Source organism: Delphinapterus leucas, chromosome 5, assembly GCF_059928025.1.
Source record: "Delphinapterus leucas isolate spDelLeu-1000000601 "Yukka" chromosome 5, BTC_Dleu_Yukka2, whole genome shotgun sequence".
Taxonomy (NCBI): domain Eukaryota; kingdom Metazoa; phylum Chordata; class Mammalia; order Artiodactyla; family Monodontidae; genus Delphinapterus; species Delphinapterus leucas.
Window position 1 is genome coordinate 14,584,848 of NC_143133.1, and position 72,089 is coordinate 14,656,936.

Genomic DNA, 72,089 nt, shown 5'->3' on the forward strand with positions numbered 1-72,089 from the left:
AAGTAAAGTTTCTCACCATGTGAGCTTTCACATTGACATGTTGAGAAAACTGATATGACTTTCTTTTACATAAAATTAAAAATGAAAGGTGGCTGACACTGTGCCTTTAATCAGCAATAGATATTATATTCCGAATCTTCTATAGGATTCTTTTTCACCACCTTTTTCCACCCCTCCTTCTTCTCTTCCCCCCTTTCTTCCTCCTCCTCTTTTTCTCTTCCCTCCTCCTTCTTCTGTTACTTTAAAAGATAGTTTTCTTTATGATAGGTCAAAATATTGTTTCTCTTTACTTTGATCCCTTTATCATTTGCATCTGTATAACATGTTTAGTCTAGTTGCTAGCAATATTTAAGAAGAAAACCCTTCATTGTATTAAAAATGAGTGATGGAGGTAATTATTCCTGACTTCAGGGAGTTCACATTTTATTGTGGGAAATAGTCACATATTGATCTCATACACATGTAAGTAAAACGGATAATGAGCTTGAGATCACAGAAAAGAGAGTGATGAATGTTTTGGCGTGATGAATATTTTAGGGGTGAACATGGGATTTAAGCAGTGGTGTACTGAAGTCACCTTGCACTGATTTGGAGATGCTTTTATGGAAGAGATGTCTTTTGAACTAAGCTTTAAAGTATAAGTAGAAGAAAAAGGAATGGATATGTGTATATGTATAACTAACTCAGTTTGCTGTACACCTGAACTAACACATTGTATATCAACTATACTCCAATAAAAATTTTTTAAAAATTTAAAAAGTATAAAAAAATATAAGTAAAAGTATTTTTGCTGGGTTGAAAGAGAGAATGGGCTGGGAGAGAGCAGTCTAGGTAATAATAATGGCTACCATTTACTGGGTGCTAACTATGGCCTAGGTGCTGTGCTAATTAAGCACTTACACTGTCATAATGCATCCTCGAAACAGTTCTGTGAGGTAGATATTACCTATTCCATTTTACATGGGAGATGGAGGCTCATGACTTGAAATCATGTCCATCATCTGAAAGGTTTACCACTGCACTTTACTGCCTCAAAAATAAATAAGTGGATATGGGAAATTTGAGGGGTAGAGGTGGACTAAGTTTAACAAAACACATTATTTCTCTTATTACCCCTTTACATAGCCTACTATTTTCTAAAGTTATGTATAGATTTCTCTGACTGGGGCAAATTTATTCTCCAGGCAAACTCATTGATTTCATAATATAGAAGATTCCTTTAAGATATTTTGTAGTTTATTCGGAATACTAAATTTCAGGAGAGCAGTGAGTGATAAGGTTGAAACAGTTGACACATACAGTCAGTTGAAGTTGTGACCTGCCTAGTGTTTTGGGTAGGGAAATTTAGGTGGCCTGCAAAGAAGAGGAAGGAGTTAGCCAAAGTTAACTGACAGGGACAGACTGAGAGAAGACATTTGCAGCACATATAACCAAAAAGGGATTAATATCTAGACTATATAAGGAACTCCTGCAAATCAGCAAGGATAACATAGGAAAACCATCCATAAAAGGCAAAGTGCTTGAATAAGCAATCCATAGAAGGAAAAATCCCAAATGACCAGTCAGTATATAAAGAGGTATGAAACCTCAATAGAAATCAGAAAAATGCAAATTAATAACTCAGCCTGCAGCTTCTTAAAAAAGATGTCTTACTCAGTTTTTATATTATTATGATTATGTAAATATTACTAATACCTACAGTTATATTTCATTTGATTTATAGCTTTTAATAACAACTTTACAGAGGTATAATACACAATACAATAAGATACACATTTAAAGTGGAAATTTGATAAGATTTTACATGTGTTTACTCCCATGAAACCATCACCACAATCAAGATAATGAACATACCCATCACTCTCAAAAGTTTTCTTGTGTCCCTTCATAATCTCTCCATACTGCCCATCACCTCATAGACAATCACTGATACACATTTTGTCATAAAGATTAGCTTGTGTTTTCAAGCATTTTACATAATTGAATCATAGAGCATGAGTCTATTTTGGTCTGGCTTCTTCCACTTAACATAATTATTGTGAGAGTCACTCATGTGGTTGCAAATCACAATAGGTGGTTTACTTTTATTGCTGAATTGTATTCCATTGTATGGATGTACTACCTTTTTGTGTGTGTGTGTGTGTGTGTGTGTGCACCTGATGATGGATGATTGTGTTGTTTCCAGTTTTTAGCTATTATAAATAAAAACACTATGAACATTCATTGAACATTCATTTACAAATCTTTATATGGATAAAAGTTTTCATTTCTCTTGGTTAAGTGCCTAGGGGTGAAATGAGAGTTCCAATTCTTTCACACCCTCTCCAACACTTGGTATTGTCAGTCTTTGGTCTTTTTAATTTTAGCCATTCTACTAGGTGTATAGTTTTAACTCATTGTGGTTTTAATTTCTGTTGCCCTAATAACTAATGACATTAAGCATCTCTTATGTTCTTATTTGCCATCTGCATATCGTCTTCTTTTTTTAATTGAAGTATAATTGATGTACAATATTATATAAGTTATAGGTGTACAATATAGTGATTCATAATTTTTAAAGGTTATACTCCATTTATAGTTATTATAAAATAATGGCTATATTCCCTGTGTTGTACAATATATACTTGTAGCTTATTTTTTACATAATAGTTTGTATCTCTTAATCCCCCCCTCCTGTATTTTCCCTTCTACTTTCCCACTCCCCACTGGTAACCACTAGTTTGTTCTCTATATCTGTGACTCTGCTTCTTTTTTGTTATATTCACTAGTTTGTTGTATTTTTTAGATTCCACATATAAGTGATATTACACAGTATTTGTCTTTCACTGTCTGACTTATTACACTTAGCATAATGCCCTCCAAGTCCACCCATGTTGCTGCAAATGGCAAAATTTCATTCATTTTCATAGCTGAGTAGTATTCCATTGTGTGTGTGTGTGTGTGTGTGTATATATATATATATATATATATCTTCTTTATCCATCCATCTGTTGATGGACACTTAGGTTGCTTCCATGTCGACAATTGTAAATAATGCTACTATGAATATTGGGATGCATGTATCTTTTCAAATTAGTGTTGCTGATGTTGTTGTTTTTTGATATATACTCAGAGTGGAATTGCTGGGTCATATGGTAGTTCTATTATTAGTTTTTTGAGAAGCTTCTATACTGTTTTCCACAGTGGCTGCATCAATTACATTCCCACCAACAGTGTGTAAGTGCTCCTTTTTCACCAAATCCTCACCAGCGTTTGTCATTTGTGTTCTTTTTGATGATAGCTATTCTGACAGGTGTGAGGTGATACCTCATTGTGGTTTAGATTTGCACTTCCCTGATGATTAGCAATGTTGAGCATCTTTTCATGTGCCTCTTGGCCATCTGCATTTCCTCTTTGGAAAAATGTCTATTCAGGTCTTCTACCTTTTTAAAAGTTGAGTTGTGGGTTTTTTTTTGATGTTGAGTTGTATGAGCTGTTTATATACATTGGATATTAACCCCTTATTGGTAATATCATTTGCAAGTATTTTCTCACATTTATTAGGTTGTCTTTTCATTTTGTTGATGGTTTACTTTGCTGTGCAAAAGATTTTAAGTTTAATTAGGTCTCATTTGTTTATTTTTGCTTTTATTTCCTTTGCTTTAGGAGACAGATCCAAAAAAGTATTGCTAAGATTTATGTCAAAGAGCGTTCTGCCTATTTTTTCCTCCAGGAGTTTTATGGTTTACATTTAGTTCTTTAATCCACTTTGAGTTTATTTTTGTATATGGTGTCAGAGAATGTTCTAATTTCCTTCCTTTATAGGTAGCTATCCAGTTTTCCTAGCACCACTTATTGAAGAGACTGCCTTTTCTCCATTGTATATTCTTACCTCCTTTGTTGTAGATTAACTGACCATAAATGCTTGGGTTTATTAATGGGCTCTGTATTCTGTTCCATTGATCTATGTGTCTGTTTTTGTGTGATTATCATACTGTTTTGATTACTGTAGCTTTTGCAGTATAGCCTGAGGTTAGGGAGCATGATTTCTCCAGTTCTGTTCTTCTTTCTCAAGGTTGTTTTGGCTATTTAGGGTCTTTTGTGTTTCCATACAAATTTAGAAATTATTTGTTCTAGTTCTGTGAAAAATGCCATTGGTAATTTGATAGGTATACACTGAATTGCACTAAATTATATTTTGGCAGGGATTTCATACTACCCAAGGTTACTTCGGGTATTATGGTCACTTTAACAATATTAATTTCTCTAATGCAAGAACACAGTATATCTTTCCATCTTTTTGTGTCATCTTCAATTTCTTTCATCAGTGTCTTATAGTTTTCTGAGTACAGGTTTTTACTGTCTTAGGTAGATTTATTCCTAGGTATTTTATTCCTTTTGATGCAGTGGTATATGGGATTGTTTCCTTAATTTCTCGTTCTGATAGTTTGTTGTTAGTGTACAGAAATGCAACAGATTTCTGTATATTAGTTTTGTATCTTGCAACTTTACAAAATTCATTGATGAGGTCTGATAGTTTTCTGGTGGCATCTTTAGGATTTTATGTATAGTATCATGTCATCTGCAAACAGTGACTGTTTTTACTTCTTTTTCAATTTGGATTCCTTTTATTTCTTTTTCTAGTCTGATTGCTGTAGCTAGGACTTTTAATACTATGTTGAATAAAATTGGCGAGAGTGAGCATTCTTGTCTTGTTCCTGATCTTAGAGGATATGCTTTCAGCTTTTCACCATTGAGTATGATGTTAGTTGTGGGCTTGTCATATATGGCCTTTACTTTGTTGAGTAATGCTCCCTCTTGCATATCTTCTTTAATGAAGTATATGTTCACATCCTTTGCTCATTTTTAAAATTGAGTTTTAAAAGTTTTCTTATTGTTGAGTTTTAAATTCTTCTTTATATGTTCTGATAAAAGTCGTTTATCAGATCTATGATTTACAAATGTTTTCTCCCAGTTTGTGGCTTGTCTTTATTTTCTTAAGTTTTGAAGCTTTCAAAAAACAAAAGTTTAAAATTTTATTGAAGTTCATTTTATTAATTTTTTTCTTTTATAGATTGTGCTAATAGTGTTGTATCCAAGAAATCTTTGCTTAACTCAAGGTCACAAAGATTTTCTCCTAATTTTTCTTCTAAATGTTTTATAATTTTAGGTTTTAGTTTTACGCTTATGATTCATTTTGGTTTAATTTTTGTATATGATGTGAGGTATAAATCAAAGTTCTTTTTTTTTTTGAATATAGAATTCCAATTGTTCCAGCACTGTTTATTGAAAAGACTTCCTTTTCTCCACTGAATTTCCTTTGCATCTTTATGGAAAATCACACATGTGGGTCTATTTCTAGCTCTCCATTCTACTCCATTCATCTACTTATGTATATTGATTCAGATATCACATTGTTTTTACTATATTGTTTTACAAGCAATGTTTTACAAGTTTTTTTTTTAACTTGTCAAGATGAAGTTATGATGAAAATAAGCTGGTGTGGGGATATGGGGACATTTAGGTTGGGTGGCTCAGGTGAAGTATTTTGGCTTTTTTACATTGATGTCATACTCACTGAGGGCAGAGATCAACTCCTCCATGGTCAGAGAGTACTTATGGTCCTTTCTCTTGCTTCAGGAGATGCCAGAGCTTGTGCTCTTCATTTTTCAGTCTTGCTGGACATCATTAGAAAAACCTGAGATGAATTTCTGGGCAGCTAGGGAGATGAGCTAAATTATTTGTGGATCTGAGGCTCCAAAGTCAGCATTGTTCAGGGAATAGCCAGTCACTGTTTCTGGGTTCTTAGGTGTATGATCCTCTAGCCACACCAGGGAGTCCACTAGAGGCTTGCCGAGCATCTCTGCCTTCACATCTATGTTGGCCTGCTGGGCAGGAAGTAAACCCCATTAGACATGGCCCCCTGGTGGTGCTGTGGGAAGAGGGTGGGTACCAGATGCTGCTCCAGCTCCAGGCCCTCCTGCTGTCCCAGGACCCTGAAGGTTCTGAGGGGCTGTGCAGCCTCCCTGGATACTTTCACTATAGTTGTATGATGATTCTTGAAATCAGGAAGTGTTAATCCTTCAACTTTGTTCTTTTTCAAAATTTTCATGGCTGTCCTTTGCATTTACAGTGAATTTTAGAATCAGTTTGTCAACTTCTATAAAAGTCCTGCTGGGATTTTTCATTGGATTTTTTAAATCTATACATCAATTTGGGGAGAACTAACATCTTAATGTTGAGTTTTGTGACCCATTAACAAAGTATAGCTCTCCATGTATTTAAGTCTTTAGTTTCTCTTAACAACGTTTTGTAGTTTTGGGTATAGAAGTCTCTCACACCTCTGCTCAGATTTATTCTTATTTCATTGTATTTGGCTTCTTTCACTTGGTCATATGCACTTAAGTTTCCTCCATTTCTTTTTGTGACTTGAGAGCTCATTTCTTTTTAGTGTTGAATAGTACTCCGTTGTCTGGATGTACCACAGTTTATGAATATATTCACCTATTGAGGGTCATCTTGTTTGCTCCCAAGTTTTGGTAATTGTGAATAAAGCTGCCATAAACATCCATGTGAAGATTGTTGTGTGGACATAGCTTTCAACTCATTTGAGTAGATAATAAGGAGCACCATTGCTGGATTGTATGGTAAGAGTATGTTTAGTTTTGTAAGAAACTGCCAAACTGTCTTCCAAAGTGACTGTACCATTTTGCATTCTCATCTGGAAATGAATGAGCACTTCTGTTGCTCCATATTCTCACCAGCATTTGATATTGTTGGTGTTTTGGATTTTGGCCATTCTAATAGGTATGTAGTGGTAACTTGTTCTTTTAATTTGCAATTCCCCAATCTTGTATGAAGTTGGCAATGCAGACTTTTTTAGGCTGAGACTTTTTCCCCCAGCTTTATTGAGATATAATTGATATATAACATTATGTAAGTTTAAGGTGTACCTCGTATTGATTTGATACACTTATATATTCCAAAATGCTTGCCACCATAGCATTAGCTAACACTTGCATTATGCCACTTGTGTGTGTGTGTGTGTGTGTGTGGTGAATACATTTAAGATATACTCTCTTAGCAACTTTCAAGTATATAATACAGTATTGTTAACTATAATCACCATGTTGTACATTAGATCTCCAGAATTTATTCATCTTATTACTGGAGTTTATACTCTTTGACCAACAGCTCTCCTTTTCCCCTACTCCCCAGGTCCTGGTAACCACCATTCTAGCCTCTGTTTCTATATTTGGCTTTTTTATATTCCACATACGAGTGACTTAACAGTATTTGTCTTTTTTTGTTGTGTCTTTTTTTTTTCATGGCCCATAGTATGGTGTGTTTTGTGTGTATTTAAGAATAATATGTATTATGCTATTTGTTGGAGCATTCTCCCAGAGATCACTGTCTTTTGTTACTTAGTGTTCAGTGTCTTAAAAACCACTGTCTTTTTTATTGTTTGCTTCAGGTGGTAGAGTAAGTCCAGCCCCTGTTAATTCATCTTGGTTGGAAGTCTGAGTTCTTGTGTGATAATTTTCCTTTCTCTTGGGCCTTTTCCCTTACTCCTTTTTGGTTTCCTTAGGTTTTTTTTTTTTTTTTTTTGTATCCATGACTAATTATCCTTAAACTTCATGTCAGAAATTCAAATTTCCTCTCCATACGTTCAGACATTAGGTTATTTATCAATTTAATATTTTCTTAGGAACATCCTGTCTGAAGCTTTCCTTCATCATGTTTTCAATGCAGACTAGTTGCTGTCTTTTCAATACTTTGAGATCCCAGTATTGTCCTGGGATTTCTCTTAACTTACTTAAAATATTATATAAGTATTGCTGTTAACTAATTCTAATATTCTATAAACTTACTTCTTTACTCTTTTGTGTTTTATGGACCTCTTAGCTTCCTTTTTCTTGATTTACTCCCTAGTTTTGGTGGAATACGTCTTTCAGTAGCTTACTGAGAATAGATACATGAGAGAGAAATTTTCTGGAGAACTTATAGGACTGAAAATATCTTTATTCTATGCTCCCATTTGATTTCCAATTTGGATTGTTATAGAATTCTAGGTTGTATACCAATTTCCCTCAGAATTTTAAGGTATTGTGCCATTTTTTCCCCAGAGTCCAGTATTGCAATTGAGAAGTCTGAAACATTCTAATTCCCACTCTTTCGTTGGCAATCTGCTTCTCTCTTTGGAGGCTTGTGGTGTCTTTACCTTTAGTATCATAAACATTTTCACTGATCCCCATTACTTAGCACTTAAAAAAATATCTTTGAGGATATTAATTTCAGTGTTTAAAGTTGTATTTTGTTCTTTGTATTGACTCTATTTCTTCTGGCCTTCATTTTTCTTTTCATTTATATTTGTCACTATCATTCATGTCAAAGATTTTTCTTCTGATATCTGGTAAGTTTTTCCTGTTTATAATTAAGAATGAAGGATTAAAGATTTGGCCAAAAGGTGTGTGTGTGTGAGTGTGTGTCTTCAGGGTGTGTTGATTAAACTGTGTTCTCTGTAGGTTATTTGGGTGGGGAGCACACTTCTCCATTGTTCAGTCAGCTCTGAGTATGTGGATATTTTCTTTATTCATGGTTAGTTTTACAAGGTAGAAATCCTTTAACTTTACCTTCTTGCTTAGGGTTATAAGATACTTATAACTTAGGGTTGCTTAGGGTTATAAGATACTTATAACTTACTGCCAGCATTCCAAGAGTCAAGATGGAGGATGGGGAGGTGGGATTAAGGATCTTGCTATTTAGTAGCTAGAATTTCACTCACTATGGCATTTCTGCCCCCAGTTGTGCCCAGGGACTCCTAGTGCAAAGCTTCTAAGGTTCAAGCTCTTTAGTCTTTTTTGGGGTGATGGAGGATATCTAAGGGTTTAACTGCTCCTTTTTTTTATATTAACAACAGGTTTTTATTAAACAACAATATATCATTTATAATAACTTTTTAAAATCCAATTTAAATCAGAGGTACAAAAATTCCACACAACACTAAAAATATTATCAAGAGAAATTTTTAAAAATCTAAGTAAGAGTCTACATCTGTATAGATGTTCATTCTACCAAATCTATCTATTACTCAAAACAATCTCAATTAAAACTCAGCAGTGGGGTGCTGTGTGTGTATGTACGTGTATATGTGTTTGACAAAATAATGATGAAACGTGTATGAAAATGCAAAGGGTCAAGAATAGCAAAGACAACTTTAAAAAGAATAAAATGGTAAGTCTTACCCTACATGATATCAGGACTTATTTATTACAAAGTTATTGTAAATAGAGCATGAGATATTGGCATAAGAAAAGACAAACCAGTGAGTCCAGAAACAGATTCACATATATATGTACACTTGATTTATGACATTAGTGTCACTGCAGAGCAGTGGGGAAAGGAAGATTCTAGTCAGCAACACATGGAGTAGAACCACTGTGTTTTAACTGTTCTTATACACAGATAACCAATCCTATCTTCAGTCCCACCAGAACCTGAACTTCAGAGGTACCTGGTAGACCCAGCTTGAGAGCCTTTTTATGGTTCTTCAAGGTTTGCATCTTGTTTCTAGGCAAGAATTTGGTTTTCTCTTGTCTTCTAAGTCAGTTATTATAAGTCCATGTACTTTCCACCTTCCAATATTTAGTTGACATCTCTCTTTTCTATTTTATCCTCTTCTGTTCTTTTTGCTCTGTAGGTTTAGAACTTAAAAAAATCCTTTCAATTTAATTTTAATGTGTTCTTAGGAGGCACCGGAGATTAACGAATGGTTGAGATATGGTCTCTTTTGACTTTTAACTGTGAAATGTAACAAATGTATAGAAAAGTATTAAAAAAATATAGTTCACTGATTTTCACAAAGTAACCAGTCAGGTTAAGAAACAGAGCATTGCCAGTCTACCAGAATCCTCTCTCATGCTTGAAAAATTCATGTTGTAAGAATCTTCATCCTGTCACAATAAGTATAATTTCAATGCACCCCAAATATTCTGAAATTTATTGTATGGCCTCTGGAGTGTGTCACTTGATACCAAACTAGCCCCATTTTCTCTATATTTTCCAGCTGTCTATTTTACAGAGAAAATATTCCTTATAATAGGTAATATTTAGTGCTGATGTAAAGTAAGATCTAACAAATCTTGCTGAGATTAGCTTTACCTTAGCTTTACCTTACCTTAGCTTATTAGCTTACCTTAGCTTATTAGCTTTACCTTAGCTAATAAGTATAATATTTTAAGGAACATTTGTGTGCAGGTACAACCTGACTTTATATACAAGAAACTTGATCTAACACAGTAAACTGTTCCTCCCTTGAGATAGTCATTCTGTAAGACTAATCTAATTTTCCAATATGATTTCTTTTTCTGTGATTTTAGAAGGTCCTGGAGAAACACTGAAGTTAGACTGTGATATAGAGCCAGTATAAAATAAGTTGAAAAGTAATATTTCTCAGTAATATCATTTATTCTCTACTTCCTAGAAGCCCAACACTCTTCCTGTACAAAGGCCATAGTTTTCTGTGAACCAGAAAATCTATAAATTTTACCAGCTGGTTTTAACTGAAAAGAAATATCAAAAAATTCCTCGTGTGGGCTCTATAAATGCTCAGATAGTAGACTGACACACATGAAATATAAGCACTGTAGTTATTCATGCCTTTTTCCCCTCTCAAACATGTCCTAATGATTTGTTATTCTACTCCGTGTATAAATAGCCATGAAGCAGAGTCTCACTAAGTGAGAGGCCTGCTGTTTTTTCTTATGTAAAGTGTCTAGTGAGTTGAATATTTTTGGGCACATAAATCTTTGTTTGGTACCTAAGCAGAGAACGAGTTAATGATTTAGCATATGAAGAATAAATTGGTTATCAAATTTTGTCTACATTTAGTTTCTTTATTTATCCTTCAGGAATTAAGTTGAAATTGATATCCTTTTCTTGAACTTTACTTTCTATCAGTAATCTAAAGAAAAAGATTGGAAAATAGACAGACTCAATCTTCCTTTCCATGAATGTGCAACATTGGGAAATTTCTGCAATGCATGAGACATTCCTCTACATGAGAAACAGGATGCTGGATGAAATCTCCAAAACCTTCTGGTTCCAGTACTTGCATTGCCACATTTATCTCCAGCAGTTTTGTGTTGCTTTTTTCCCATGCAAGAGTTTTAGATTAACTATTGAAATGGAACACCCAAAATATAACTTCAGGGAAAACAATTTGAATACACATTATATTGGGGATTTTTAAAACTTGCTGAACATTAGAGTCCTGTGGAGTTTGTTGAACAGTTTCCTGAGTCCTGCTCCTAGAGAGTCTGATTTTCCAACAATTTTGGATAAAGTTTTTGGTTTCTGCTCCTGTAACAATGTAGTGAAGGGACCCTTTCAACATAGCTTCCCAAACTCTGAAGTTCAAAGACCATTTTCATTACATTGCTTCTTTATTCCATAGAGTAGTAATTTTTAAGCACTAGCATTCTCTCAAGTAAGGAATAGGGATAGCTAATTTGAGGGCACGAGACTCAGTGAGAGAGAAGGGCAGGCTGGAGGGTGGACAACATAGAATCCTTTGATATCAGATCTCTTAGCAGCCACTGGGAAGGTAGAGGACACCTATGAGAAACTGTTTCTGCTTTCTAACCATTTTCTCACTAAGCACACATGTGAGTAGTCACTCATCCCTCATCTCAGCCAGCTATATGAGTGGTTCTGCACAAACAGCTGGAAACAACCCCAATAATCCATCAGTATGGCAGCTTGATATTCTCCTGTGGGACATAGGTTAACTCCAAATCCACTGGGTTAATTCATACACAAGGAAACATTTGAAAATATGGGGCTGAGGAAAGCATACCTGAAATGGGAGACAAAAGTTCTAGTTGTTTATTACCAAAGTGACTTCCTTAATATCCTTGGACATCAGCTTTTTTGTTTACTTAAGGAAGTTTGCATTAGATGTTTTGTTGTGTCTCATTTAGCTCTCAGTCTATTCTGAGAAGGCTGAGTCTGAGGCAGAAAGCTGGTTTCTGATAAAAGTGCTGGTGCCTGCTGTGGTCAGGTAACTCTCGCCTAAACCCTTTTGATGAGATTCTTTCTCTTTGGAAGAAATCAATATTTTTGATGATTTGGCAACATGGCTTGTTTCTGCTTATTGCTGAGTATTGGGACACCTTCTGTCTTAATATACTGTAGATTCGTCTCTTTATGTTGCAAAGTCTAAAATTAAAGAGGCTGGGACTTGGAAATGTGATAGGAGTTGCAAACTAGTCACTGAACTCCTACCTGTTTGAATAAGGGTTGAAAACTGGGCGATTGAACAATTTCCTTATGAAGTCTCAAGATTTGGTTTTAGTCCCTTTTCTTTTAATATCGTATTTATTAATACTATTGGTATTCTAAAGGATGGATTAATAAGCAAAATCTTATTTTCAGGAATAACTAATTGCTCAAACTCAATCTACCCTAAATAAACTGATCTTCCCCTCAAAATGAGCTTCATTTCCTGTGTTTCCTAACATTTTTAAAAGAGATATCTTTGTAATCACCTCTAATCCCTCCTTTTCCTGCACCCTCCACATTTTAATCAATAGCCAATTTTACTTGGTTCTACCTCTGAAGGGGTATTAGTTATATGAGCCTTACTGCCACTGACTCATTACTTGTCCCTTATACCACTGCAATAACCTTCTCTCTATCTTTAAGTTTTATCCGCACTAATTCGCTCTTTGTCACTAGGATAATCTTTCTAACGCACCATTCTGGCCATTTCCCTCTTTTGTTTAAAAAACATTAATGACTTGACATTATATGTAGGATGAAATCTAGACTTTTTAGTGGAACTTTAAATTTTTTCTTGTTTGGACATGCCTAATATTCACACACATATGTTATCCCCTACTTTTGTTTATCCTATTCCTGTAGCATTAAATGTTGTCTCCCCACCCCCATCTCGGTCTGGCAAAGTCCTGCTCATCCTTCAAGGACAAGCCCCAAAGTGACATCCGTCATGAATACTTTCCTGAGTATTTTACACCTAAATAAATGGTCCTTGGTCTAAGCTCTTAGAGCAGATCTTATTGCTTTAATATTATGCTACTTTGTATTATCTTCATACCTATTTTTCCTTCAACATTAAGGGTTCTTAATAAGCATCAGGTAGTCTTCAACCTTCAAATCGATGCAAATTTTACAGGTATTTTTGTATTTCTGGTAAGAGAAGCTGTATCTTTCATCAGATTTTCAAAAGATTCAATAACTCCAAATGATTGAGAAATATAATACAATATTGTAAGCTCTTAGATAGAAGAAATGTATTTTGCCATTTTATCTTCAACATAGTCAATAAATAATTTCTCAACTGAATAAGAAAATAAATGGATATTGCATTTAAATACAGTTTAATTGAAGAATCCTCTAAATTTATATTCAGAATCATGTATTGGGTTGTTGTTAAAACTTGCCAGTGTTTCAAAATATCTAGGATAAGGAAGTTTGATATAGGTAGTTTCTGTTTTATGAGAAGAGGGTTTTTTGGACTAAGATCCCATGGGATATGAACTTAACTAGGATTTATCTAGTATGTTTGGATATGATTAGAAATCCCTTCAGTTCCATGGACTTTTCTTTTAGTCCCTGAATTGGGAGGTAGTCTAGATTAATCTTTAAGTGGGGCTCTACGCAGATTTAAATCTGTCTGCTGTGTGGCTTTGGGCTGAAACTAGCCTTGGCCCTCTGCCTTCCCCTTGCACTCATTCAATGCCATCCTGTGAATTTACGTTTAGACACACTCTCCTTTCTCACCATCAAACACATGAGGAGGTACCCTCACCAGACGCAAGCACCGTCACCCTCAGCAGCAGCTTCTCCTGTACTTTTCCCAGCCCCCTTTGCAGGGGAATTTAGAGGATAACAGGCCTTATGAACCTATGCATGGCTGGCAGTTTACCTGTTGGTTTGGCTTCTTTTTCTTGTCTTTGAAATTAGGGAGCAGGAATTATTTGCAGACTTAGGGAGGGTTTGCCAAGGACAGTGAGGAGTGATTACAGAATTGGAAGAAAGTGCTGGCAGCCTGAGAGGGGTTCCACATACTCAGACTTATAGTTTCTTTAAGTAGAGAGGGCTGCCTCTGCTGCACAGCAAGCATATGGGATTATAGAGACAATAACTGTTGAAAAATGCTTTTTTCTCTTTGCAGAATATTGCTTAATTTGCAATATTTACTTATAACAAAGTAGGCAGTCTAAAGATTTATAGTCTATTTAGAAATAGAAGTATATACATTTTATTTCTAAAATGTATATACTGAAGAGGAGGGCATTTGGAATTTGTAGTTCTCATACTTTTTCATATATATTATCTCATTTAATCCTGACAATAATTCTGTGAGGTATGAAGGGAAAATATTATTATTCTCATTAAAGAAAAAGAAAACTGAAGCTCAGCAGAATAAATAATTTACCCAAGAATCGGAACTAAAATTCAAATCCCCTAGTCCTGTGATCTTTCAATCATATCATATGATAGCAATAACCATTCCTAACTCAATTATAGCAGTTTGTAACCTGTGGGTAATTTGGGGCAAAGAAAAATTTCTCCTACAAAATAAATGGCACAGTCATTTTACACTCAGGGAGGGACCAGAAATACTTGTGTGTCCATTGATAGTATGAAAATAAATATTACTATAAAGTACTACCGTTTAAAAATAATAAAAATTCCACATGTCTCTACACTAAAAGTTCTTATTATTTTGAGTGAAGCAGGCAAGCAACAAGAGCTTACCCTCTAGGGATAGTTGTATGAAAGGTTTGGGTATTTCTTAAATTTTTTGAGGTAATTCTAAAGTTTAACTAGTGTTGAGAACCAATGGTGGAAAGACAAGGTTGGAAGCAATCAGAGCAGGATGCCAAAGACCTGGACCATGGTAGTGGCAGAGAAAATGAGAGGCATTTCTAAGAAATATTTAAAGGAATGTTGATCAGTTGAGTATATGGAGAGGAGAGAGAGAGGTTGATGTTGACTCTATAGTTTCCAATCTGCTAATAGAAGAGGCTAATCTTGGTAGTAAACTAGTTTGATGGGATGGGAGTAGTATAAAAAGACATTGATAAGCCTGATTTGGGGTATAAGATCATAGTAGAGATATAGTTAAACATACCTTCTTCTGTTAGATCAACAATTACAATAATGACAGTTTTTAAAAGAAATTAATATTTGATAGTTAGATGTATTCTTTTTTTTAATGTTTATTTTTGGCTGCGTTGGATCTTTGTTGCTGCACGTGGGCTTTCTCTAGTTGCAGTGAGCAGGGGCTATTCTTCGTTGCAGTGTGCAGGCTTCTCATTGCGGTGGCTTCTCTTGTTGCGGAGCACGGGCTCTAGGTGCACGGGCTTCAGTAGTTGTGGCATGCGGGCTTCAGTAGTTGTGGCACGCAGGCTTCAGTAGCTGTGGCACGTGGGCTCAGTAGTTGTGGCTCGCGGGCCCTAGAGCGCAGGCTCAGTAGTTGCGGTGCATGGGCTTAGTTGCTCCGCGGGATGTGGGATCTTCCCAGACCATGGATCGAATCTGTGTCCTCTGCATTGGCAGGTGGATCCTTAACCACTGCGCCACCAGGGAAGTCCCTAGATATTCTTGTAAATATTCACTGAGGTCCATTAAATATTCTAAATTGAGTAAATTAGCAAGTGCCCTCTTCTTTTTCCACCCTAGGATGGATTTCAGCTAAGTAGAGCTGAGGGGAGCAGAGGTAACCTTGAATGGTTTCATGCCTAGAAAATATTATCACAGGGCACCTGTTCCCATTTCCACTCTGAAGGAACTCAGTTTCTTGGACCATAATTATATTGGCTTTCACCCACAGGTAGTGCAGATACTATTTTTACACATACAATGGACTCCTTATAGGATTTTGTTATTATTTTTGTTCTTTTTGGGGGCACAGTGTTAAATTCAGGCTGGGTGGGACCCTATGTGTATATTTTGTGGCTACAGACAAAGCAGTATAAGGCATTTTCTTCTGTTCAGTTTCCAGGTTATTTCTGGGAAATCAGACCATGAAGTTTGCCCCAGGAAATTGTTTCTTTGTGGCCAAGACCAGTGTTTACACATTCTCATTGAGGGAATCTTTAATAAGCTGTTCTATTTGCACACAAACTGCCCTAAGAAGGTATTTTTACCTTCTTTTCTAAAACCTTGGCATTATAAGAATGTATTAAAACAGTGGCTCAATTGTGAGAGGTTATCCAGAACTGAAGGTTTGAAGTTCCTTTTTAAGAATGTTGTAAGATGGGAATAAAGACACAGACCTACTAGAGAATGGACTTGAGGATATGGGGAGGGGGAAGGGTAAGCTGTGACAAAGTGAGAGAGTGGCATGGACATATATACACTACCAAACGTAAAATAGATAGCTAGTGGGAAGCAGCCGCATAGCACAGGGAGATCAGCTCGGTGCTTTGTGACCACCTAGAGGGGTGGGATAGGGAGGGTGGGAGGGAGGGAGATGCAAGAGGGAAGAGATATGGGAACATATGTATATGTATAACTGATTCACTTTGTTATAAAGCAGAAACTAACACACCATTGTAAAGCAATTATACTCCAATAAAGATGTTAAAAAAAAAAAGAATGTTGTACATTTAAGAATCTAAAATGACTTACTTCTGTAGATGTCATGTCTTCCCCTCATTGAAGGGATGACCCCTTTTTATCTTTGGAGGAAAAAAAGTAACAAAAAGTTTTAAAACTTCCCAGTGGTTTTTTGGCTTTCAAAACAATTTATGAAGGAAGTATTGGAAGATAACTAAGCTCCATTTTACCAATGAGAAAGCCATGGCCTTGACCTGGAAAGGTTAAAATACATTCTCTGCAGGAAGTCAGTTGTCCAGCTGAAATTAGGACCATGGAGAAGAATCTTTGGCTACTTTTATCCATTTACATAAAGGATTTAAAAATACTCTAAACTTCTTGTAGAAGTTTAACAACAATCTTGAAAAGGTCTAATAATATTTCAACAGATTTGGAATGGATGTGAAAAATAAGGAAGAAAAAAAAATCAAATCCCTCTTTGTGTTTGAAACAGGAATATGACATTATCCGCTCAAGAGAGAAGCCTTCAATGGCTTGGCTATAATGATTTTCTTTTCATTTCTTCTTTGCCTCCATTAATTGTTTTACTAATTGCTTTTCTCACATTTTTTCTTCTCTGTACTACTTTATGGCCCTTTGTAACATTTACTTAAGATCTTCCAACTATATGGTTATATACCATAGGATGATAGGGATAAGATAAGGATGAGATAGACACAACTTTTCTCACTAGAGGTTGTCATATGGCAGGAGAGTATATCACTGGGAGAAGAATGGAGAAGACATTATATTAGACCAACACACATCAATATAGTGTCAGGAAAAGTTTCCTTCTCCAAGTAAAGTTTAGACTGGGACATTTCTTCTCTCTCTCCTGAGTTGATGAGAACTATGTGGTCCATAAAATCTCCTAATTTTCTCCTCCTTGAAGTGTCTTCCAACTCCAAATGTCCATGGCTACTGGGGAGGATGGGTCCTGTTATGAATAACATACACTGTTGTATATTTTTCATCATAATTAATGATAATTCTGTTGGCAACATTTTTTTCATTCCATCTTTTTATTGTCAAAAAGATTTGCAAGAGTTCAGGTATAACTCAGATTCAGTGTCTACATAATGATCTCTTTCTTCTTTTTCACAAAAGTCAGGAGAATGTGAGCTATTATGTTAAGGCGTTTACCTGGGACCTAAGGACTGGGTATGACATTTACATCCCCAACCAAAGTTTCTGGGTTTCCTGATAGAAATTAATTTTTCCCAATATTTCTTTTCTTCACATAGAGTGAAAGATTAACAAGCTCTGTCTTCTCCTGGATTGACATAAATAGACATCATAGTAGGATATTGGAGAGAAGTGGTGATTTTCATCGTCCTGGTTATATGTTAGTAATAGAATTTTCTTCCTGCGCTTCGCTGTGAGAAGGGCATGTGGTCCACTGATGGTTCATTGATTTTTATTCATTCTCAGATCTCCTTTCCGTCTTCATTCTTTTCTTCTTGTCTTCCTTTATCAACTACTAATTGAACACATACTGTGATCTAAATGCTTGAGCACACAATCCAAAGCACACACATTTTATCTGCATCATAAAATATAGACAATTGGAGCTTAAAAAGGAGAATATAAAACTAAATAGAAATAGAAGTTCTAATGATTTCTTACATACATAAAGCACAGGAACACAAGAGTAATGGGGTCCAAAAAAATAGTCCTTGGTATCCTACTGAATTCCAAAAAGAACCTGGGTTATGTGCATACTGTGGCTAATGAAAATATTACCCATGGTAGGTCCCCCAACTTACTGATATAATTTCCATCAAGGCTCATAGCAGTTTTATGTACACATTTATAAGGGGAGACTCTTAAATACTACTACTGTTCTATATCTAAGGGGCTAAAGTACTTTCAGGAAAGACTATTTAATTTTCTTGTGTTTGAAAAACATAAAATGAGGTGATGACTGGCAAATGAGAGCAAGCCTGTTTAATATTAAGATTATGACATAAATTGACAAAAGCCCAGGCATTCCAAGTCCAAGTTGCTAGGCACCTTCTTCTTGCTCCCATCTGAGTATAATGATGTATTGTCCGCCTCAGCTGAAATACAGAAGGGTTATTAGACCTCGGAGTCCATCTGTTACCCGTGCAAAGGAAACAATTGAACTAACACTGCTTGCTCTTTTCCTTGGTCTCTTGCCACCTTAATTATAGTTCATCTGAGCTATGTGTGTACTTGCTGCCTTGAGTAGAACATTTTCCAGGACTGTAAGAAAGCAGAATGAAAGCTCAGGTAAGGGAATTGAAGCAGAGTTTGCAGTTAGAACTTGGGGGAAAGTGTTATCTGACGAGTCACCAAAGCAATCAAACCAACAGCACATGCTACCCACAATTCATGTCGCCTCAATTCCCACTATAGCCAAACTATTTTCATGAAGTTTTTCAATTCAGCCTTGGTCTTTATTTTTAAATGTTTTGTGAGTGTGCGTATGTATGTTTTTTGTTAAGACTTATATCAGGAGATATTTCTTTTTGAATTTTAGAAAGGAGAGACGAACCAGCTTACCTTTCAAATTTATTTACCTATCATTTTTAAAACCAGCAGTCAGTCTCCTGTTTTCTGCTGGGGTACACCTTGTGGTAGATGTCTTCATGTACAAAGTGACAACTAGGTTTGTGGCTTGGCTAAGATAGACTCAGGTGATGTTCATCTCCCTGAGAGATAGTGTCACTTTATTTCTTTCCATACAGCCAATGTGAGACTCACTTAGGCTACTACACCACAAATAAGAATTGCTTCTCTAAGAATATGCCAAGTAGCTTCAAAAAGGTGATACTTAAATTCTGGAACTTCAAGGGAGATTTTGCAAGTCTTTCCTTCTCTCTTTATAAATGCTTTCACTGTGTCCAGAGTGTCTTTTTCTTACTCTGTGCAACTAGGACTATTGAGAACCTTTGGACAATCTTCTGCTTAAAACAAAATTTCTTGCTGCATTAGCTGAACTGCCCCCACATAATATCAAATATGTTTTTTTTTGGGGGGGTATCTGATTTTGTGTCTAAAGGTACAAATCCCCTAAAGGGACAAATCTTGGTTCCTTTAAATAGGCATGTATATAGTTGAGAAATGTGGACAAGCTATTTGCAATGAATATAGGTAAGAATACATTCTCTCTGCTCAGTGTTGGTGGGTCTAACTTTCATTACTGTTATGGCTAAAATTTTTTATTAGTAAATTTGTTGTTTATCTTAAGATACATTTTTCCTCAAGAAAATTAAGAAATTGAACCTGAAGTTAAAATTTGTCAATATCATTATCAATTGGATTGCTTATAATAGTATACGATGGCTCTGGTCTGCATTTGGTTTTTGAGTCCTGTTTTATGGCTAGTGAGAGGATTGAAATGATGCAATGGGGGTGAATTAGTAGTCTCCTACACCGTCAGATTAGAAGAATCACCTGAGCTTCATCCTCAGGTGATTTGGATCAGGGAAAGAGGGAGGCAGGGAGTTTGTACTTTGATCAGCCCAGGTGATTCTGAGGATCAAACAGATTTGGAAACTTCTGGAGAAAAGGTAAAATTTTTTCTCCCCTAGTTCTAAAATTCCATGACTATTCTCTATTCATCACATTCAAAATAATAGAAATTTAGAGCTAGAAAATACCTTAGAGCACATTTGGCCTGAACCCTTCATTAAAAATAAAGTATTTTTAGAATTAATTTAGAAAATTTGGAAAATGGGCATTAAAAAAAAGAAAATAAAAATCATTACCCCCTAAACTCACCAAATAGACATAATTATTATTTATACTTTGATAATTTTCCTTCCTTTTTCTTGAATATATACTTCTTTAAGCAATGGGAGCACACTGTACATATGCATGTTATGTATGTGTTTCTAACGTGTTATATTCACTTAATATATTTGGGAACATTTTCCATGTCATTAGATACTCTTTAAGGTTACAGAGTCAATGGTTTGGCTTTAACATAATCATTTTAATGGTAATTTAGGTTATTTTCCTTTTTTCCCCCTCTATTATAAATAATGGTGAGATTAACACTCTGATTGAAAAGTCTTTGTGCATATTCTTGATTATTTTTTTAGGATAAATTCCCAGAAGAGGAAGCTCTGGAAGTATTGCATAATGGTTAGCAGTGTGGACTCTGAACCATAGAGCCTGAGTTTGTGTCCAGGTATTACCGAGTTTACACCACTTGTGCAAATTTTAGTGTCTCAGTTTACTGATATGTAAATAGGGTTAATTATAGTGCTAGCTCATAAGATTTTTGTGAGAATTAAATGAGCAAATATACTTAAAGCACTTAGTGTATAGGACAAGAGTAAGAGTTAAATATTTGCCCTTTTTCTGGCACTAAGGCAACGTACATTTGGAAGCTCCTGGTTTTTGAGAGTTATTGGCAATGAACTTAGGAAACGCCTGTTAGAGAGTTATTGCCAATTTTCCCTCCAGAAAGGCTGTAGCATCAATGCTCTCACTAGATATATTTAGAGTCCATTTCTCTGCATCCTCACCAATGCTACTAACCTTTCCTCATTTACAGATGAAGAAAAGTGAGGTGCACTGAGATCACGTTACTTTCCACAGGTCTCATCAGGCATTGACAGATTTGGGACTTAAATACAGATCCAAAACTCCATAAACTTGTCCTTATCACAGTTAAAGATTAAAATTTTACATTTGTACATTTTAGTGTCCCTTGTTTTGCAGGATTGTTTGGAGTTAAGCCCTTTTTGCCCTCCAGATACAATATAACTGTGGGAGCAATGGACAAAAAAGGAGTCATTCTCCAGTGTGCTTTGTGCTAATTTATTGTAAATACTTTTCCCTCCCAGAAACAGAAATTGACATTTATAAATATTTATGGGAAAAACTCTTTGAAAATGTACAAGATTCACTTAAACTTTTTGTTCTCTGAGATTGAAATAAAAGTGGGTCTTATCAATGGGTCACTAGAGGGCACTGTGACTCTTCAAGTTGTATTGTTTGGAAAAGAAATTCTGCCCTGAAGGGTATTTTTGATTTCAGTGAAGAGTTTTGCTGGCATCCAGAAAAGTGTAATCAAATATGAAGAGTTTGAGAGGTGCATGGAAATAGATATGACTGCGTATGAGCTGATCAGGAGATTACCTTTTTTGGTTACAGGAAAATCCAAGTTTTAGGAGCTTTTAAAATATGAAAATGGTGTGTTTTGATCTATTTTCCTTTCGGTTTAAGACAGTGTTCTGGTCCTGAAGCTTCTCCTTGTTTTTTCCCTTTGGAATATTTTATATTACTGTTGTAGTTGTGAGTGTTCTTGAGTCACCACATGACATAAACCAATATTTGTGAAATAGACATTTACATTGTAGTGATTTTAAAGTACTGTTATCCATTAAATAACATATTTTTTCCCCACAAAGTGACCTGGGCCTTTACTAGATACTTTAGAATTGACCTGAAATAGCTTCAGTGACATCCTTATTTTTATTTCTTTAAATAGTGTGCTGAAGAGAAAGCTTTTTCCAAACATGATGGCTTTCCCCACTCCATTAGTAAGCCTGGGATCAAGTTAACCTAACTGGTTAGCAGCATCTCTTTGTCCTTCAAAATAACCTTCCTGAAGGTTATTTGGGACTACATACTGAATAGTGCATCAAGTAGCAACTTTGTTAACAATTTAAACTATGGTTTTCATTCACACAACATAAAAACCCAATAACATTTGAAATGGTAGTTGCTGGTTTTCATTTGATAAACTTGCAAATGATTTACCAAATTTTTTCTTTTATATGCTTGTCATCCTGTAGTATGCTGTTTATTAAAAAAAAAAAATCCGGGCTTCCCTGGTGGCGCAGTGGTTGAGAGTCCGCCTGCCGATGCAGGGGACACGGGTTCGTGCCCTGGTCCGGGAAGATCCCACATGCTGTGGAGCGGCTGGGCCCGTGAGCCATGGCCGCTGAGCCTGCGCGTCCAGAGCCTGTGCTCCGCAACGGGAGAGCCCACAACAGTGAGAGGCCCGCGTACCAAAAAAAAAAAAAATCCACAAATCATTAAGTTTGAGTTTGTTCTGACCTTATTAAGTAAACTTGGCTTAAATGAGGAATGGTCTTGTAAAGTCTTCAACAACAGATGCTAGGTTTTTCCTTTAAAAAAAAGGTTCTTAATATTATATTTAAGAAATAAAGTATTAACATTATATTTAAAATATACTTAAAAGTGAAAAGAAAGGCTCTATTACTGCTTCTATCCGGAAGATAATCTATCAAAATCAGTTCAAACTGATTTCCTTGTTTCCTAACCAAACATCTTCCTCAACAGTTTCCCTGCCCCATCCCCTCCACATCCCCCTCACCTCCTTAAATCAGAGTTTGTTGGCGAAACTCTTTCTTTCCCTCCATTTCCCCCCTCTATTTCTCCTCCCAGTAATCCATCTAACAGCCTGCAGGATTCTATATCTCCAATTGAGTACACACTTAATTTTTTCATTTCTGGAGTGATATTTTCTGAAAATAGCCAAAGCTTGTAATATAGCATCTTACTATATATACCTTGGGTTCAAATCATGTTCCTGTATATGATTCATTGCAAGGCAGAACATCTTAAACAATGGTGGCAGGTCTTCCCCTCCAGGATCAGTATTACAGTTTCCTTTACGGAAAGTGAGATCAAAAGTGAGTGTGCGTTGTGTTCCTTTTGTTTCCCAGACTAGGGTAGCATTTTAAATTGATGGTGAAACTAAGTGGCCAGTTTAGCTTTTTATGGGTCCACGTGGTTATGGGGCTCACTACTTTGAACATGTTCTTTTCCTACTATGGCACTCTGCTCAGATCTTTTTCTGCCCCCTTTCTGCAGCATGGTAATCATAGCTAACTAACATTATTGAATACCAATATATATGGCAGGCTAAGCACTTCATACACATTATAGGGTGCATCCAGATCTCATCATGTCCTCTAAGCCCAGGCAGGATTGGCAATACGTTCTTTGGGAATTCAAAATGGGACGTATTTCCAGAAAGATTATCTTGTGGGCAGTAAGTGTTAAATTACCTGGCTGGCTGTGACTTTCAGAATGACCCTAGGATTCCCTTCATTACACTTTAAAACTAATATTTTGGGGATGGGATTATAGAAATAGGAAACATGTGCAGTATCTTCTAATAGTAAACTCTTGTTTTTTCAAACCCCCTGCATTCATTCCACCATTACGGTTCCTAAAAAGGGGAGAACTGCTGCCTTGGGAAGAGGAAGATGGATATAAGGGAAGTCTAAGGTCAAGTAAACACAAAGTCAGGCAGCGGCTGAGGAAGCTAATGGCCAGACACGTGTCGGGATTTACTTCGCGGTGGGAAGGGGCGATTAAAAAGCACCTGGCCGCACTACCAGGAAAACTGATGGTGGGGATGGGAAGCAAGAAGCACCTCATTGTGCCTTCAAGGGAATGACGGCTGAGTCCAAGACTCAGGCACCACGAGGGCGCTGTGCAAGTCGCAGAGGTCACGTAAGTTTCAAAAAAGGGAGAGAGAAAGAGACACAAACGTACTGGCTGCGGTACCACACCGGCCCACAAAGAAGCCTGCCTACTGCAGAGGCCGCGCTCGTCGGCCTGCGGTGCGTGCCGGTGCGTGCCGGTGCGTGGCTGTGCGTGCCGGTGCGTGGCTGTGTGCGGCCGTGCGCGGCCGTGCGTGGCCGTGTGTGGTGCGGGGCAGCCTGGGAGCATCACAGTCAGTACGGGGCCGTCCCAACGGGTTAGGAGAAATCCTGGAGGTTACCCTTTGCTCCTGGGAGGCCCCGGTGGTGGGGGGGCGGCGGCCCACATGGTGGGTGAGCCCAGCACGTCCTCAGTAGGTTCCCTAGGACAGAGACCGAGTCCTGGAGATAGCGTGCGAGATGCCGCCCGCAGCATCGCCATCTGGGAGAACGGGAGGGGAGAGAAGCCTTTCACAGTCTGCCATTACCCCAAAGAAGCCTCGCTTAGCCGGAAGTTACTGTTCCACCCTGAAGAAAAGGAGTAACGTTAATGGACCGGTTTACTTCCCCATTCTGCTGAGAGTACGAACTTGAGCGACACATTACGTCAATTACATGGACAAGAAAGGAGCCACATTTTCACGAAACGCGTGAGTGTACTTTTTCAATCTAATCAGGCACAATTTGTGTTAAAACGTAAAAAAGTGGAATGAAAAAGTAAAAAAACCCTGCTAATCTAGGGCAAAAAAATTTCTGAATATTTGATGTTTTCCTCAAGAAAATACACAATTGTATCACAAAATTGGGGTGATGCTATATATACAATTTCTTGTCCCAATATTTATACTTCATGCTTTATTTTGAGCTTTTTCCCAGTTCTTCAAATATTCAGTGGCATTAACTTGATTTCACTCTTCACCTGCCTCCTCCCTTTTCTCAAATGTTTCTTCTGGCCCCTTTACTGCCACAACTGTCTCCTTTATACGTCTACTCGGTGCATCAGGCTTCCTCTTTTTCAGTCATGCCTGTATTTTGGGAAGCTTTCTGAATAATGTAGCCACCATTAAGTACTCAGAGACTCTGTTGCCTTGGACATATTCTCCATTTATTACTCAGTGCCTCATCCATAAAATGAATTGGAATTAGGAAGCAATGGGCAGAAGACTGGCCTGTAATTCCATATACTGATAATATTTTTGAGAGCTAATTAATATGAGCAGTCTTACCAGAAAAAAATGTCCAGAACCACCATAAACTGTATTCTCCAGTCTTCCAGCCAAGTCATAACTAAATGTTCTTGATAGAAAGGAGAGGGAGGGTGGTTTAGTTGGGATTAAAATATCATGACTGGAAAATGCCCATGGCTGTAGGATCATACGCCTCTGAGAATTGCTCTTTCCTTACCTATATGCAGGAGCAAGTTCCCTTTACAAGTGGAAAGTTGTTTATTATTATATTTTTGGAAATTTTGGTTTATTTTTATTTTCTTACTTTAACTTAAGACATCTTCAACTTTGCTCTCTTTACTTATGACTGGCATATATATTTGTAGTTGGTATCTTCTAATCTTGGGGTGATTTTTACAGAGGTGACTTTATTTTCTACCTTGTCCTTAATCTGCATGAGGAAATGGGTCTAGAATGAATGAATGGCTAGTCCGTTTTAGTGTTAATTATTCAAGGAGAGCTCAGGTTAGTTATTGTATTTTAGGTTTGATTTGATTATTGAAATAACTGAAGATTTTATAATATTTTGAAATTACTTTTTGAAGAATGAAGCAGGCTTTGAAAAGGGAAACATATCCTTCCCCTTTCCTTCATCTCAAAATATACCCATCCCATAAAAAAACGCGGTAGAATCCAATTTTGATCACTTCTCTGAAATTAAAGGGAAATAAGTTTGGGTTTGAAATCTTGAACAATGATTATTTGCTGGGGATATATGAAGGTGGAAGGATAACTTTAATGAGAAGGAAAGAGTTTATCTTAGGATCATTATTTTAAGGTTGGGTGTATTATTATTGCCTTTTTTACCTCCCTGGCAAAGGTAGAGATGCTGTTGTGATTTCTATTAGGTTCATTTAAAATATGTAAAATTATTCTCAGACCGGGCCTTTACGTATTACAAATTACATTCTAGAGGTCATCTGTTAGAGGCATACTAGCTCAAGGGAAGAAAATTATTTTATAGTAATTAGAAATTTAGAGCCATGGTACCCAGCCTGAGAGCACTGGATAAAAGGAACTGTAAGAGAATTAATTCAGTATAGGCTGAAAAGACTCAGGATAAACAGCCTGTGGCTATGCCAATTTAAGTTTTATGTATTAGGGAAAAAGCACATGTATTTCGCCTGAGTTCAGTATTAAACATGATTACAGAGTAGATATACTGCCACATCTGTCAAACATGGAATAAAAGCATGCTTTGTCTGGGGGCTCCTGCATACAAAGATATGACCTTCACTTTATGATGCTAGCTGGGTTATGAGAAGAAACTGGAAAAAAAGAGGTTGTTCTATAAATGATATTGATCACAGGATTCAATGGAAAAAATTCTGCCATGTATTGTAAATACAAAGAACCATATGTAGAGAAAACTCCACCAAAAATTATAATAATCTGAGAAGGGGAAGTTAAAGTTAAATGTGGAAGTTAAGGTTAATAGTAACTTTGACCGTGAGGCCAACACAATCCCTTTCCTCCTATACCATTGGATTTCTCTACATGGATTTTAAGAGAGGTGTTTGGATCTGGGTTATACAATCCATTGTTCTTTGCTTCAGAAGAACGTTGTGTTGCATCTTTGGATGCAATCCAAAATGCAGTCTTTGGAGATTTCCTGTCAGCTCCTCAGTAAAAAGAATTGTTCTTAAAATCTCTGCTGTCTGGAGCCAGACTTCAGCTAGTGTAATTTTTCTGTATTAACCATGCTATAGGCAGAGTCTACATTAAACATTAGTTTGATGCAAATTGTGAAGAAAAGGAAATAATAATGAGGTTTATTCAGTCTTGTATAAGTTTTGCTTGAGGAAATAGTTTGCAAATTTTTATTATTTAATTATTTTTTAGGCTTGCTCTCTCTAACTTTGTTGAAGTTGTTTACCCCATCAGCAGACTGAAAGTCTGTTTGCCAGACCAAGGGCAAGTCAGTACACAACATTTTCTCTTTATTATTTATACTGTTACGATTGAAAAAGAAATTGAGTGAAAGGAGTCATATTTGTGGAATATATCATTTGAAGACCATATAGCTATTACGGATTAGCCATGCAGATAGAAAATATCCTGAAGTCCTTGAAACTTCTATTTGGTACTCAGCATTTGCATTAGCGATTCTCTCTTCTAAAGTGTACAACACTTTTGAGTAACTTTTTCCTCCACCCAACAACCAGTTCTCCAATTCTCTGACACCAATTGGGTTTCCTACAATTTAATTCAATTCTGACACTACCCAGAGTTAGCACAGACCCCACAGGTTAAGGTCTCAGTTCCATATGACTGCTCCCATTTCAGATGTTAGTAGCAAGCCCTAGTTTGCCAGCCATCTATATATTGGGGGTTCCCACGACTCCCTCCTCAGGTGGGATAATTTGCTAGCATATCTCACAGAACTCAGGAAGACACTTGCTATCACTGGTTTATTATAAAGGATACAATTCAGGAACAGCCAAATGGAAGACATGCACAGGGCAAAATATGGGGGAGGGGCACCTGGGACTTTCATGCCCTCTATGGGCATGTCACCCTCCCAGCACCTTGATGAATTCACCACCCCAGAAGCTCTCTGAACCCCATCATTAGGAGTTTTTATGGAGGTTTCATTGATTGAGTAAATCATTGACCATTGGTGATTATCTCAATTTCCAGTGCCTCCCACCTCCCCAGAGGTTAAGGGGTGGGCTGAAAATTCTAACCCTCTAATCATGCTTTGGTCTTTCTGGTGACCAGCACCCATCCTGAAGCTATGTAAAGGCCCACCAAGAGTGGCCTCATTTGGACAAAAGATGCTTCTATTACCCAGGAAATTCCAAAAGACATAGGAGCTCTTTGTCAGGAAGGAAGGATAAAGACCAAATATTAGAACAAATGATGTTCCTATCACCCCTATAATTCAGGAAATTACAAAGGTTTTAGGAGCTATGTTTAAAGAATTGTGAGCAAAGACCAAATATATGTAGTTTTTTTAAAAAAAATCACACTCTCCCTTTATAATTTATTTTATTATATAAGTTTTGGGTGCAGTGTTATAGTTCAACATCTGTATATTCTAATTTTTTTTAACTTTTGTGTTTCTTTTTTTTGAGTTAGTAATGTAGTTCTTTTTTTCATCTTTTAAATTAAATTAATTTTTTTATTTTTTTAAATCCATTTTTGGCTGCATTGGGTCTTCGTTGCTGCACGTGGGCGTTCTCTAGTTGCGATGAGTGGGGGCTACTCTTCGTTGTGGTGCATGGGCTTCTCATTGCTGTGGCTTCTCTTGTTGTGGAGCATGGGCTGTAGGCCCACGGGCTTCTGTAGTTGTGACATGCGGGCTCAGTAGTTGTGGCTTGCAGGTTCTAGAGTGTAGGCTCAGTAGTTGTGGCTGGCGGGCTCTAGAGTGCAGGCTCAGTAGTTGTGGTGCATGGGCTTAGTTGCTCTGTAGCATGTGGGATCTTCCTGGACCAGGGATCAAACCTGTGTCTCCTGCATTGGCAGGCGGATTCTTTCTTTCTTTTTTTTTTTTTTTTTTGCGGTACGCGGGCCTCTCACTGTTGTGGCCTCTCCTGTTGCGGAGCACAGGCTCCGGACGCGCAGGCTCAGCGGCCATGGCTCATGGGCCCAGCTGCTCCGCGGCATGTGGGATCCTCCCAGACCGGGGCACGAACCCGTGTCCCCTGCATCGGCAGGCGGACTCTCAACCACTGCGCCACGAGGGAAGCCCCGTCAGGCGGATTCTTAACCACTGCACCACCAGAGAAGTCCTCTGTGCTCTAATTTTTAATCATAGGGAAAATATTGTCTTCCTTCCTCCCTCACATGTCACATGTGTCAGTTATATTTAACTAAGTATCTGGTATGTATTCTCTGAGAGCTTCTTCACCAGGAAGTATTTTCATGAAAATTTCAATAAGAGGAATAGAAAAGAGAGACTTCCTCATATTTTATAGGTTATATTGTCCTTTTTTCCCATGTAATCTTAGCACATAACGTTATATGAAGGGTATGAAAATGTTCACAGAAGTCTTGTGATTTGAGATAATTATCATAAATTACAAACACGTTTCCTTTGCCAAACAATGAATGTGGCAAATGGGAAGTAATAATCTATTTTCTCAGAATGCTCTTTTGTGTACTTTTCTACCTGGTCTTAAAATGTTGGTATTTCTTGTTCTGAGTTTACCCCTCGTCTGTCCTCTGTAGTGCATGGGTCACTTGACTGAAATCAGTCATACATGGTTTTAAAGAAAACCTGTACACTAATGACTCCCAGATCTATACTTGTAATCTAGGGCTGCCTCCTAAATATCTGATACATATAGGAAGAAATCTTACAGTTTTCCCATAGACATTTTAAGGATTCATTTATTCATTAACTCAGTGCATTTTTATTGAGGGCCTGCTTTGTGCTAGGCACTTAAAATGTCCAAAATTTGTCATTTATATTTTCTTTTCATAGGTAAATACCTCCATATAACAAACATAGCAACCTGGGGACTAATTTTCCATTCATTCCTTTGATGACGATAAAAAATAAGTGATCTAACACTATGATAGGCATTTAACATTTCAATAGCTCACTGAATTCTCACAACAACTCTGTGAGTTAGGAATTGTTATTATTTTTATTTTAAAGTCAAGGAGAAATTTGAATTGAGAATTATGTAAATTATTTAAGGTTATACAGCTAGTAGATGAGAGAGCTGGGTCTGAACCAAGGCCATATACAGTAACAGAGACCAACTGATTCTCCTTTGTTAACATCACTGACATAAATCTACCTCTTTTCCATTCTCACTGCTTCAAAGTGTAGTTCAGCCCATCATCACTTGGGCTGGACTACTTTAGTTGATTTCCCTTATCTTGGCTTATATGTCTCTATTTCATCTTCAGTACTGCTACCAGATAAATCTTTCTAAAATCTGGTCATGTTACTTGTAAATTAAAAAGACTTCAATGGTTACTCATTAACTATATGACATGCTACAAATTTGTCAGTGTGGCGCTCCATGAGCTCATCCTGCCTCCCTCTTGTATCATCTCTTACCAGAGTCTTCCTTGCATTCTATGCTTTATTCATATGGGATTACTTGAAGATGTTGTAAAGTATTTTGCTATATCGTGCTTCTTTGCTTTTTAGTTAGTCTTTTCACTCTGCTTGGAATGCTATTTTCCCCTGGCCCAATTGTCGAATTCATACTCTCCATTTAAGACTCATTTCACTTACGAAGCTGTTTCTTGGTCTCTGGGTATACTCGATCCTTTATATACTTCTGTTATTTCAACTATAAAAGTTTATTCACTTAATTGTTTACATGTTGGTCTCCTCTAGAGTCTGAATTCCTCGTGGCCCGAAACCATTTTCACTTAATTGTATCTAGGACAGTGTCTGGCATACCACAAATGATGGCTGAATGATCCCTTATATACAGCCCAGATAAACTGCAGAATTTGCAGTAGTTTGCTAAGAGTCACAAATTATTTTATAACTATGGATTGTTTTATTATTTATAATTTCAAGATTAAGGATCTGTGAGAAGTTCATGACTGGCCTAGAATTAATCTTGGTTGACTGGGTAATGGTATTTGAATAGCAAATCCCCACCCCTCACTTCATTTTTATACTTCGTTCCCACTTATCTCTAATCATACATCTTCTTTACCTCCATTCATGCATATTATTTCATCCGTGATTTCCCAATAGGAATACTTTTTCCTCCTCTTGTTTTTTCTTTTTATAATTCAAATGTGTTGATGGGAATATCAGGATTCTGTGACATTGTGGGTTTTAAGAAATGCAAAAATGGATATAACTATTTTGTTTTAGGAGCAACCTAACACATACCAACTGCTGAAAAAACAAAGCAAAACAAAAACACCAAAAGACAGAGTTTGATTTGTTTTGATGTGTCTCTCAACATTCCATCAGTTCTAATGGCAGTTATTTAAGGGGCCAGTTTCACTCTTGATATTATTTCAGGAATGCACATTAATTATAAATTAATAGATTTTCTTTAATGAGCTATTATTTAATAATATAAAGGCACTGCTTTCTGCATGGCAGTAGAGAAATTTCAAAAATTTTAAACATGGGTACCAGTTCCTCCCTATTGTGTGAATGGAACAGTACTGCTCTGTAAGATATGCATATTCACAGATTATAAACTATATGTATTAACATGCTCCCATTTTTGGTAAACATTTAAAAAGTATATATCTGCATGGGAAAAAATAAATGAAATGCTTATATGGCTCATGACTGGAGGTAGTGTTACAGTGTGTTTCAGTGGACTTTATTTCCTATATGTTGTTCTCCTATATGTTAAATACATATATATATTAGTATATTGTTATTTGTGTAATATAAAGAATAAAGGGAAAAGTAAGATATATTTTAAAAAGATCCTCTAACATGTAAATATAATTTTATTGTGGTAGTATCCTTCTGAGACTACTTTAAAGCAGGACTCAGCACTGCAAGGCTTCCCCAAAATATGTTCAATTTTCCAATGCATTAATGAAAAATATAAATTTTTACGAAGATTGCATGGAGAGAGGTGAACGATGTACATTACATACCATATGCAAAACTTAATACATATCCCCTTGTTAATTTTCCAAAATTCTTTTTCTTGTGTAACCCGTATCACATTTCTTCTCTACCCTCTCACTTCTTCCTAACAGCTTCTCAGCTGTACTGAGTCTTAGCTTCTTAGCCCTCTTAGATTCTCTTCACTTCAGTCTTTTTTGAAAGGATTGTAATTATAGTTCTTTCGGATTCTCTCTTTTTACTTTCTCACTCAACAGTCTAATCAGCTGACAAAGGACTCTCCTCTTCTTAGAAGTCTTAGAGGTCAGGAGCATTGTGAATAATAAAGGCATTTTTTCCTTTCATATACAGTTGTATTCACCAGATATTTTCACTTGAATTCTATATGCCTTTAACTGAAGTGATTCCTTTAATTAAATTTGCTTTGCTAGTAGTAGAGCGTGCAAAAACAATTAGATTTAAATTAGATATACACAGTATAGTGACAATATTTGTCCTGGTTATCTAGTCAAGCTTTCTTTTATATTTTAATTTACTCAGAAATCTTGTCAGGTCAAAAACTAAAATTAAAAAAAAAAAAAACTGGGAAAGATGAAACAAATGGTAGAATGTTGATAACTGTTGAAGCTGGATGATGGGTACATGGGAATTCATTACACTGTTCTTTTCACTTTGTATATGTTTGAAATTTTCCATAAAAAATAAAAATAATTGTGAACACCAGAAAGCTCAGGTAAGATGCTGCAGATACTGTCAGTTCTACCCGATATTCACCTCACTCTACTCACTCTCCCTTCTTCCCGTATTTTCTGCTAACAGAACACAGATTTTGTTTGTAGTAGCAGTGTGCCCACTCCAGTGACTCATCGCAACTGGCCTGAGTCAGGGTTTCTTAGTGGAGACATTTTGGTGTTTTGGGCAGGGCAAATCTCCATTGTAGGGGATTGCTCCTTACATTTCACTGTTTTTGGCATCTCTTACCTCTAGGCACTAGGTGCCAATCAGTAATTGGCCTCCTTCTCATTACTGTGACAATCAAAATGCCCTGACAGATATTAAAACATTCTTTAAGGGTTGAAGGAGAACTGTTTGAGAACTACTGGTCAGAGCTAATCGTGGCATTGCCCTCTACTTCCCAGACTCCCGCATAACTAACTGTAGCCCTGTGATCCCCTTAGGGACACTGAGACTTAAGCTGCAGGGGCTTCAGGGAAAGCTTTTTGTTTTCTTAATTGAAAGGACAAATGTAGCTGTTCAGCGCTCCTCTCTTTTTCCTGCCCTGAATGAAGGACTGGTGCAAAGCTGTAGAAGTAATTTTGCAACAAGCCAATGTGCCAAGTGTAGTGGAGTAGAAGGAAAGGAGGAGCCTGGATCTTAGAAGACGTGTACCAGCGCTGGCCTTTTTATCTCTTTTTTTGTGATAAAAATAAACCCCTTTTTGTTCTAGCTACTGTTAGTCACGTTTTCTATTACTTGCAGCTAAAAACAGTCCTAACTAAAAATGTGAAAGTTCTGGGTTCTTTGATCAATGTTAATATGAGACAAGAATTATTGAAACAATTCTAGCCAAACGTCTTTTTGCAAAGTCCTTTATTATGCTTGGTGAAAAATAACACTCTTATGTAGAAATGAGAATGCTATTCGGAAATATTTAACAAAGTGACAACTGGAAATAATATTGTCACATATATTCAGACCTCCCTCCCCCAAATATCTAAATCCTTTGGGGAAATAGCCATACTAGTCTGGGTTTTTTACCCCCAGGATCTAGGTACTTTTTTAAACCTAATTCAAGTGATTTTAAATAGATTTTGAAAGGAGGAATTGGATTGTTTTACTCTGAATTACAAACTCAGGCTTGGTATCTAATACAATACATGTAAATTTAGAACAAATTAAAACATTGGATGTAATTGTTGCTTGAATGTGGCATTTGAGCCCCTTTAGACTAATTTTTCTGGCTCATTGTGTCCTTTTCTCTTTCACTTGTCATGTCATCCTAGGCGGCTGCAATGTTCATGTCTATAGATAGTTTAGCATCTCATCGTTTTATTTACTTGGCTCCAGACAACTTCACCTTCTTTCTACTTCTTCATCTTTTTTTCATGGCTACACATTGGACTTTGTCATAGCCTAACATTTCTTCCTCAGAAGTAATAAACCATCTTATTGATACAACTTCTTATTCTTCATTACTTCCTCATGTGCACCTCTAGTCCTTGTTTTACTATTGGTCACTTCCTGTCTTTACTTTCTACCATATCCTGTTTAATTTCTCTGGTTCATCATCTCAACCACTCTTAAGTAGTTCCCTAAACTTCCTTACATTTTACATGGCTTGGCAATCTTTTTATTTCTTTCGTTCTACACAGAAGTTCTTTAAAAGCTTTGCCATTCTCCTTGCACTCCAGCCACTTTTGCTCTCCTCCACCCACTCCTTTCTTATAAACATGTATTATACCACAAAGAAAATCTATACTATACCTGTCTTTTACTCATGTTCTCCTGTCATAATGAAGTATCCTTTTTTAAGTATTATTTCTCTACCTGAGCTCTGGATCTCATCCCCTACCATCTTCTCAGGAACCTTCTTCTCAGGGACCTTCCTCCATGAATTACTCCCTTTCTCCTTCTGATATACTCTGTTAGAATTTAAATATGGTATATGTTTTTCCCATTTTATAAACAAACCGAACTTAGATCTCTCACCGCTTTCTGGATTCTCTTGATCTCTTTTCACTCCCTTGCAGCCAGACATCTTGAAAGAATTGCTTATACTTTTGCTTCCCCTCTTGCGTATTTCTTCCTTAACTCACTGAGATCTGGCATTTACCTTCACTACTCCACTAGCTCCTGAGCTTGGCTGAAGCTGTTCTCTCCAAAGTCACTAGTGACCTTGATAAAGCCAAGAGACATGCATCAATCCTTATGTTATTCGACCACTTTCTAGTATTTGACACTTCTGACCTTGACACACTTCCTTGACCTCCATGGTATCCTAGGTAAAAAAATTTCTTTTTACCTTTTTGGGTGTTCTTTCTTATGCCTCTTTGTAGGACTCTTTGCCTAAGGAGCTTCTCCTATAGCCTTTTTCTCTTTTCATTCTATAGTTGTTTTACTAAATCATCTATTCCCATAGCTTAAAATACCAGTCATATGCTAATGATTCCCAAGCAGTTGATTCCTTCTCAACAATCATCTTTGAACTCTAAACCAATATATCCTATTGCCTGTTAGATGTTTTCACTTGGCTATTTTATAAGTATTTCAAAACAATACATCATATCTTCCCTTCCCACAAGCTTACTTACCCTCTATCGTTTCCAATAAATGGCATCATCCAGTTATTCAAAGGAGAAACTTGAACATAATCTTTGACTTGTCCTTTCTCCCTTATGTTCTATAGTTAAAGATAACTGGATTATATTTGTTCTCCCTTCTAAAAGTTTCTCTGATCTGCCAACTTTTTTCTATCCCTATTGCTGTTTTCCTAGTTCATGTTGATATCTAGCTGTCATCTGGATTAATGTAAGAGCCTTCTGTTTCATCTGCATGCTTTATTCTTTCCATCTTTCAATCTATTCAAATGCACATATTATTCACCTGTTTAAAATCCCTCAGTGACTTCTAGTTGTTCTTATAGCCTAAACTTTTAAACATGGCTTATAAGACCCTGTCTACTTCTTTACACTCACCATTCATCATTTAACCTTTTTTATTCCAAGCACTAGACATACTAAAATTCTTTCCATTCATTTTGCCGTGTTATATTCTCTTTCATGATTTCGCACATGCTCTTTTCTTTCCACTCCTACTTGTTTAACTCTTACTCATTTTCTAGATTTCATCTTAGATATCTCTTCCTTTAGGAAGCCTTCTTTCTGTTCTTCACCCCTACCTTAAGTCTGTGTAGGTCCTAGGGCACCCTATATCTATGTCAGCATGGCATTTGTAACAGTGTATTATATTTACCTGTTTGTTTGTCTGTATCTTGGATTAGACTGTGAGTTGTGTAAGGGCAATGATTAGGTCAGCATGGCACCCTAGTGTCTAACAAACTACATGACACTAAATAGATACTTAACACATAACTGAATGAATAAGTGAATGAATGGTGTTATTTTTTAATTGATTAAATGTATAAAGTGAGTGAAATTTTGGGATTAAAAAAGCTAATACATGGGTTTGAGGTCCTAATTGACTGATGTTGCCAATCACTGGCTAAAAGGAATCCATAAAGCAATTTTGGGAATGAGATATCTAAAACATTCATATGGAGATATCTGGTAATCAGCTAAATATATAGGACTTGTGTCAGGAGAGGGAAATGAGCTGGAAACATTGATTGGGAGTCATCAGCTTATGAGTTTGAGAGAGCCCAGGGAGAAGCTGTATTGTTGGAGGGGAAGAGAGCAACGCTGGTATTTATGAGATGAGCAGAACAACAAGGAACTACCACAAAGGCATCCGAGGGGAAGCTGACAGGCAGGTAACTGGGGAAAACACCTGACATTGGTGTCATATAAACAAATGGAGGAGAGTTTCAAGGAGGGATGATTGACAGTATCAGGTTAATTATTTTCTTTGTCATTCAACAAATGGAGTTTCTACAGAGGATGTAGTGTCAGATGTTATTTGTCTACCTTGCTTCACTGCAGGTTTCTTGAATGCAGGGATATTGTCTTATTTGTACTTTTAATCCCAGAATTTATCACAATATATGGAACACAGTGGAATTCAGTAAACAGAGGTTAAATGAACATAATGCATTTGCTCTGGTTAAGTGATGGTCTCAACATGGTAGCATGGGCATAAATAGATAATTTTATTCTGTAAGAACTTTCTTCTGTATTATGCTTGGATTTCAAAGACATCTGGAAAGTGGAATATGGTTAGGTACTTCTCATTGTATGATTTTCAAATGAGCCAACTCTAGTAAATATTTTCAGTTTTAGCATCCTTGACTTTCTGTGTTTTATGCCACCAGTTCTCCTGTGTTTTGTTTATCTTGCAGACATTGCCAATTCTGTCTCTCTCTCTCTCTATTTATTTACTTAGTGTTGGGTCTTTGTTGCTGTGCGCGGGTTTTCTGTAGTTGCGGCAAGTGGGGGCTACTCTTTGTTGCGGTGTGTAGGCTTCTCATTGGTGGTGGCTTCTCTTGCTGCGGAGCATGGGCTCTAGGTGTGTGGGCTTCAGTAGTTGTGGCACGTGGGCTCAGTATTTGTGGCTCGTGGGCTCTAGAGCACAGGCTCAGTAGTTGTGGCGCACGTGCTTAGTTGCTCCGCGGCATGTGGGATCTTCCCGGACCAGTGCTTGAACCCGTGTCCCCTGCATTGGCAGGCAGATTCTTAACGACTGTGCCACCAGGGAAGCCCAATTCTGTCTCTCGTATTCGGAGAAGTAAAAAAATATATCTGATAAAAATAGGTAATTTATATTAAAGCGTATTAACTTAAAATGTTAAAAACTCCCAGGAATGCTTTCATCCAAAAATAATACTTAGTAGAGAACTTACTTATCAAGTAGGGTAGAAGTGGTGGTAGTGGAGATGGTAGGAATTTTGAGGGAGATCGGGAGGATGACCTTTTTTTCTGTTCCTAATTATGCAGGAATACTGACACTGCTTTCCATCCTCTCATACAGAGTTTGCCCTAAGAGGCATGTGTGGAGAGAGCGCTGGTTCTCAAAAAAGAATACCTGGTTTGAATCCTTACTTCTCACCTACCATCTGGGCACCTTTGAATATATCCCAACCTTTATGAGTTTTAATTTCCTCGTCTGTGAAAGAATCATAATAACTTTACTACTTACCTCTTGGGTTATCCAGCGGATCAAATGAGATTGCATATGTACAGCTAGTTTGCAAATGAAAGACTGCTATTCTTTGCAGGCACTATGTGGAAGTGTCTGATGTTGTTGCATTGTGTTTTCAGTCTTAAGTTTCTGTTTGGTTTTCTGTTTGAATACTCGAGAGCTGCAAAAGAAGTTTATGATATTATAACATAATTGTAATATTACATAACATAATGTAATGTAATTATTTAGAGGTAGTACAGATACGCAAATGTCTTAAGCCTCCTTCCCACTTAAAAAGAATATAAAACAATAGCCTCGGACACAAAAACAGTCTCCCCATTTTCTTTTTCCTGGGGACACCCAAACTTTTCATAGAACTGACTGGTGTTCATACTTCCCACACAGCTGCAGTTGAACCTGTGCAGCTACCTCCAGAGAATTGTCTTGGCTTCCAGTCTGTTGGGTAACTGCCTATTTGGACAACCTTGCCTTGGATAATTTCCCTTTGTCCAACCGTGGGACTCATAAATCCATGTTCCGGGGGATAGAGTTCAGAAAATGATATTTGGCCATAGGTAGTTGCAATTTCAAGACCCTTTCAAAGGGTGATGATGACAGATTTTTACTGGACAATGTAAGTTTTCAAACTTTGAAGATACATCCTGGGATCCAGATCATTTATGCATCAATATAGAATATGTGTTGCTTATCCATCAACCTGTTGTAAGATGTTAAGGTCATGAGTAAGAATGTTCCACAGCCCATAAAATACTTCTCCTGGAGTATAACTTAACTGCGAGGGAATATTATTAAATATGTAGGAGTTCTACTTTGTTATCAACTGATATATAAAATGAGAAAGAAAAAGACCCATTTCCTTCACAGTACGTTTTCCTTATAGTAAATGTTTAGAAAGGAATATGCCAACAAAGATTTGTTTTTGTTTGTTTTTTCTGTCTCTTCTTCATCTCTGAATTTTATTTCATTTTTTGTTTTAATCATGGAAATCTGGCTGAATGACCTGAGTGGTTATCTCATCTGTAAAATATGTGAGATATAGTTATGGTTTCCCAGACAATTAACTATGTGCTAAATGTAGGTTAGGACCATTTACAAAGGACACAGCTGTATACTATTCCAAGGAAAAAGGAAACAATGTCAAGAGTCATCAGAGAGACTTAGAGATGCTTTCTGCAGGATTTCCAGATTTCAACAAAACTGTTTTACCCTGAATAATGGTAGGATTAGTCTTAGCCAAAATGCAACTGGGCAATCTGTTGCTTCCCATATGGAAAGCAACTGTTCAAGTAAATTATATAATTGTACATTACAACTTAGCTTCTGTCATACATTATAAATTCAGTTCTATCCCAAACTGAGGCCATTAAATGAGTGAGCCAAGTTTAATGTTGCTCAACCAGCCTTTCTTGTTGTAGTTATATCCAGCAAAAAAATGAGTTCTTTTATATATTTTTCTTATCTGGCTTATTGGAAATAGAAATTTTGTTTGGACCTGTTAGTGGATGTCACTTTTATCCTGACTTGGAGAATCAATCAGGAAGACTTTCTAGAGTAGCCTATTGTGTAATCAGGAACCTAATAGGAAAAGGTAATTGATTGTTCCTTTGGATTAATTTTTATTTTCTTCTAAATGAGATTCTTAGTATTAAAATTCATGGAGAACCTGTAAAAAAAAGTTGTTACATGGACCTTTTTGTTTTATCACAATGGTATTGTACCATGAGAGAGCTGAGCTCATGCTCTTACTGGGCTGGTGCTCTTGAGGCAGTGTAGAATGTTCCCTGTTTTGTCTTGTTGGCAAAGGAAATTACACCAGTGCCATGATTGTCAGAATGATGCAGAACCTCTGAGGAAAGGGATTACTGCCTTATTAAAGATAGGTTGGGGTGAGCTATGCCAAATGTTGAGTGAGATTTATTGAATACAAACACCATGCAAGAATTCTGTGCATTACGGTTATGAGAAAACAAGTGTTGATGAGAAAATAACAAAACTGCAAATGGGAAAATAATAATTATTTCCAGGGTCCATTCATGAAACAAAGGGATGAAGTCTAAAAGGAATGGAAAACTCCTTAAAAAAACCCACAGAATTTACTGTCAGGGAAATATTGTTAATTTAAATGAGGCAGGTAAGTAATACTATTCATGCTTCATAGTAAATAGAATATCTGAGACATGATACTTATGATCTGTCTGGCTCTTTACCAGTGATTTGTTTCCTTTTACTTGGTTTGTGAGGATGTGTTATGAATGTACAATTATATTTATCTCCTCTAAAATTCCAATGTTTAAAGCATTGACTTCTCAGATTAAAATGAAACCGTTTAAATATGGGCCATGATATTAAAATATAAACCTTAAAACTTTATTTTTCATTGTATGAGTGATGTCTAAAATAGTTGCCTTCTTTTATATATAAAAAAGAATACATGGTATATAATGACCTTTGGAATCATCAGATCATCTTCCTTGTAGCAGATTCACAAAGTAAACTCAATACAGTGTGCGGACCTTTACATGAGCCACTGCTCATGTAAAAGAAGGAAAATCTTACAGTTTCTTTATTGAACAACATATTATCTTTCTACAAATGTCAGCATTGGGCTACGCAAAGAGCTTAATAAGTACTTGGGGAACCCTGAAAATGATTACTTTTTGCTATTATTAATAAAAAATTGTCTTTCATGGGCTTCCGTGGTGGCGCAGTGGTTGAGAGTCTGCCTGCCGATGCAGGGGACACGGGTTCGTGGCCCAGTCTGGGAGGATCCCACATGCCACGGAGTGGCTGGGCCCGTGAGCCATGGCCGCTGGGCCTGCGTGTCCGGAGCCTGTGCTCTGCAACGGGAGAGGCCACAACAGTGAGAGGCCCGTGTACCGCAAAAAAAAAAAAAAAAAAAAAAATTGTCTTCCTATATCTTGTGTCATTTGTATTTAGGATTATAGAGTCCTGGATAGAGAATTAAAGGGAAGCAACAAAAGATCAATTTAAAAGCATAAATTGCAGCAATGAATAAGGGTAACTTTGTACTGCTTAAAAATTTAATAATAAATTATGAAAGTTACAAAGTAAAGCTACTGTAGAGTTTTCAATTAGGCAAGTTTACACATCTTTTAATTTTGTTGCCACTACTGATCATAATTCATTAAGATATCATTATAAATAAACCTCCATTGAGTAATTGATATATAAACTATCATTTGGTAAGTAATGGTTTATAGGTTGTCAGTTTAATGCATTCATTTAGTGGACTGTCAAGTTACTACAGTGTGATAGAGAATTGTTTGATGACTTTTGGACTATTAATCCCTCAGGAAGTAGATAGGTAGGTATGCATAAAAGTCATTTAAGCATACTTAAGGACATTTTGACATCGTGTTTTAAAGTGAGAAGCTAGAACTAGGTTTGTTAAATGCTAATCAGTGTGTAAAACTAGATGTATTCTTGAATGCTTCTTTCTTGTTTCACCAAAAACCAGCATTCTGAAAACTGACAATATGTCCCTTAGATAAACTGTATCTTTAGTCTGAACTTGTGGACTTCCTTCTTTATCTGTTATTTCTTTGAACTGTCTCTTCCAATTGTCTGTATGTTAAGACAAGCAAGAAAATAGTCTTTGTATCTTAGAAAATTGTTACTTTCATTTTTCCAGTCTTCACAGTTTGTAGAAATATATTTCCATATTGATTGCTTTGAAGGAGAAGGTAGGCAAATGTGAATTATATATCTTTCTAACACAAAAAAGTCAGTAATAAATAAGATTAGGAAGACCGAGAAACTTGTGCTCAAAGGAAGTTAAACTTTAATTTTTTTTCTAACCAATAAGCAAAGAGGAAAATTTTTTCCAGGAGTTTCTTTTACCTCCGTCAGTGTTACATGGTAGTTTGGTACTTTGTTTTATATTTGGAAGTAGGTGCTTTCTCCTAGTTTATGATGTATCAACAAAAGTGTGCAAAAATGTACTACTAGTGATAATGGTATTTTTGAGGAAATACTTTTTTTTTCCCTTAGTAGATAGCATGAGGTAAAATGACCTCAAATAATGGTGTTACTCAAGGGGGACACATTCTCTTCAAATTGAAGGGATTTTTCTTAGTTTTGAAAGATGAAAGAGTAAACACTATAAAAAGGAGTTAATACATTTCATTATTTTATGAATTAAACTTTAGTTGAAAGCATTTTCCCTCTTAAACAATGTGGAGGACAAATCACACATGATTAGCACAAACGTAAGACTATTAAGGCCATAAATTAGTATTTCCAAAAGCTCTGACTGATTACTGAATGCAGGATTTATTTTGAAGACCTTTTGGTAACCTCGGCTATAATGTTTGCTTCCACAGAAGGCTTGGTGAGTTGGGGAAGGAGTCCACATGTTCCCTTTAGGTCACAGTGGGCATGTAAAACTGATTTCCAACTTGGGCTCACACTTTTGTTCCAAACCTGAACCTTTTGGCATCAGAGCTCATGCTCTTATGGCCAATTTGGATTTTTAAGCAAAGAAGCTAATTTAAAAAGTCTCTTGGACAACAAATGGCTTTTAAAAAATAACATTTTAATGATTTAAATGGAAACAAACCAGAAGAAGCTGGATTAAATTTCTCTTAAAGTATATGTGTTTAGCGATTAAGAGGAAAAAGTGGCTGAAAAAATGCTGTCTGTTATTTTCCTTCAAAACCCCAAATAGTTGAACAGTTGAGTAGCTCAAAAGATTTGAATTGGGATATCTTTGTGGAAAATATTTCTGGCAGTGAAAGTACTGTTAAAAAAAGAGTGAGAGATGATAAACTCTTTAACAATGAATTTTTAATCTCTGTGTTTAATCTCTGTGTTTTCTAAAGTTTTAGTGATAAAATTATTTTATTGAAGATTCTTTAGAAGAAGGTTGATCTGATTTAAGAATTTGGGGGATAGAGAAAAAATAAATAAATATTTTGGGAAAAAAATCATTGTGAATTAGGGTTTTCCTGGATAGCACTTGCTGTTTGTGTTTCCCAGAGGTTTTTAATACGAAACTATTTCTAAGTGTCTGTATTTTCTTAGCCACCATAGACTTTGCATATGAGTGGGAGAGGTTGAGAAGACTAGGCTTTTCAAAAATGTGGGCTTGATTTAGATGTTTTGTTAAAGAAAAATGGGGAAAGAAATCTAGATTAGTAGAAAATTTAAGTTAGTAGACAGGCAGACTTGGGGTTTGAGCAGGTTCAGTAAATAATATCCCTCTTTTAATGTTTTGAGTGAACTGAGAAATGAAATAGAGAAGATGGGAGATCAGAATGCCATCTTTATGTTTCATAACACTAATATTGGAGATTGTGGTTTAGCCATAGGAACAGTGGGCTTCCTCAAAACAGCTAGACAGCCTTCCCCAACCAGTCCCAGATAGCACAGGACTAGGCAGGCAGACACTACCTGGCAGGGTCAGAGCTGTCCCATACAACCTTCAGTTGGGGAGGTAGCACTGAATTCTTTGCTTTCTGCAGTCATCTTATTTCTAAGAGAAAGGGAAGGGGAAATGAGTTGAACACGCCAGTTTATTTTTCTTAACATTTTCAATCAGTAAGTCTGTGTGCCTCTCTTGGGGAAGGGGGAGTAAAGTTTTGGCAAGAGCCCAAGAATGTTACTTTGAAGGGGCTTCTTTCACATTGGAAGGAAACATCAAGAGCAGGAAAGAAGTGTTTTTTGAGATTTTTGTTCTTTTAACCCAGAGGTTCTAAAAAAGGATTGTTATCTACCGCTAGGGAAATTTTTGTTGTAACAGTGATCACAAAATACTGATGGTGTTTAGTGGGTGGGTGGGTGGGGTCAAGGATGCAAGATATCCTGCAATGCACAGAACATCCCATACAATGAAGAATTGTCACAATAAAGCTCCCTAGAGACACCCTGAACTGATCCTATTGGGTTGTTTGCTCTGTGGGGTGAGGACGAGAACAGCGCTCTGTCAAGAGCATTCCTGCTACACCTTCCTGAGGCTGCCCCCTCAGTGCAACTCACTGCTTCTTTGTGGTTCCTCTTTGAGCTATTCATGGCAATATAGATTTTTCTCCTAGCAGTCTCTGAAATGGGTCAGAACCATGCATTATTTAAACGGACTTCAAAGCCCCTCTGTACGCAAGACAGAAATGTCACACCCTAGTCTAGTTCCCATAAAAATGATCTGTAATATTATCCAACATAGTTTAGAAATTGTAAAATGAAATCATATTGTAAAATAAAATGAAGTAAGACCTTCAGTATGGCGGAAGAGTAAGACGTGGAAATCACCTTCCTCCCCACAAATAAATCAGAAATACATCTACATGTGGAACAACTCCTACAGAACACATACTGAATGCTGACAGAAGACCTTGGACTTCCCCAAAGGCAAGAAGCTCCCCACGTACCGGGGTAGGGCAAGAGAAAAAAGAAAAAACAGAGACAAAAGAATAGGGACGAGACCTGCGCCTCTGGGACGGAGCTGTGAAAGAGGAAAAGTTTCCACACACTAGGAAGCCCCTTCACTTGTAGAGATGGGGTATGGCGGCGGGGAAGCTTCGGAGCCACAGAGGAGAGCGCAGCAACACGGGTGCAGAGGGCAAAGTGGAGAGATTCCCACACAGAGGATCGGTGCCGACCAGCACTCACCAGCCTGAGAGGCTTCCCTGCTCACCTGCCAGGGTGGGCAGGGGCTGGGAGCTGAGGCTCCGGCTTTGGAGGTCAGACCCCAAGGAGAGGACTGGGGTTGGCTGTGTGAACACAGCCTGAAGGGGACTAGTGTGCCACAGCTAGCCAGGAGAGAGTTCGGGAAAAAGTCTGGACCTGCCGAAGAGGCAAGAGACTGTCGTTTCGGGGTGCGTGAGGAAGGGGGATTCAGAGCACCGCCTAAACAAGCTCCAGAGATGGGCGCGGGCTGCGGTTATCAGCGCGGACACCAGAGACGGGCATGAGATGCTAAGGCTGCTGCTGGAGACACCAAGAAGCCTGTGTGCAAGCACAGGTCACTCTCCACACCTCCCCTCCTGGGAGCCTGTGCAGCCCACCACTGCCAGGGTCCCGTGATCCAGGGGCAACCTCCCCGGGAGAACACACAGCATGCCTCAGGCTGCTGCAACATCATGCCGACCTCTGGCGCCATAGGTTTGCCCCACATTCTGTACCCCTCCCTCCTCCTGGCCTGAGTGAGCCAGAGCCCCCTAATCAGCTGCTTCTTTAACCCCGTCCTGTCTGGGCAGGAAAAGACGCACTCAGGTGACCTACACGCAGAGACGGGGCCAAATCCAAAGCTGAACCCCAGGAGCTGTGTGAACAAAGAAGAGGAAGGGAAATCTCTCCCAGCGGCCTCAGGAACAGTGGATCAAATCTTCACGATCAACTTGATGTACGCTGCATCTCTGGAATACCTGAAGAGACAACGAATCATCCCAAAATTGTGGTGGTGGATTTTGGGAGGAACTGTAGAATTGGGTTTGCTTTCTGCATCTAATTTGTTTCTGGTTTTATGTTTATCCTAGTTCAGTATTTAGAGTTTATTATCATTGGTAGATTTGTTTATTGATTTGGTTGCTCTCTTCCTCCTTTTTCATATATAAATGTATATATTTTTTCCTTTTGCTCTTTTTCTTAGTGTGTATGTGTATGCTTCTTTGTGTGATTTGGTCTGTATAGTTTTGCTTTTACCATTTGTCCTAGGGTTCTGTCTGTCCTTTTTTTTTTTTTTTGTGGTACACGGGCCTCTCACTGTTGTGGCCTCTCTTTGTTGTGGAGCACAGGCTCCGGATGTGCAGGCTCAGCGGCCATGGCTCATGGGCCCAGCCGCTCCGCGGCATGTGGGATCTTCCCGGACTGGGGCACGAACCCGTGTCCCCTGCATTGGCAGGCGGACTCTCAACAACTGCGCCACCAGGGAAGCCCTGTCCTTTTTTTAAATATTTTTTTTTAAGTATAGTTTTTAATGCTTGCTATCATCGGTGGATTTGTTTTTTGGTTTGGTTGCTCTCCTTTTTCTTTTTTTCATTAAAATTTTTTTTATTTTTAATAATTTTTTTATTTTAATAACTTTTTAATTTAATTTTTTTTTCTTTTTTCATTTTTTCTCATTTTTCTTCTGAGCAGTGTGGCTGACAGGGTCTTGGTGCTCTGGCTGGGTGTCAGGCCTGTGCCTCTGAGGTGGGAGAGCTGAGTTCAGGACATTGGTCCACCAGAGTCCTCCTGGCTCCAGGTAATATCAAACAGTGAAAGCTCTCCCAGAGATCTCCATCTCAATGACCAGCAAGCTACAGTGCTGGACAACCTATGGCAAACAACTAGCAAGACAGAAACACAACCCCACCCATTAGCAGAGAGGCTGCCTAAAATCATAATAAGGTCACAGACACCCCAAAACACACCACCATATGTGATCCTGCCCACCAGCAAGACAAGATCCAGCCTCATCCACCAGAACACAGGCACCAGTCCCCTCCACCAGGAAGCCTACACAACCCACTGAATCAACCTTAGCTACTGGGGGCAGACGCCAAAAACAACAGGAACTATGAACCTGCAGCCTGCAAAAAGGAGACGCCGAACACAGTAAGTTAAGAAAAATGAGAAGACAGAGAAACACATAGCAGATGAAGGAGCAAGGTAAAACCCCACCAGACCAAACAAAGAGGAAATAGGCAGTCTACTTGAAAAAGAATTCAGATTAATGTTAGAAAAGATGATCCAAAGTCTTGGAAATAGAATGGAGAGAGTATAAGAAATGTTTAACAAGGACCTAGAAGAACTAAAGAGCAAACAATGATGAACAACACAATAAATAAAATTAAAAATTCTCTAGAAGGAATCAATAGCTGAATAACTGAGGCAGAAGAACGAATAAGTAACCTGGAAGATAAAATAGTGGAAATAACGGCTGCAGAGCAGAATAAAGAGAAAAGAAAAGAATTGAGGACAGTCCCAGAGACCTCTGGGACAACATTAAACGCACCAACAGTTGAATTATAGGGGTCCCAGAAGAAGAAGAGGAAAAGGAAGGGACTGAGAAAATATTTGAAGAGATTATAGTTGAAAACTTCGCTAATATGGCAAAGGAAATAGTCAAGTCCAAGAAGTGCAGAGAGTGCCATACAGGATGAATCCAAGGACAAACATGCCAAGACACATATTAATCAGACTATCAAAAATTAAATACAAAGAAAAAGTATTAAAAGCAGCAAGGGAAAAACAACAAAAACATATAAGGAAATCGCCATAAGGTTAACAGCTGATCTTTCAGCAGAAACTCTGCAAGCCAGAAGGGAGTGGCAGGACATATTTAAAGTGATGCAAGGGAAAAACCTACAACCAAGATTACTCTACCCAGCAAGGATCTCATTCAGATTCGACAGAGAAGTTGAAACCTTAACAGACAAGCAAAAGCTAAGAAAATTCAGCACACCAAACCAGCTTTACAACAAATGCTAAAGGAACTTCTCTAGGCAGGAAACACAAGAGTAGGAAGAAAACCCTACAATAACAAACCCAAAATAATTAAAATGGTAAGAGGAACATACTTATCAATAATTACTTTAAATGTAAATGGATTAAATGCTCCAACTAAAAGACATAGACTGGCTGAATGGATACAAAAACAAGACCCATATATATGGTGTCTACAAGAGACCCACTTCAGACCTAGGGACACATACAGACTGAAAGTGAGGGCATGGAAAAAGATATTCCATGCAAATGGAAATCAAAAGAAAGCCAGAGTAGCAATTCTCATGTCAGAAAAAATAGACTTTAAAATAAAGACTATTACAAGAGACAAAGAAAGACACTACATAATGATCAAGGGATCAATCCAAGAAGAAGATATAACAATTGTAAATATGCACCCAACATAGGAACACCTCAATACATAAGGCAAATGCTAACAGCCATAAAAGGGGAAATCGACATTAACACAGTCATAGTAGGGGACTTTACCACCCCACTTTCACCAATGGAAGGATCATCCAAAATGAAAATAAATAAGGAAACAGAAGCTTTCAATGACACATTAAACAAGATTGACTTAATTGATTTTTATAGGACATTCCATTCAAAACAACAGAATACACTTTCTTCAAGGGCTCATGGAACATTCTCCAGGATAGATCATATCTTGGGTCACAAATGAAGCCTTGGTAAATTTAAGAAAATTGAAATCATATCAAGTATCTTTTCCAACCACAGCACTATGAGACTAGATATCAATGACAGGAAAAAGTCTGTAAAAAATACAAACACGTGGAGGCTAAACAATACACTATTTAATAACCAAAAGATCACTGATGAAATCAAAGAGCAAATCAAAAAATACCTAGGAACAAATGATAATGAAAACTCAACGACCGAAAACCTATGGGATGCAGCAAAAGCAGTTCTAAGAGGCAAGTTTATAGCAGTACAATCCTACCTCAAGAAACAAGAAACATCTCAAATAAACAACTTAACCTTTCACCTAAAGCTATTAGAGAAAGAAGAACAAAAAACCGCCAAAATTAGCAGAAGGAAAGAAATCATAAAGATCAGGTCAGAAATAAATGAAAAAGAAATGAAGGAAACAATAGCAAAGATCAATAAAACTAAAAGCTGGTTCTTTGAGAAGATAAACAAAATTAATAAACCATTAGCCAGACTGATCAAGAAAAAATGGGAGAAGACTCAAATCAATAGAATTAGAAATGAAAAAGGAGAAGTTACACTGACACAGCAGAAATACAAAGGATCATGAGAGATTACCACAAGCAACTGTATGCCAATAAAATGGACAACTTGGAAGAAATGGACAAATTTTTGGAAAGGTACAACCTTCTGAGACTGAACCAGGAAAAAATAGAAAATATAAACAGACCAATCACAAGCACTGAAATTGAGACTGTGATTAAAAATCTTCCAACAAACAAAAGCCCAGGACCAGGTGGCTTCACAGGTGAATTCTATCAAACATTTAGAGAAGAGCTAACATGTATCCTTCTCAAACTTTTGCAAAATATAGCAGAGGGAGGAACACTCCCAAACTCATTCTATGAGGCCACCATCACCCTGATACCAAAACCAGACAAAGATGTCACAAAGAAAGCAACAGGCCAATATCACTGAGGAACATAGGTGCAAAAATCCTTAATGCAATACTAGCCAACAGAATCCAACAGTGCATTAAAAGGATCACATACCATGATCAAGTGGGGTTTATCCCAGGAATGCAAGGATTCTTCAATATACACCAATTAATCAATGTGATATACCATATTAACAAATTGAAGGATAAAAACCATATGATCATCTCAATGGATGCAGAAAAAGCTTTCGACAAAATTCAACATCCATTTATGATAAAAACACTCCAGAAAGTAGGCATAGAGGGAAGATACCTCAACATAGTAAATGCTATATATGACAAATCTACAGCCAACATCGTTCTCAATGCTAAAAAACAAACCATTTCCACTAAGATCAGGAACAAGACAAGGTTGCCCACTCTCACCACTGTTATTCAACATAGTTTTGGACGTTTTAGCGACAGCAATCAGAGAAGAGAAATAAATAAAAGTAATCCAAATTGGAAAAGAAGAAGGAAAGCTGTCACTGTTTGCAGATGACATGGTACTATACATAGAGAATCCTAAAGATTCCACCGGAAAACTGCTAGAGCTATTCAATGAATTTGGTAAAGTAGCAGGATACAAAGTTAATGCACAGAAATCTCTGGCATTCCTATACACTAATGATGAAAAATCTGAAAGAGAAATTAAGGAAACACACCTATTTACCATTGCTATAGAGAATAAAATACCTAGAACTAAATCTGCCTAAGGAGACAAAAGACCTGTATGCAGAAAACTATAAGACATTGATGAAAGAAATGAAAGGTGATACAAATGGAGAGATATACCATGTTGTTGAATTTGAAGAATCAGCATTGTGAAAATGACTATACTACCCAAAGCAATCTACAGGTTCAGTACAATATCTAACAAACTACCAGTGGCATTTTTCACAGAACTAGAACAAAAAATCGCACAATTTGTATGGAAATCCAGAAGACCCCGAGTAGGCAAAGCAATCTGAGAAAGAGAAACGGAGCTGGAGGAATCAGGCTCCCAGACTTCAGAGTATACTACAAAGCTACAGTAATCAAGATAGTAGGGTACTGGCACAAAAACAGAAATATAGATCAGTGGAACAGGATAAACCCAGAGATAAACCCATGCACAGATGGTCACCTTATTTTTGATAAAGGAGACAAGAATATATGATGGAGAAAAGATAGCCTCTTCAATAAGTGGTGCTGGGAAAACTAGACAACTACATGTAAAAGGATGAAATTAGAACACTCCCTAACACCATACACAAAAATAAACTCAAAATGGATTAAAGACCTAAATGTAAGGCCAGACAGTATAAAACTCTTAGAGGAAAACTTAGAACACTCTATGACATAAAGCACAGCAAGATCCTTTTTGACCCACCTCCTAGAGAAATGGAAATAAAAACAAAGATAAACAAATGGGACCTAATGAAAGTTAAAAGCTTTTGCACAGCAAAGGAAACCATAAACCAGATGAAAAGACAACCCTCAGAATGGGAGAAAATATTTGCAAATGAAGAAATTGACAAAGGATTAATCTCCAAAATTTATAAACAGCTCATGCAGCTCAATATCAAAAAAAACAACCCAATCCAAAAATCAGCAGAAGACCTAAACAGACATGTCTCCAAAGAAGATATACAGATTGCCAATAAACACACGAAAGGATGGTCAACATCACTAATCATTAGAGAAATGCAAATCAAAACTACAATGAGGTATCACCTCACACCCATCAGAATGGCCATCATCAAAAAATCTACGATAAATGTTTGAGAGGGTGTGGAGAAAAGGGAACCCTCTTGCACTGTTGGTGGGAATGTAAGTTGATACAGTCACTATGATGAACAGTAGGGAGGTTCCTTAAAAAGTAAAAATAGAAGTACTATATGACCTAGCAATCCCACTACTGGGCATATGCCCTGAGAAAGCCATAATTCAAAAAGAGTCGTGTATCACAATGGTCCTTGCAGCTCTATTTACTGTAGCCAGGACATGGTAACAACCTAAGTGTCCATTGACAGATGAATGGGTAAAGAAGATGTGGCACATACATACAATGGAATATTACTGAGCCGTAAAAAGAAATGAAATTGAGTTATTTGTAGTGAGGTGGATGGACCTAGAGTCTGTCATACAGAGTGAAGTAAGTCAGAAAGAGAAAAACAAATACCGTATGCCAACATATATGTGGAATCTAATAAAAAAAAAGTTCTGAATAACCTAGGGGTGGGACAGGAATAAAGACTCAGACATAGAGAATGGACTTGAGGACACGGGGAGGGGGAAAGATAAGCTGGGATGAAATGAGAGAGTAGCATTGATTTATATGTACTATCAAATGTAAAATAGATAGCTAGTGGGAAGCAGCTGCATAGCACAGGGAGATCAGCTCAGTGCCTTGTGACCACCTAGAGTGGTGGGAGGGAGATGCAAGAGGGAGGACATACGGGAATATATGTATATGTATAGCTGATTCACTCTGTTATACAGCAGAATCTAACACCACTGTAAAGCAATTATATTCCAATAAAGCTGTTAAAGAAAAAAATGAAGCTACCTTAAGATGTTCCTAAAACAAAATGTCAAAAACTATGCTGTAAATGTGAAGATAAGCACCTCCCATTATAAATTTCTTGGGGAGAAAAATGGATATTCAAAGATACATCCCCTTTAAAGTTGAGTGTTTTGGACTTGTGAATTATATTAAAAGAAATTGAAGTTTCATATTTACCTCAAATTCTTATGGTCAGTCTCCGCCAGAAGGTTCTTAATGTAGAATTCGTTTTTTTTCCCCTGCAGTTGTAGCCTATACTTTTTCTCACTGGAATTAGTGAAGTTTCTTCAAGGTCTTAGAGGTTTTATTGATTCTGAATCAAATCTCTGATAAACCTTAATTTTAAAAAAGTTTCTAAAGGACCAGTAGGCCGTCTAACATTATCACAGCACTGGTTCCGCTCTTAGGTAGAACCTGAGTACTGAGAACAGCTATCCCAGGCCAAATCATGTTCCATAAAAACTGGTACTTAGTGTTTCTGAAGGTCCATGCCAGAAACCCAGTGGTATCTTTATCAGCCACCGACCGGCCCTGTAGGAAATAGATAGCACACTTCCTTGTTGGGATAATTTGAGGGGAATTTAATAAGGTTGTACGTGGTGAGAATCTACAGGGAATAGTGTACACCTCTGTGGCTGGTTATTAGGATGCTGTTGCCAGTCTTAGAGCTGAAAGGGGAAGAGAGAGAGTAATTGGAACCCTGAAAGGGAAAGGGTTGTGGTAGAGGACATCCTGACCATGGCAGGGAGAGAGCCTGGGGAGTATTTTTTCCAACCTCACTGTCTTTCCTTCCTCCAGTCTCTTGCTGTTGCTTCCAGATGACTGAACTAGTCAGAAGCCAGAGGGCACAGGAGCCCATTAATGGAGGCACAAAGTGAACATATCTGGCATAGTAACTGAAGAATGAAAGGAAAAAAGAGAAAATCTTGTTTCACTTTTACCGAGATGGCAGCAGAACCAGACATCCAATATCCTTGGCCAATGAGTTTGAACTTGATTGAGAGGAACCCCTTATTAACAGGTTAATTTTGGCAACATGGATTTACTATATCTGGAGAAGAAAATACCTATGAACACTTTCTCACCTTCAGAAAGTAGCTGTAGAGACTTTTTTGTTTTCTTGCTAAGTTTAAAAATTGCAGTGCTGGCAGCCCTAATCACCAAGTCCTACTGGAGGTATTTTTTTTTCTAACTCAGCAAAAACCCATTACTGCACCGTCGAAACCTCTGAATTTCTATGTCCTCTTTGAACTCCATGTTCTGACATCGTCCGTAGGCTCTGTCTAGTGACAGAGTTTCCAATGTGCCTGAAAAGGGGGCATTTTCAGTCTTGTGCCAGTCTTGAGTTTAGAGCTGTGAAACCTGCCTTTTAGGGAGCATCTGCTGGTCAGGGCCATGTTGGTATTGGTTGGTTATCTAGTTTAGATGTTGGCTTTTTAAATAATTTTTCACAGTGTAAAGCTAGACCATCACTAGTGTTCTGAACAGGTAAAAGCAGCAAATATTGTTTCATATCCTAGCTTGTAAGAAGTTTTTACCCCACTCTGACATATTCAAGCTATACCTGTGTAGTTCAGGATCAAGCTGCAACACTTATTCTCTGAGTCCCCACCATTGATGTATATCCTGTTTGATCAACGTCACTTGACCATATGGTACCAGCTTGATGAGCAGCCAGCCACTCAGTACAGACAAGATTCCATGGACTGCAGTGGGAATCCATACACTTCCCGAGGCCTCAGCTGATCTGCTTCTGTCACAACCGTCTCAGTAGTTAAAAACCAACTTTGTAACTGATAAAAACAAAGAAGCTCAAGTTGGTAGCCAAATATATGCTGCTATATGCTACCAAGTTTTAAATGCTTTGCCACTTACTAAAAAGCCCTGGTCTTACCAAAAGCCTATCCAATTTTTATTTCTTTTAATTAATAGACTTTATTTAGAGAAGTTTTAGGTTTATAGAAAAACTGAGCAGAAAGTACACAGAATTCCTATATACCCTCGCACCTTACCCTCCCCCGCCCAATTTCCCCTATTTTGAACATCTTGCAATAGTGTGGTACATTTGTAATAATTGATGAACCAGTATTGGTACATTATTAGTAACTAAAGTCCCATAGTTTACATTAGGGTTCACTCTTTGCATTATACATTGTATGGGTTTTGAAAAATGTATAATGACATGGATCCACCATTTTAATATTTTACAGAATAGTTTCACTGCCCTAATAATCCCCTGTGCTCCAACCGTTCATCCCTTCCTTCCTCTCCCTGAACCTTTGGCATCCAGTGATCTTTCTACTGTTTCCATAGTTTTGTCTTTTTCAGAGTGTCATATAGTTGGAATCATATAGTATGCAGCCTTTTCATACTGGCTTTTTCAACTGTTATTTTAGTCTGTAAATTTCACCTCCTGGTTGTTTCTCAAGTACACTCCACTTAACACAACAAAGAAGATATCCTAGTTTGGTAGTGTAACATTAATTTTACATTTTAAACATGATTTGGGAATGAATCTACCTCTTTATTGTTAGAAAAATGAAATATTTAATCTCCTTCCTCCCCTGCTACAGAGCAGGGTTTTTTTGTTCATGTTAGTGTTAGAATATCATTGTATATAAATCTAGTGTTGTGATAGCAGTAGAAGTCTTCACTATCTTTCTATAAAAGTAATGTGTTTATTATGTAGTGACTTCTAAAGTTTGGACGGTAGTAATGGTACCCACTCTTCTCCAAGAACCTGAACACTATTAAAATGAACTAACTATCAAATCTTTCATAGATTAGTTGCGCATCTTGTTGGAGGCTATATTAGGATTTCCAGAGAAACAGAACCAATATGATATATATAGTTGACCTTTGAACAACATGGGTTTGAACTGCGAGGGTCCACTTTTACACAGATGTTTTTCAATAGTTATGTATTACAGTACAACATGATCTACAGTTGGTTGAATCCTTGGTTGTGGAACCTTAGATATGGAGAGCCAATGGTAAAGTTACGTGTTGATTTTTGAGTGTGTGGTGGTGGGGAGGGGGAGTGGTGCCCCTAAACCTCACACTGTTCAGGATTCAGCTGTGTGTGTGCATGTATAAAAGAATTGACTGACATAATTATGGAGGCTGACAAATTCCAAGATCTATAGTTGGCAAGCTGGAGACCCAGGAGAGCCAATGTGTACTTCCTTTCCAGTCCAAGACTGAAGACCTGAGTATCAGGAGAGTCAATGTGTTCTAGTCTGAGAGCCAGCGGGCTCGAGAGCCAGTGGGCTCAAGACCCAGGAAGAGCTCATGTTTTGAGTCTGAAGGCAGGAAAAAACCCAGTCTTCCAGGTCAAGCAGTCAGGCTGGAGGAAATTCTGTTTTACTCAAACTTTTTGTTCTGTTTAGGCCTTCAATGGCTTCGATGTGGTCTACCAACATTTGGGAGGACAACCTGCCTTACTGAGTTCATATGTTAATTTCATCCAGAACACCCTCACAGATGCACCTAGAACAGTGTTTGACCAAATGTTTGGGCACCTCATGTCTCAGTCAGGTTGACACATAAAATTAACCATCAGAGTCTAAAAAGAGCAAAGTACTGTCAGAGATACTGAGTGAGTGAGAGAGAGACCAGCGGGCTCTTTTTTCCTTTCCGCATGGACACAAATACTATCTAACATATTCACTGAGCTGTGAGTTGGATGAGAATGGGGTCATCTTAATCATCTTTCCATTCTCTTGCCACCAAGAGGGTCTGCTGTAGATCATGTCCCTGGTTAATCTTGGATAAATAAACAAATGGATAAGTAAATAAAAGCTCCTGCATTGCAACATGAAAAGGTAATAGGGTGCTTTTTGGAAGAGTTTACTTGATGGTCCTGAATTTGACTTTTTTATTTTGTATCGGTAGCTTGGTTTTGGGACTCTATAGTCTTAAGAGGCTTAACAAACCCATACGTTCTTTATTTCCAATGTATTGAAAAATCTTAAAAATGAACCAAAGTGACACTGTTTTTATTGTTGGTGCATAAAATTAGGGGATTGTGTGTTGGACATGCTAGAATGGCAATGATGGCACAATGGGTTAAAGTCATAATGACTGAAAGACCTCAAAGCATTCCAGATTCAAAGAGTATGTGATCTGAAGCCAGACTGAGCATGCCCATTGAATTGTTTCCAAATTTATGTATCAGAAAAGTCTTCACTCCTTCTCTGAAACTGTTTCCTCATCTGTGAAATGGGATGATAGTGCCTTCTGAATAGGATTGTTGTAATAATTAAATTAGATAATTTATTTTTATTGCCTGAGTGTGTAATATATGGAAACCAGAGGAGCATGGATTTCAGGCAGAGTCTAACTGGGCTCTAGACATGCCTGGTGAGCTGTCAGAAGTATTAACAGAAATTTATTTACAGAGACACCTAGAAGCCTCCTGGTAAACATCTCTTTGATCATTTGAGTAAAATGGGAATCCTAACTTTTGAATGGTATCTTCCACTTGGATTTTTTTTCTGGCCCGGTATTTCATATCTGCATATAATGGAGAGTGAGGGTGTAGAGGGATGATGCAGATATAGAAAGAAAAAGAGTAGTTTCACGGAAGACTCTGTGAAACATTATGGATATCAGCAGGACAATCCCTTTTCCTTATAAATTAAGAGAAGAGAAATATTTTCTCCCACTTTACCACAGGACATTATGCAGCACTGACATCTTAAAGCTGTGCTTCCCAATATTTTTTATATCATGACAAACATGGAAACTAATATTTTATCAAAGCTTTAGGGTACTGGAATAGATTCAGAGTCATTGCTGTGGTGATTCATGAAAAAGTTAAGATGAGGTCAAGGATAAGGTTAGTACATGAAGCTTTGGCTGCGAGTTCCTACACTTTTACTAGGGATGGAACCAAATTTTGGCTCCAGGCTGTATATAGACAGTCTGAAAGTAGAAGGGAGGATCAGTTACATGATTCACAGTATTCATGACATAAAAGTAGTTCAGGAGAGTTTTGTTTTGTTTGTTTTTGATAGTGAGATCAGAGTAAAACATCTCTCATGAGACTTCATAGGGAGGACATTTACGAGATATGGTGAAAACAAATGTCTTTAGCATCATATTTATGATAAATGCAGTGAGAAAATCCATAGAGATTTAAACAAAATCATCAGTATAATCTGACATTAATTCAAATGACTATTCAAGGAAATATATTCTGGGTGGAGTCAAGATGGCAGAGTAGGAGGACACAGAGTTCGTGTCTCTAGGGCAGCTACCAGGCTCTGGTGGGGGACCACAGACACCTAAGGGGATGGGAGGAAACCCCTGAGCGACCGGGTAGGATATGTCGGGGGGAGGGAGGGCAGGAGAATTGGAGGCAGGATGGGATCAGCATCCCTGAGGGGTGGCTGATGGAGCGGAGGGGTTCCCATGCCTGGAGGGGCCCACCACAGTGAGGGGATCAGCGGGGAGGGGGAGAGTCCCTCGAGGGATTGGAGGATTGGAAGGAAGCATGGCCAGCGTTTCCTCTGCCCACTCAGGACCCAGGGAGCCTGCTGAGGGCCCAGGCCTGATCCTCCACCCTCCAAGGCGCCCTCCAGCCATGCTAAGGCTAAGCCCCGCCTCTGCACACCCACCTAGGGCCTTACCTCCGCACTCAGCACTCTGAGGCCCCCTCTGTCCATGCTGCCTTTTCCGGCTGCCCAGGTCCTGAGCCTAGGCCTCACCCACTGCCCTAAACCTGGCCTCTGCCTAAGCCCCGCCCCCCACAACCAAGGCCTTTTCTGGCTCTTTTTTCTTTTCTTTTTTTTTTTTTTGAGGTTGTGGTTCTGTTTTACCTTGTTGTTTCATTTATATTTTCTCTAATAGAATTTTTATTTTTCCAATATTTTTTTTTATTCTTTGTAATTGTTCTGGTCCTTTTGGTTTGTTCCCCCACCCACCCTTCTTTTTTTTTTTTTGTTGTGGTTCTCTTTTACCTTGTTTTTTCACTTATATTGTTTTATTATATTTTTAATTTTTCTAGTTTTATTTTTTATTCTTTGTTATTGCAGTACTCCTTTTTATTTTTTTGCTGTGCCACCCAGCTTGTGGGATCTTGGTTCGCAGTCTGGGTGTTGAGCATGCACTCCTATGGTGGGAGTATGAGGTCCAAATCACTGGCCTGAAAGAGAACCTCAGACCCCAGGGAATATCAATCGGAGTGAGGTCTCCTGGAGGTCCTCATCTCGGCACCAAGAATGGGCTGTACCCAAATGCCTGCAAACTCCACTGCTGGATGCCTCAGACCAAACAACCAGTAAGAGAGAGACACAACCACACTCATGAAAAAAAAATGAGATGACAAAAAAATATGTTACAGATGAAGGAACAAGGTAAAAACCTATAAGACCAAATAAATGAAGAGGAAATAGGCAACCTACCTGAAAAAGAATTCAGAGTAATGATAGTAAAGCTGATCCAGAATCTCAGGAATAGAATGGAGGCATGAATCGAGAAAACACAAGAAACATTTAACAAAGACCTAGAAGAACTAAAGAACAAAGAAACAGTGATGAACAACACAATAACTGAAATGAAAAATACACTAGAAGGAATCAATAGCAGAATAACTGAGGTAGAAGAACGAATAAGTGAGCTGGAAGATAGAATCGTGGAAATAACAGAGCAGAATAAGGAAAAAAGAATGAAAAGAATTGAGGACAGTCACAGAGACCTCTGGGACAACATTAAATGCACCAAAATTCGAATTATAGGGTCCCGGAAGAAGAAGAGCAAGAGAAAGGGTCTGAGAAAATATTTGAAGAGATCATAGTTGAAAATTTCCCTAAGATGGAAAGGAAATAGCCACCAAATCTAGGAAGTGCGGAGAGTCCCATACAGGATAAACCCTACGAGAAACACACCAAGACACATATTAATCAAACTAACAAAAATTAAATTCAAAGAAAAAATATTAAAAGCAGCAAGGGAAAAGCAACAAATAACATACAAGGGAAAACCCATAAGGTTAACAGCTGATCTTTCAGCAGAAACTCAGCAAGCCAGAAGGGAGTGGCAGGACATATTTAAAGTGATGAAAGGGAAAAACCTACAACCAAGGTTACTCTACTCAGCAAGGATCTCATTCAGATTCGACGGAGAAATTAAGACCTTTGCAGACAAGCAAAAGCTAAGAGAATTCAGCACCACCAAACCAGCTTTACAACAAATGCTAAAGCAACTTCTCTAGGCAGGAAACACAGGAGAAGGAGAAGACCTACAAAAATCCAAAACAATTAAGAAAATGGTAATAGGAACATGCATATCGATAATTACCTTAAATGTAAATAGATTAAATGCTCCAACCAAAAGACATAGACTGGCTGAATGGATACAAAAACAAGACCCATATATATACTGTCTATAAGAGACCCACTTCAGACCCAGAGACACATACAGACGGAAAGTGAGGGTGTGGAAAAAGATATTCCATGCAAATTGAAATCAGAAGAAAGCTGGAGTAGCAATACTCATATCAGATAAACTAGACTTTAAAATAAAGAATGTTACAAGAGACAAGGAAGGGCACTACATTAATGATGAAGAGATCAATCCAAGAAGAAGACATAACAATTATATATATTTATGCACTCAACATAGGAGCACCTCAATCCATAAGGCAAATGCTAACAGCCATAAAAGGGGAAATCAACAGTAACACAATAATAGTGGGGGACTTTAACACCTCACTTACACCAGAGGACAGATCATCCAGAGAGAAAATTAATAAGGAAACACAAGCTTTAAATGATACAATAGACCAGATAGATTTAATTGATATTTATAGGACATTTCACAGAAAGCGGAAGAATACACTTTCTTCTCAAGTGCACATGGAACATTCTCTAGGATAGGTCACATCTTGGGTCACAAATCAAGCCTCGGAAAATTTGTATCAAGCATCTTTTCTGATGATAATGCTATGTGATTAGAAATCAAAACAGGAAAAATACGCTCTAAAAAACACAAGTACATGGAGGCTAAACAGTGAGCTACTAAATAACGAAGAGATCATGGAAGAAATCAAAGAGGAAATAAAAAAAATACCTAGTAACAAATGACAAGGAAAACACAATGCTCCAAAACCTATGGGATGCAGCAAAAGCAGTTCTCAGAGGGAAGTATATAGCAATTCAGTCTCACCTCAAGAAACAAGAAAAATCTCAAATAATCTAAACTTACACCTAAAGCAACTAGAGAGAGAAGAACAAAGAAAAGCAAAAGTCAGTAAAAGAAAATAAATCATAAAGGTCAAAACAGAAATAAATGAAATAGAAACGAAGGAAACAGTAGCAAAATCAGTAAAACTAAAAGTTGGTTCTTTGAGCAGAGACACAAAATTGATGAAACTTTAGCCAGACTCATCAAGAAAAAAACTGAGAGGACTCAATAAAATTAGAAATGAAAAAGGAGAAGTTACAACTGACACTGCAGAAATACAAAGGATCATATGAGACTACTACAAGCAACTATACACCAATAAAATGGACAACCTGGAAGAAATGGACAAATTCTAGGAAAGGTACAACTTTCCAAGACTAAATGAGGAAGAATTAGAAAATATAAACAGACCAATCACAAGTAATGAAGTTGAAACTGAAATTAAAGATCTTCCAACAAACAAAAGTTCAGGGCCAGATGGCTTTACACCTGAATTCTATCAAACATTTAGAGAAGAGCTAACACCTATCCTTCTCAAACTCTTGCAAAATATAGCAGAGGGAGGAACACTCCCAAACTCATTCTCTGAGGCCACCATCACCTTGATAACAAAACCAGGCAAAGGTGTCACAAAGAAAGAAAACTGCAGGCCAATATCACTGATGAACATAGATGCAAAAATCCTCAACAAAATACTAGCAAAGAGAATCCAACAGCACAATAAAAGGATCACGCACCGTGAGCAAGTGGGTTTTTTCCCAGAATGCAAGGATTCTTCAATATACGCAAATCAATCAATGTGATAAACCATATTAACAGATTGAAGGAAAAAAACCATATGGCCGTATCAGTAGATGCAGAAAAAGCTTTTGACAAAATTCAACACCCATTTATGATAAAAACCCTGCAGAAAGTAGGCATAGAGGGAAATTACCTCAACATAATAAAGGCCATATATGCCAAACCCACAGCCAACATCATTCTCAATGGTGAAAAACTGAAACCATTTACACCAAGATCAGGAACAAGACAAGGTTGCCCACTCTCATCACTATTATTCAACATAGTACTCGAAATTTTAGCCATCAAAGAAGAAAAAGAAATAGAAGGAATCCAAATTGGAAAAGAAGAAGGAAAGCTATCACTGTTTGCAAATGACATGATACTATACATAGAGAATCCTAAAGCTGCTACCAGAAAAATACTAGAGCTAATCAATGAATTTGGTAAAGTAGCAGGATACAAAATGAAAGCACAGGAATCTCTTGCATTCCTATATACTAACGATGAAAAATCTGAAAGCGAAATTAAGGAAGCACTCCTATTTACCACTGCAACAAAAAGAATAAAATACCTAGGAATAAACCTACCTAAGGAGGCAAAAGACCTGTAATCAGAAAACTATAAGACACTGAAGAAGGAAATTAAAGATGACACAAACAGGTGGAGAGATATACCATGTTCTTGGATTGGAAGAATCAACATTGTGAAAATGACTGTCCTACCCAAATCAATCTACAGATTCAATGCAATCCCTATCAAACTACGACTGGCATTTTTCACAGAACTAGAACAAAAAATTGCACAATTTGTATGGAAACACAAAAGACCCCGAATAGCCAAAGCAATCTTGAGAAAGAAAAATGGAGCTGGAGGTATCAGGCTCCTGGACCTCATACTATACTACAAAGCTACAGTAATCAAGACAGTATGGTACTGGCACAATAACAGAAATATAGATCAACGGAACAGGATAGAAAGCCCAGAGATAAACCCACGCACATATGGTCACCTTATTTTTGATAAAGGAGTCAAGAATATACAGTGGAGAAAAGACAGCCTCTTCAGTAGGTGGTGCTGAGAAAACTGGGCAGCTACATGTAAAAGGATGAAATTATAACACACCCCAACAGCATACACAATAATAAACTCTAAATGGATTAGAGACCTAAATGTAAGGCCAGACACTCTAAAACTCGTAGAGGAAAATATAAGCAGAACACTCTTTGACACAAATCACAGCTGCATCCTTTTTGATGCACCTCCTTAGAGAAATGGAAATAAAAAGAAAAAAATATGGGACCGAGTGAAACTTAAAAGCTTTTGCATAACAAAGGAAACCATAAATAAGATGAAAAGACAATCCTCAGAATTGGAGAAAATATTTGCAAATGAAGCAACTGACAAAGGACTAATCTCTAAAATATACAAGCAGTTCATGCAGCTCAATATCCAAAAAACAAACAACCCAATCCAATTTAGGGCAGAAGATCTAAATAGATATTTCTCCAAAGAAGATATACAGATTGCCAACAAACACATGAAAGGATGCTCAACATCACTAATTAGAGAAATGCAAATCAAAACTACAATGAGGTATCACCTCACAGCAGTCAGAATGGGCATCATCAAAAAGTCTACAAACAATAAATCCTGGGGAGGGAATGGACAAAAGAGAACCCTCTTGCACTGTTGGTGAGCATGTAAATTGATACAGCCACTATGGAGAACAGTATGGGAGGTTCCTTAAAAAAGTAAAAATAGAACTACAATATGATCCAGCAATCCCACTACTGGGCATATACCCCGAGAAAACCATAATTCAAAAAGAGTCATGTACTACAATGTTCACTGCAGCTCTGTTTACAATAGCCAGGACATGGAAACACCCTTAGTGTCCATCAACAGATGAATGGATAAAGTAGATGTGGCACATTTATACAATGGAATATTACTGAGCCATAAAAAGAAATGAAATTGAGTTATCTGTAGTGAGGTGGATGGACCTAGGATCTGTCACACAGAGTGAAATAAGTCAGAAAGTGAAAAACAAATACACTATGCTAACACATATATATGGAATCTAAAAAAAAAAAAAAAAAAAAGGGTTCTGAAGAACCTAGGGGCAGGACAGGAATAAAGATGCAGACATTGGCAATGGACTTGAGATTACAGGGAGTGGGAAGGGTAAGGTGGGACGAAGTGAGAGAGTGGCATGGACATATTTACACTACCGAATGTAAAATAGATAGCTAGTGGGAAGCAGCTGCATAGCTCAGGGAGATGAGCTCGTTGCTTTGTGACCACCTAGAGGGGTGGGATAGGGAGGGTGGGAGGGAGATGCAAGAGGGAGGGGATATGGGGATACATTTATATGTATAGCTGATGCACTTTGTTATAAAGCAGAATTTAACACACCATTGTAAAGCAATTATACTCCAATAAAGATGTTAAAAAGAAAAAACAAATAGAAACATAGATCAATGGTACAGGATAGAAAGCCCAGAGATAAACCAAGGCACGTATGGTCACCTAATTTATGACAAAGGAAGCAAGAATATACATTGGAGAAAAGACAGTCTCTTCAATAAGTGGTGCTGGGAAAACTGGATAGCTGCATGTCAATGAATGAAATTAGAACACTACCTAACACCATACACTGAAATAAACTCAAAATGGATTAAAGACCTAAATGTAAGACCAGACAGTATAAAACTCTTAGAGGAAAACTTAGGAAAAACACCCTTTGATGTAAATCACAGCAAGATCTTGTTTTCACCCATCTGCTAGAGTGACGAAAATAACAAAAATATACAAATAGGACCTAATTAAACTTAAAAGCTATTGCACACAAACGAAAACATAAACAAGACAAATGTAAAACCCTCAGAATGGGAGAAAATATTTTCAAATGAAGCAACGGACAAAGATTAATCTCCAAAGTGTACAAACAGCTCATGCTACTCAATATCAAAAAACAATCAACCCAATCAAAAAATGGGCGGAAGACTTAAATACACATTTCTCCAGAGAAGACATTCAGATGGCCAGGAGGCCAGGAGCACATGAAGAGATGCTCAACATCACTAATTATTAGAGAAATGCAAATCAAAACTGCAATGAGTTATCACCTCACACCAGTCAGAATGCCCATCATGAAAAAAATCTACAAACTATAAATGCTGGAGAGGATGTGCAGAAAAGGGAACCATCTTGCCCTGTGGGTGGGAATGTAAATTGATTATAGCCACTGTGGAGAACAGTTTGGAGGTTCCTTAAAAAACTAAAAATAGAACTACCACATGTCCCAGCAATCCAACTACTGGGCATATACCCTGAGAATACCATAATTCAAAAAGTCACATGTACCCCAATGTTTATTGTAGCACTATTTACAATAGCCAGGACATTGAAACAACCTAAATGTTCCTTGACAGACAAATGGATAAAGAAGATGTGGTACATATATATAAAATGGAATATTACTCAGCCATGAAAAGGAATGCAGTTGGGTCATTTGTAGAAATGTGGATGGACCTAGAGTCTGTCATACAGAGTGAAGTCAGAAAGAGAAAAGCAAATATTGTATATTAATACATATATGTGGAATCTAGCAAAATGGTATAGATGTACCTATTTTCAGGGCAGGAATAGAGCCCAGATGTAGAGAACAGACGTCTGGATGTGGTGTTGGGGAAGGGGAGGTTGTGATGAATTGGGAGATTACATTTGACATCAATACACTACCATGTGTAAAACAGATTGCTAGTGGGAACCTGCTGTGTAACATGGAGTTCAGCTTGGTGCTCTGTGATGGCCTAGGTGGGTGGGATGGGGGGGAGAGAGTTCCAAGAGGGAGGGGGTATATGCATACATATAGGTGATTCACTTCACTGCAGCAGAAACTAACAACATTGTAAAGCAATTATAGTCCAATAAAAAGAAAAAATATATTCTATGGTATGTGTATAGTAGAATCTAATATAGTGCATTTGGATCCTCAGTTTTGTGATGGTCTGGTTCAATCCAAGGGTGACTTTTATAATGGAGTATTTCTAAAGCCTGATTACAAATTAGAATCACTTTTCATGCTTTTGTCAAACACATAATAACTGGGCTCCCCTCCCCACCCCCGCAAATTCTGATTCCTTCTGTCTTGTGTAGTGTCTAGGCATAGGCAAGAATAATGAATGTGTGGCATTTTTTTCAGATTATCCTTTATAGATGTTATTTCTTTCTGTTGAGTTTATTATGGGTATAATACAACGATAAGTTTCAGAATATGTTTCCTGAAAAATGCTTGATTCATATCTATTTTATAATTTTAACCAAATACAGAGTTTTAATCAGCTGACCTGCAGATGGGAGTGGCAATGTAATACCTTCACCAACACTTATTATTGTTTGTCTTTTTGATTTCAGTCATCCTAGTGGCTGCGAAGTGGTATCTCAAAACCACTCAAAAAGCTGTGGCTTTAATTTACATTTCACAGATTGCTAATCATGGCTAAAGATGGCCATTTTTAAATCTTCTTTAGAGAAATGTTTATAAAGATCCTTTTCACATTTCTAGATTGTGTTATCTTTTTATTTTCGAGTCCTAAGAGTTCATTTTAATTCTGGATACAAGTCCCTTACCATATATGTGATTTGCAAATATTTTCTTCCAGTCTGGATTGTCCATTCACTTTCTGGATGGGATCTTTTGTAGCACAAGTGTTTTAAATTTTGATGAAGTCTAAGTTATCTGTTTTTTTTGTTTTATTATTTGTGCTTTTGGTGTCATATAAAAAAGAAACCATTGCCAAATCCAAGGTCTTGAAGATTTACTCTTATATTTTCTTCTAAGAGTTTTATAGTTTTATGATCCATTTTGAGTTAATTTTTGTGTATTATGTGAAGGTATTCAATTTCATTTTTTTGTATATGTATATATATTCAGTTGTCCTATTACCATTTGTTGAAAAGACTATTTTTTCCTTATAGAATTGCCTTGGCACCCTTATAAAAAATCAGTTGACCCTAAACATAAGAGTTTATTTCTGGACTTTCAGTTCTTTTCCTTTGATCTATGTGCCTGTCCTCATGCCAGTACCACACTGTCTTTTTTATTTTTATTGAAGTATAGTTGACTTACAGTGTTGTGCCAATCTCTGCTGTATAGCAGAGTGACTCAGTTGTATACATATTTCCATAGTGGAAAACATTCTTTTTTTTAATATTCTTTTCCATTATGGTTTATTCTAGGAGATTGGATATAGTTCCCTGTGCTATACAGTAGGACCTTGTTGTTTATCCATTCTAAATGTAATAGCTTGCATCTACCAACCCCAAATTCCCAGTCCATCCCTCTCCTTCCCCCCCCCCCCTTGGCAGCCACGAGTAGGATCTCTATGTCTGTGAGTCTGTTTCTGTTTTGTAGATAGGTTCATTTGTGCCATACTTTAGATTCCACATATAAATGATATCATATGGTATTTGTCTTTCTCTTTCTGACTTACTTCACTTAGTGTGATAACCTGTAGGTCCATCCATGTTGCTGCAAATGGCATTATTTTGTTCTTTTTTAATGGCTGAGTAGTATTCTATTGTATATATGTACCATATCTTCTTTATCCATTCATCTGTCGATGGATATTTAGGTTGTTTCCATGTTTTGGCTATTGTGAGTAGTGCTGCTATGAACATATGGGTGCACGTATCTTTTTGAATTATAGTTTTGTCCAGGTATATGCCCAGGAGTGGGATTGCTATATCACTCTGTTTTTGATTTTTTAAGGAACCACCATACTGTTTTCCATAGTGGCTGCACCAACTTACATTCTCAGCAGCAGTGTAGGAGGGTTTCCTTTTCTCCACACCCTCTCCAGCATTTGTTATTTGTAGACTTTTTAATGATGGCCATTCCAACCTGTGTGAGGTGGTACCTCACTGTAGTTTTGATTTGCATTTCTCTATAGTTAGTGATGTTGAGCATCTTTTTATGTGCCTACTGGCCTTCTGTATGTCTTCTTTGGAAAGATGTCTGTTAAGGTCTTCTGCCCATTTTTCGATTGGGTTGTTTGTTTTTTTTTTGTTGTTGAGTTGTATGAGCTGTTTGTATATTTTGGAGATTAAGCCCTTGTTGGTTGTATCATTTCCAAATATTTCCTCCCATTCTGTAGGTTGTCTTCTCGGTTTTTTTTTTTTTATAGTTTCCTTTGCCGAGTACAACACTATCGTGATTACTGTAACTTTGTAGTAAGTTTTGAACTTGGCAGTCCTCCTACTTTGTTCTTCGGTTTCAAGATTGCTTTGGATATTCAGAGTCCCTTAAAATTCCATATGAACTTTAGGATCAACTTGTCAATTTCTGCCAAAAAGTCAGTTGGGATTTTGATAAGGATTGTGTTGAATTTGTAGGTCTTGCCATGTTAAAAATATTAAGTCTACTAAACTTGGATCTTTCTGTTTATTTATTTATTCATTTATTTTTTATTTAATTTTTTTATTGGTGTATAGTTGATTTACAGTATTGTGTTACTTTCTGGTGTACAGCAAAGTGTATCAGCCATACATATACATATCCAGTCTCTTCTAGACTCCATTTTCATGTAGGTCATTACAGAGCACCAAATAGAGTTCCTTGTGCTATACGGTAGGTTCTTATCAGTTATCTTTTATATATAGTAGTGTGTATATGTTAATCACAGTCTCCCAGTTTATCCCCCCCTTTTTCCCCCTTGGTAACCATTAAGTTTGTTTTCTACATCTGTGACTCAATTTCTGCTTTGTAAATAAGTTCATTTGTACCATTGTTTTAGATTCCACATATAAGCGATATCATGTGATGTTTGTCTTTCTCTGTCTGACTTACTTCACTCAGTATGACAATCTCTAGGTCCATTCGTGTTGCTGCAGATGGCATTATTTTGTTCTTTTTTATAGCTGAGTAATATCCCATGGTATATATGTACCACATCTTGTTTATCCATTCCTCCATTGATGGCCATTTAGGTTGCTTCCCTGTCCTGGTTGTTGTAAATAGTGCTGCAGTGAACATTGAGGTGCATGTGTCCTTTTGAATTATGGTTTTCTCTGGATATATGCCCAAGAGTGGGATTGCTGGATCATATGGTAGCTCTATTTTTAGTTTTTAAGGAATCTCCATACTATTCTCCATAGTGGTTGTACCAGTTTACATTCACACCAGCAGTGTAGGAGGGTTCCCTTTTCTCCACACCCTCTCCAGCATTTATTGTTTGTACATGTTTTGATGATGGCCATTCTGACTGGTGTGAGGTCATACCTCATTGTAGTTTTGATTTGCATTTCTCTAATAATTAGTGATGTTGAACACCTTTTCATGTACCTCTTGGCCATCTGTATGTCTTCTTTGGAGAAATGTCTATTTAGATCTTCTCCAGTTTTTGATTGGGTTGTTTGTTTTTTTGATATTGAGCTGTATGAGCTGTTAATATATTTTAGAGATTAACCCCTTGTCAGTCACTTCGTTTGGAAATACTTTCTCCCATTCTTTGGGGTTGTTTTTCATTTTGTTGCTGGTTTCCTTTGCTGTACAAAAGCTTTTAAGTTTAATTAGGTCGCATTTGTTTATTTTTATTTTTACTACTCCCAGAGGAGGATCAAAAAAGATTTTGCTGTGATTTATGTTAAAGAGCATTCTTCCTGTGTTTTCCTCAAAGAATTTTATGGTACCCAGTGTTACATTTAGGTCTTTAATCCATTTTGCGTTTAATTTCGTTCTTTTATATGTAGCTGTACAGTTTTTCCATCACCACTTATTGAAGAAACTGTCTTTTCTCCATTGTATGTTCTTGCCTACTTTGTCATAAATTAGGTGACCATAGATGTGGGGTCTTTCTGTTTATTTACACCTTCTTAAATTTCTTTCAACTGCATTTAATAGTTTTCAGAGTATAAACTTTGTACTTTTTTGTTAAATTTGTTCTTAAGTATTCTTTTCATTTTGATGTTATCTAAATTGTATTTTCTTGACTTCATTTTTAGACTGTTCACTGTTAGTGTATAGAAATACAGTTGATTTTTGTATATTTATCTTGTACCCTGTAATATTGCTGAACTTGTTTATTAGTTCTAATAGGTTTTTAGTGGATTCTTTAGAATTTTGTATATCTGTAACAAAATATCTGCAAATAGAAATAGGTATACTTTCATTCTGGAAGGCTTTTAGTTCATTTTCTTGCCTAATTGCTCAAGATAGACCCTCCAATATAATTTTTAATAGAAGTGGTGAGAGCAGATATCCTTGTCTTAGTCCTGATTTTAAGAGAAAAACATTGAGCTTTCACCATTATGTATGATACTAGCTGTGGGGTTAGCCAAGATGGCCTTTATCAGGTTGAGGAACTTCTCCTCAGTTCCTAGTTTATTGAGTATTTGTATCATGAAGGGGTGTTGAATTTTGTGAAGTAACTTTTCTGCCCTTATTGAGACATTTATGTGGTTTTTATCCTTTATTCTATTGAAATAGCTTATTACTATAACTGGTCATTGTATATAATCCTTTTTATATGTTAATGGATTTGGTTTGCTAGTATTTTATTGAGGATTTTTGCATCTATACTTATAATAAGAGATATTGATCTTTAGTTTTCTTTTCTTGTGGTGTCTTTCTGGTATTGGTATCACAGAAATTCTGGCCTCGTACATTGAATTGGGAGCTGTTCTCTCCTTTTCTATTTTTTGGAAGTGTGTAAAGTATTAATTTTTTTAAAGTATTAATGTTAATAATTAATATTATGTTAATTTTTTATTGAAGTAGATTGACATACAATATTATGTTAGGTTCAGGTGTACAACATAATTGGTCAGCATTTATATACATCAATAATACAATCACCACAATAAGTCTAGTAACCATCTGTCACCATACAAAATTGTTGACTGTATTCCCTATGGTGTACATTATGTCCCCATGACTTACTTATTATATGACTGGAAGTTTGCACCTCTTAATCCTGTTCACCTATTTTGTCCATTCTCCTACCCCACTCTGGGAACTACCCATTTGTTCTCTGTATCTGTGAGTTTATTTCTGTTTTGTTTTGTTTTTTAGATTCCACATATAAGTGAAATCATGTGGTGTTTGTCTTTCTGTGTCTGACTTATTTCACTTAGCATAATACCTCTAGATCCATCAATGTTATTTCAAATGGCAAGATTTCATTCTTTTCTATGGCTGCATAATATTCCATTATATACATATACATATATATACACATATATATTTTTCTATGTATACACACACGTGTATATATGTACGCATGTATGTATACACACACAGACACAGACACACACCACATCTTCTTTATACATTTATCTGTTGATGGCCACATAGGTTTCTTCCATATACTGGCTATTGTAAATAATGTTGCAGTGAACTTAGGGGTGCATATATCTTTTTTGAATTAGTTTTTTATTTTTTATCACAAAAATACCCAGAATTGGAATTACTGGATCATATGGTAGTTTTATTTCTAATTTTTTTGAAGACCTGCATGCTGTTTTCCATAGTGGCTGCACTAATTTACATTCCCATCAACAGGGAAAGTGTACAAAGGTTTCTTTTTCTCCACAACCCACCAACACTTGTTATTTGATGTCTTCTTGATAATAGTCATTCTGAGAGGTGTGAAGTCATATTTCATTGTGGTTTTGATTTTCATTTCCCTGATAATTAGTGATGTTGAGCCTCGTTTCATTTATCTGTTGGCCATCTGTATGTCTTCCTTAGAAAAATATCTCTTCCGGTTCTCTGCCCATATTTTAATTGGATTGCTTGCTTTTTGATATTGAGTTGTATGAGTTCTTTGTATATTTTGGATATTAACCCCTACTGGATACATCATTTGCAAACATCTTCTCTCATTCAATAGGTTGTGTTTTCATTTTGTTATGGTTTCCTTTGCTGTGCAAAAGCTTTTTAGTTGGATGTAGTTCCATCTGTTTATTTTTGCTTTTGTTTCCCTTGCCTGAGAAGACAGAACCAAAATGATATTTCTAAGACCGACGTTAGAGTGTACTGCCTGTGTTTTCTTCTAGGAGTTATGTGGTTTCAGGTCTTACATTTAAGTCTTTAATTTATTTTGAGTTTACTTTTGGATATGGTGTAAGAGTGTTGGTTCAGTTTCATTCTTTGTATGTATCTGTCCAGTTTTCCCAAAGTCATTTATTGAAGAGTCTGTCTTTCCTTCATTTTATATTGCTGCCTGCTTGTCATAGATTAATTGACTGTGTAAAGATGGATTTATTTCTGGGTTCTCTATTCTTTTACATTGGTCCATGTGTTTTTTTGGTGTGTTTGTCAGTACCATACTGTATTGATTACTAAACCTTTGTAGTATAGTTTGAAACCAGGGAGCATGATACCTTCAGCTCTGTTGTTCTTTCTCAAGGTTGCTTTGAGTATTCAGGATCTTTCATGGTTCCATACAAATTTTAGGATTTATTCTAATTCTGTGAAAAATGCTGTTGGTGTTTTGATAGAGATTGCACTGAATCTGGGGATTGCTTTGGGTGGTATGGATATTTCGAACAATATTAATTTTTTTGATCCATGAGCATGGTATATCTTTCCACTTATTTGTGTTGTTTTCAGTTTCTTTTATAAGTGTTTTATAGTCTTGAGAGTACAGGTCTTTCACCTCTGGTTAAATTTTTTCCTAGGTATTTTATTTTTTTGTCTGATGTAGTGGTAAATGGGGGCGTTTTCTTGATTTCCCTTTCTGATAGTTCGTTATTAGCATGTACAAAAGCAACACGTTTCTGTGTATTAATTTTTTATCCTGTAACTGTACTGAATTCATTTATTATGTTCTAATATTCTTTTTGATGGAGTCTTTAGGGTTTTCTCTAATAAGTATCATGTCTTTTGCAAATAGGGGCAGTTTTACTTCTTCTTTTCCAATTTGGATGCCTCTGTCTTTTTCCTGTCTGATTGATGTGGCTAGGACTTCCAATACTATGTTGAATAAAAGTGGTATGAGTATGCGTCCTTGTTTTGCTCCTGATCTTAGAGGAAAAGCTTTCTGGTTTTCACCGTTCAGTATGGTGTTAGTTGTGAGTTTGTTACATATGGCTTTCATTATGTTGAAGTATGTTCTTTCTGTACCCACTTTGTTGAGAATTTTCTTCATAAATGGATATTGGATTTTGTCAAGTGCTTTTTTTACATCTAATGGGATGATTTTATAATTTTTATTTTTACTTGTATTAATGTGGTATATCTCATTGATTGATTGTGGATATTGAATCATCTCTGCATCTGTGTGGTAAATGTTACTTGGTCATGGTGTATGATCCTTTTAATGTATTGTTGAATTCACTTTGCTGGTATTTTGTTGAGGATTTTTGCATCTCTATTCATCAGAGATATTGGCCTATAATTTTCTTTTTTTGTAGTGTCTTTATATGATTTTGGTATTAGAGTAATGCTGGTAGAAGGAATTTGGGGGTGATCCTTCTTCTTTACTTTTTTGGAATACTTTCAGAAAGATAGGTATTAACTCTTCTTCAACTGTTTTTCAGAATTCACATGTGAAGCCACCTGGTCTGGATTCTTTTTTGTTGGGAAGTTTTTGATTACTGATACAATTTCACTATTAGTGAGTGTTCTGTTCAGATTTTCTATTTCTTCCTGATTCAGTCTTGGAAGATTGTATATTTGTAGGATTTTGTCCAATTTTTTAGGTTGTCCAGTTTGTTGGAATATATTGTTTGTAGTAGTCTATTAGGATTTTTTGTATGTCTGTGGTATCAGTTGTAACTTCTCTTTTACATTTCTGATTTTATTTATTTGGGGGTCTCTCTTTTTCTTTAGGCGTCTAGCAGAAGGTTTATCAATTTTGTTTATCTT